This window comes from Lytechinus variegatus, chromosome 6 (genome assembly GCF_018143015.1).
Source record: "Lytechinus variegatus isolate NC3 chromosome 6, Lvar_3.0, whole genome shotgun sequence".
Taxonomy (NCBI): domain Eukaryota; kingdom Metazoa; phylum Echinodermata; class Echinoidea; order Temnopleuroida; family Toxopneustidae; genus Lytechinus; species Lytechinus variegatus.
The window spans coordinates 31483127-31552940 of NC_054745.1; the positions used below are offsets into that span (position 1 = coordinate 31483127).

At 36.7% G+C, this 69814-nt stretch overlaps 1 protein-coding gene across 1 annotated transcript; it reads right to left on the reverse strand.

The window, feature by feature from the left end:
* Positions 1 to 19776: 19776 nt before the first annotated feature.
* On the reverse strand, positions 19777 to 54563 carry LOC121417367 (cornifelin homolog). Its single transcript, XM_041611052.1, has 5 exons — positions 54455 to 54563; positions 47176 to 47275; positions 24702 to 24795; positions 22915 to 23051; positions 19777 to 21614 (listed from the first exon to the last, which is right to left on the reverse strand). Exons 2-5 carry the CDS (start codon positions 47257 to 47259, stop codon positions 21507 to 21509), a joined length of 423 nt encoding a protein of 140 aa, XP_041466986.1. The 5' UTR covers positions 47260 to 47275; positions 54455 to 54563; the 3' UTR covers positions 19777 to 21506.
* Positions 54564 to 69814: the final 15251 nt, after the last annotated feature.

The following is a 69814-nucleotide window of genomic DNA, read 5'->3' on the forward strand; positions in this document are numbered from 1 at the left end:
TATACCGCGACAACTATGCTACCAGGTAAAAACAACAGGTACTTTGTCTCTAAAATCACTTTAGTTTCTCTATACAAATAAAACAATAGGCTTATTCATTTTCTCTTTAACATAAAAAGGTGTATTTTTAAGACTATTGCCTGAATTCTTAAGTTAGGTTTAATATAAACTCTGGTGTAAAGCTGTGCTTTAACTATGGATAGCCAATAGTAGCATACTGTCTAACAGTATAATTTCAATGTATTAGCTCATTTTTTCTCTCAAATCACTCTTAACTGTTTCAGAAGTATTTATTTGATAGCTTGCTTCACAATTCAAGAGTTTGGATAAAGCACAATATACAAACACAAACATACAATGTAAGAAAATTTTTGATATTGATGGCTTCCCATAATTTTAGCACAGAGTCAGACCATGGTCTAAGTTAAACCTGACTTCAGAATACGACCTTTGTATCCAGTCAATGAGACCACAAATGGGTAGGGCAGTTTGCTCCTCCTTTGTGTGGGTGTGTGTGTGTGGGTGTGTAAGCATTGTGACAACATCATTTTATTCTCTACATCATAGATTAAAATGCTTGAATGTCTTGGGTGAGTTATATAAAGCTGGATGTAAAGTAAGTCAAGAGTCAGATCATGCCTTTACAATGTCCTGGAATACGAATGCCAACATGTCGATTCTAAACTTTTTCTGATATATTGAAATATGTATGTATTTCTCATAACCTCATTCAAATTGTGGCAGATAAGGCACAATACACACAATCAAGTAGAATAAGTGGGCAGATGCATTTTTTTCTAAGGGCAGCTCTCTGTAATGAATGTTTATGAGTGCAACGGAGAGAATACTCCATAAGGTGAAAGATACAATGATCCATTCAACGAGGTGTAGCCGAGTTGAATGGATTATCCTAATTTTAATATAGACCAAATTAAAGGTCAAATCCACCTTAGAAAAATGTTTATCAATAGATAAATCAGATAAGCACAATGCTGAACATTTCTTCAAAATCGGATGCAAAATAAGAAGGTTATGACATTTCAAAGTTTCGCTTATTTTCAACAAAATAGTTATATGAACGAGCCAGTTACATCCAAAGTAGAGTCGATGATGTCATTCACTCACTATTTCTTTTGTTTTGTATTGTTTGAATTATATAATATTTCAATTTTTACAAATTTGACGATTAGGACCTCCTTGCCTGAAGCACAGAATGTTAAAATAATGGAATTGCACGCGTTCAGGGAGGAATGAAACTTCATTTCACATGACAATGACGAGAAAATAAAATATTTCATATTTTATATAATAAAATACAAAAGAAATAGTGATGTCATCAACTCTCTCATTTGGATGTAACTGGGTTGTTCATATAACTATTTTGTTGAAAATAAGCGAAACTTTGAATTTTTAATACATACAGTTCACTTTTTTTGACAATAATAACCCTCACTTCTAGCACACTTTTTTTTCCTGAGGAAGGACAGTTATGCTGCCTAAAAATTGAGTCTTATGTCATCAATCTACTCAAGCCCTCACCTCATTTGCTCTACAGTTCTTTTCAGGACTCCAACTTATCTCATAAAAGAATATCTCCTCTTCTCATATTCCATCCATACCCTTGATCCTCCTTTTCTAGCTTTTCATTTTCATCTTTACATCTTTTTTTCTTGCCTTCTCTCTCTCCTAACCCTTTTTCATTCTCCTTGCAGATCCTCTATCCTCTCCTTATATTGCCTTTAAGTTTCATATTTTCATATCTACTTACCTTTCCTATCTTAACCCAACAGTCCTTGTCAGGATTACATGCATCCTCAACCATAAACCTCCTCCACGTTAACTGCACCACCGTACAAACCTTCAAAGATCATCTGATACATTATATTTTCGGGGCTATACAAGAAGCCATCATCATATGAAATTAAACTGCATCAGACAATTATTTTTCTCTTTTCTAATACAGCCTATGGATACTGTTGGAGAAATATGCAGCTCCAGTGACAAGGAGGAACCTGATGAACCCACAGGCATGGTAAGCATTTTTTTTTTCAAATTCTGGATATGTACATTTTAAGAAGTAGAAAAAATGTGATGGACTATTTTAGCAAATGATGACTTCATTAGCATCCCAGGTATGTATTTATTGGAAATTCTTCTGTGACCAGTTCTGTGACTTAAAACCGAGTTCGACCGACTTCAGTCTTTTCTAGAAGTTGACTGTTCATTCAGCTTATGTGATAAACTTTCATACACAGGAAGCCACCATCAATTTATCAAATTAAACTGTATCAGGTAATGAGGCTTTTTTCTTCTCTTACAGCCTAGGGATACTGTTAGAGAAACATGCAGCTCCAGTGAAAAGGAAGAGGTACCCCATGTGACTACAGTCCCGGTAAGCAATCAGTATTCCTTCATTCCTTCGTAATGGGTAAAATTGCAAGAAGTTGGAAAATCTGAGATGGTTGTACAAATTGTGACTTTGTCAGGGTGCCACATATGTAGTTAACCGTTTCATGTTGCGAGGGCTAATGGGCTATAAAATACCATGAAAACTGTGCAAGCAAAGTATTAAAACACAGGTACTACCAATCAAAACTGTCCCACGAGATTAATACAGATACTACAAATCAAAACTGTCCCACAAAAGTAACACAAATAATATAAACAACAACTGTCCCACAAGAGTAACACAGGTAATACAAATCAAAACTTTCTCACAAGAGTTACACATACAGATACTACAACTCAAAACTGTCCCACAAAAGTAACAAAGATACATGTACTACAAATCAAAACTGTCCCACAAAAGTAGCACGGATACTACAAATCAAAACTGTCCCACAAAAGTAACACAGATAATACAAACAACAACTGTCCCACAAGAGTAACACAGGTACTACAAATCAAAACTGTCCCACAAAAGTAGCACGGATACTACAACTCAAAACTGTCCCACAAAAGTAACACAGATACATGTACTACAAATCAAAACTGTCCCACAAAAGTAACACAGATACTACAAATCAAAACTGTCCCGCAAAAGTAACACAGGTACTAAAAACCAGAACTGTCCCACAAGAATACGAAAGATAAATGACTATTTATTTGGCAGGGTTCTGTTTAGAACACTTAATACATACACTTCACTTTTTTGACAATAATAACCCTCACTTCTAGCACACTTTCCTCCTGAGGAAGGACAGTTAAGCTGCCTAAAAATTGAGTCTTATGTCATCAATCTACTCAAGCCCTCACCTCATTTGCTCTACAGTTCTTTTCAGGACTCCAACTTATCTCATAAAAGAATATCTCTTCTCATATTCCATCCAGACCATCGATTCTCCTTTTTTAGCTTTTCATTTTCATCGTTACATACTTCTCTTTTTTTCTTGCCTTCTCTCTCTCTTAACCCTTTTTCATTCTCCTTGCTGATCCTCTATCCTCTCCTTATATCGCCTTTAATTTTCATATTTTCATATCTACTTACCTTTCCTATCTTAACCCAACAGTCCTTGTCAGGATTACATGCATCCTCAACCATAAACCTCCTCCACGTTAACTGCACCACCGTACAAACCTTCAAAGATCATCTGATACATTATATTTTCGGGGCTATACAAGAAGCCATCATCATATGAAATTAAACTGCATCATACAATGATTTTTTCTCTTTTCTAATACAGCCTATGGATACTGTTGGAGAAATATGCAGCTCCAGTGACAAGGAGGAACCTGATGAACCCACAGGCATGGTAAGCATTTTTTTTTTCAAATTCTGGATATGTACATTGTAAGAAGTAGAAAAAAATGTGATGGACTATTTTAGCAAATGATGACTTCATTAGCATCCCAGGTATGTATTTATTGGAAATTCTTCTGTGACCAGTTCTGTGACTTAAAACCGAGTTCGACCGACTTCAGTCTTTTCTAGAAGTTGACTGTTCATTCAGCTTATGTGATAAACTTTCATACACAGGAAGCCACCATCAATTTATCAAATTAAACTGTATCAGGTAATGAGGCTTTTTTCTTCTCTTACAGCCTAGGGATACTGTTAGAGAAAAATGCAGCTCAAGTGAAAAGGAAGAGGTACCCCATGTGACTACAGTCCCGGTAAGCAATCAGTATTCCTTCATTCCTTCGTAATGGGTAAAATTGCAAGAAGTTGGAAAATCTGAGATGGTTGTACAAATTGTGACTTTGTCAGGGTGCCACATATGTAGTTAACCGTTTCATGTTGCGATGGCTAATGGGCTATAAAATACCATGAAAACTGTGCAAGCAAAGTATTAAAACACAGGTACTACCAATCAAAACTGTCCCACAAGAGTAACACAGGTACTACAAATCAAAACTTTCTCACAAGAGTTACACATACAGATACTACAACTCAAAACTGTCCCACAAAAGTAACACAGATACATGTACTACAAATCAAAACTGTCCCACAAAAGTAACACAGATACTACAAATCAAAACTGTCCCACAAAAGTAACACAGGTACTACAAACCAGAACTGTCCCACAAGAATACCAAAGATAAATGACTATTTATTTGGCAGGGTTCTGTTTAGAACACTTAATACATACACTTCACTTTTTTTACAATAATAACCCTCACTTCTAGCACACTTTTCTCCTGAGGAAGGACAGTTAAGCTGCCTAAAAATTGAGTCTTATGTCATCAATCTACTCAAGCCCTCACCTCATTTGCTCTACAGTTCTTTTCAGGACTCCAACTTATCTCATAAAAGAATATCTCCTCTTCTCATATTCCATCCATACCCTTGATCCTCCTTTTCTAGCTTTTCATTTTCATCTTTACATACTTCTTTTTTTCTTGCCTTCTCTCTCTCCTAACCCTTTTTCATTCTCCTTGCAGATCCTCTATCCTCTCCTTATATCGCCTTTAATTTTCATATTTTCATATCTACTTACCTTTCCTATCTTAACCCAACAGTCCTTGTCAGGATTACATGCATCCTCAACCATAAACCTCCTCCACGTTAACTGCACCACCGTACAAACCTTCAAAGATCATCTGATACATTATATTTTCGGGGCTATACAAGAAGCCATCATCATATGAAATTAAACTGCATCATACAATTATTTTTCTCTTTTCTAATACAGCCTATGGATACTGTTGGAGAAATATGCAGCTCCAGTGACAAGGAGGAACCTGATGAACCCACAGGCATGGTAAGCATTTTTTTTTTCAAATTCTGGATATGTACATTGTAAGAAGTAGAAAAAAATGTGATGGACTATTTTAGCAAATGATGACTTCATTAGCATCCCAGGTATGTATTTATTGGAAATTCTTCTGTGACCAGTTCTGTGACTTAAAACCGAGTTCGACCGACTTCAGTCTTTTCTAGAAGTTGACTGTTCATTCAGCTTATGTGATAAACTTTCATACACAGGAAGCCACCATCAATTTATCAAATTAAACTGTATCAGGTAATGAGGCTTTTTTCTTCTCTTACAGCCTAGGGATACTGTTAGAGAAAAATGCAGCTCAAGTGAAAAGGAAGAGGTACCCCATGTGACTACAGTCCCGGTAAGCAATCAGTATTCCTTCATTCCCACAGGCATGGTAAGCATTTTTTTTTCAAATTCTGGATATGTACATTGTAAGAAGTAGAAAAAAATGTGATGGACTAGTTTAGCAAATTTTGAGTTTATTAGCATCCCAGGTATGTATTTATTGGGAATTCTTCTGTGACCAGTTCTGTGACTTAAAACCGAGTTTGACCCCGGGGGGGGGGGGGGGGGCACTTACATTGACGAGTGGATACCATGCGCGACCAAAAAACACGTAAAAAGGATGTCTTTTTCACGATGGGCACGTTACGTACGTAATGTGATACGGTATCAAAAACACAAAAATAAGGAAAAAAGGGTATCTATTTCGGTAAGAAAATTACGTGTTTAGGGTCGAATTTGCGGGGATGATAAAACAAAATTAAAATGTTTTATAAAGGATGTCTTTTTTGCCCAAACACTTCGTGTTTAGAGTCCGATTTGCGCGAGCTAGTGTAGAAGGTGGGGTCGTACTAAACCAAATAAGGTAAAGCCGACGACCGAAGGACCCGTAACAATAAAACATTCCTGTACTTGTTTAGGTGTTCATTTCAGGGAACATTTGCCAAGAGTATTGTTTTGTTACCAATACTTGTTAAGGGTAGGGTTTCACTCGCCAATACTTGTTAAGGGGTGCATTTTCAGAATATGGAAATTACGTGTTTAGGGTGCTTTTCGAGACCCCATGTTCGCATGGTATCCACTCGTGAATGGAAGTGCCCCCCCCCCCCCGGGGTTCGACCGACTCCACTCTTTACCAGATGATGACTGTTCATTCAGCAAGGTCCAGTTTGATTAGAACACTTTTTATAAGCATGGCAAGAATAGCTAATATGGAAGCAAGTTTATATTGGTAGCTTTCATTTTCTCAAATTCCCATTTCTTTCGTGTTAAGTTCATATGTCTCCTTCTGTGTCATCTTCATCATATCCATGTTCAGATTTCTGCTAAATACTGAGTCATAGTTTGTATACAATAGTGCGAAAATATTTTCTTTATTTCCCTGGGTAAACATCTAAAAGCTATACAAGGCTAACAGGTTATTTGCAAATGGGGAAGGGATTGGGACTGGAGGGTACTGGGGTTCAACATTTTTATCCTAACTCTCAAATGAATGGTTGAAGTTTACCAGATTTGGTAGGATCTCTACCAGGATGGTTTCAGAGGTTGAATGATTATGCATGGAGCACATTATCCTCAAGATCATAAAGAAAATCATATTCCATTTTTTTTCACTGTTGAACATTTCTTTGCTTAAAGTTGAAAGTTTATTTTCCTTATACTTGCATTCTATCATTTAACAGTTGCAAGTCAAGTATTGTCCACCTCCTCCCCCTTCCTCTATGAGCTCTTTGGGATCATGTTCTCTTTCTTCTCCATCCTGTGCACAATCCTTTGATTTGTCTTGTGAACATTCCCTTCCTTCTGTCAGGCATTCAGTTTCTACGCAATCACTCTCCTATGCATGCATGTCTAATTCTCACTCATATTCCCCTTCTCTTTCACTTTCATCGACTCCTCAGGATCTGCCTCCCATAGCTCTTTCATCCAGCAATCCTTCCAGTGTCTTTCTACCTTTCATCAAGTAATTCCAGTCCCCCCTTCATTTTGCTGCTTTGTAACTGTTTGTGTGGTTCTCTTAGTTTTTTTTATTAGTTCTCCTCATTGTTCTTAGTTTCCACTTTCATTGTTAATCTTTCTCAGGGGCTTTGGGAGGGGGTGGGAAGACCAGGGAAAGTAATTAGCATGTGAGTACGTCTTCATCCCCCACCCCCTTGTAGGTTTCTGCATTAATTCCTTCATGTAGAGTGTTAATCTTTGATAGATATGGGTTTATCTTGGCATAATGTATTTTGAACCTTCCTTGAAGTCACTCTAACACTGGTTCAAAAGTAGGAAGTGCTAGAGGTACATGTGTTTATTAATGATTCACCCAGAGTGGTACCAGTTGGATTCAAGCAGGAAATTTATCTATATGATTGTTATTTTTCATGGTAAGAAATAAATTATGAAAATTTATGAGTCCCTGGCATTGTAAAACTTCCATGGGTGTTAGTTTGTGCTCACAGTTTGCAGGGATGACTGATGGTGAATATCCTCAGTCACAGAACATAGCAACTGAGTGGGGAAAGGGAGTACATGGAGGTTTAAACATGATAAGAGGGCTTTTTGTGTGTGTTTACTACATTAATTATTGATCTACCACTACTATTCATCAAATGAACTGCTTTCTTTTTCAAAAAATATCCAGGGTTTGTACATCCCCTTTATTTCAATTAATCTTTATGGAACTTGAACCTATTTAGAGTATAAACAATCCATTTTTATTTTGAGCAAGCAAACCAAAAAACTCTGACTTTTAGCTGTAAAAGAAACATTTTTTATGTCAAAGTGCACTCAAGCAATTTTAGATGTTTGACAGCTTCCTGGTCCCATTGTTAACTGTTGCAAGCCTCCCTATTTCAGATATTACAATCCAGGCAGGTGAGATAAGGGAATACACACTCAGTGATAAAGTTTTTGGTATTTATCTTCTCATCCCAATATTTTTGTTTTGTTTTGGTATGGTGGACGTCCCCTTCAAATATGTTATTAATTTACTCTCCTTTCCCTCTTAGAACCGTTTTCAATTTGAGCGGTTGAATAGACGTACATATGCTGAAACGTCATCTGATGAAAGTATCAAATCTGATTCATCACATCAATTACATCCAGACTACTATCCAAGTAACCACTATGCTGAAGACACCGATGAATCAGGGGTATATAATATTCATATCCAAAATGCCCTCTACTGTATACACACTTGGGTCAAACCTCGATAATGCTATGCTTGTGGCTAATCCACATCTGCATCCTGTTCATTAAGAGATCATATACACCCCCAAGGGTTCGGAGTTTAGATATCAAATTGTCATGCCATGTGCATATCTTTGGTTAAACAGGAAACGCTTTGAATGAGTAAAACATGGAGTTCTTATAGTCCAGTAATGGTGCATAAATAGAACATGCTCTAATTGTTCAAGTAAATAGACCCCTAAATCTATATAATTAGGGAATATTTGACAGCCCCACTTCAAACTTGGTTTTTGTACGAACATAGGAGTAACAATGATCTGGTGGATTTGGGGTCATAAGGTCAAAGATCATGAGATACATGAATCATGTTCTTATAATTTCAGCAAGTATCTTAAGTTTTGGAAGTCGTCACATATTTTGTATAAATTGGCATAGCGTTCACCTGTAATATGGTAGGGACTACATATACACAGGGATAACTTTAGTCAGTGCTGTCCAACAAAATCACACAGTTAATCCTAAACATTACTGTCCAACAAAAGATACATAGGTAATTCATCAGTGCTGTCGAACGAAACTCACACATGTAAACCCCTCAAAAAAGTTCTGCAACTCAAGTTTGAGTGCTAATAAATTTCTTAGTGTGCCATCATCATATGTAAAAGTGGTATCATTGGAAAGTATGATTATTCCTCTTTATGATCATGTGTCATTTGTAATGCTAGTGTTATCATGAAATACACAGACATGATAAATATGCAGCAATGTAAAAAATGAAATGTTGCAAATTCGTTGCCATGTCATGTTTGAGTTCTGCAACTCAAACTGCAAGTTTGAGTGCTAATAAATTTCTTAATGTGCCATCATCATGTGTAAAAATGATATCTTTAGAAAGCATGATTATTCTTCTTTACAATCGTGTGTCATTTGTAATGCTAGTGTTATCATAAAATACACAGACATGATAATACGCAGCAATGTTGGACATGAAATGTTGCAAAATGCGTCGTTTGCAATAGCAAATTTCCAATTGTTTCGAGGATGGATCGAGTGCATTCACTGTCACCTGCATGGTGGAAATTCTATAGAAATGGAGACTCTTGTTAGAAATCAATGCATTTTGCAACATTTCATTTCTGACTTTTCTCGATGTTCAGGGTGATTGCATATTCCGTGATTACATAATCACAGCAAATGGCATGTCATTGTAAAGAAGAATAATTCAGCTTTCCAATGATAACAGTTTCATCTTTTATACTTCATTAACCAAAAAGATTTCATCCCCAAAACTGAGTTGCAAAACTTTTTTTGAGGGGTTTATATATTTCATCAGTGCTGTCCAACAAAAGTTACACAAGTAATTCTGATCTAATCACTGCTGTCCAATAAAAGTCACACAATTAATCCTAAAGATTGCTCTCCTACAAAAGTCACACAGGTAATTCTATGGTGCTGTCCAACAAAAGTCACACAGATATTCAAATCAGTGCTGTCCAACAAAAGTCACACAAATAATTTTGTGGTGCTGTCCAACAAAAGTCACACGGGTAATCCTAATCAGTGGTGCCTTATGTCACTCCATGTCGGTAATTCTTATAAATACTAACAAAAATTACATGGGTACATCCAATCATGTGAAATTCTTATCAAAACTGTCCTATATAAGGAATGGATGAAAAACCAATACAAACTGTCCAACAAGAGTTGTACAGTAAATACCATTGGAAATCCCACAAAATGCAATTATTGTAAACACTTTTATTACTAGTTCTGTGACTTAAAACGAGTCCTATATTGACTTCACTCTTTACCAGAAGATGACTGTTCATTCACCAAGTTCCAGGGTTGAACACTTTCCATAAGTACATTACACCTTTTTGGGGATCTACAATTAGAAGCCATCATTATCAAAGTGAACTGTATCAGGTAATTAATTTTCTCTATTCTGTTACAGCCTATGGATACTGTTAGAGAAACATGCTGCTCTATTGATCAGAAGGCACCTGATGAGACTTCAGTCACGGTAAGCAATCAGTATTCCTTTTGGAAGACACATATGTAATTAGCCCATTCATGACATGAATTGTTTAAGGGTCAATTCTATAAATATCATTAAAACTATCCCATGAAAATAACACATGAAATACCAATCAGTTTTAATTAATGAATTTTAATTCCATGCATGTATTGTGCATGGTCTACCATGCACTGTACTGGATTATGTGCACAACAAATACTAAATTATCCCGAGTACTGTTTTATTTCATCGAGGCTGCAGGCCGTGGTGAAATAGACCTGCATGAGGGATAATTTAGTAATTGGAGTTCATATAGTCCAGTAATGGTGCATAAATAGAACATGCTCTAATTGTTCAAGTAAATAGACCCCCAGATCTATATAACTAGCAACCTCAGTCCATAAAGTTCAAACTCATAAATTCATTGTAATGTCACAAAGGCTGTCCAAATTGATGCGCAATGCACCACATCAAATGATCGCTGATGTGATTTGCTTCTTGCGCACTTAAGCATTATGGGATTTTGTACACAAATACATTTAGGCATGCAGAAATTGAAATTATGGTGCACGACTGTGCACTATCACAAATTTTTGTCTATCACGTGATGAGACTCTTACCAATCAGCACGTGTATTATACATGTTTACTATAATGATACAATCAATTCATACGCAGCTTTGTACATTATTGTCATTCTCTAACATACAATTTTTCTTGTGACCTGCTGCCAAGATCTGGAGGAGACCACACCCCCTCCCAGTTAGATACCCAATTAATTACATTTACATAAAATACTTATTTACAATGAGTTATTTAGAATCATTGCTTCGATATATCAAAACAATTAATAATAATAATAATAGCGGCATATTTACCGAGGGTAGCCACTTCAGTTCCGAAAACTGTTCTCCCAGCGGGCCCTGCTATTATTACCCCGGCTTTAGCACGGCTACCTTGATCGGGCGCTCGAGCATTCGAGGAATTTCTTCCTACCGGGTACCCATTCACCTCACCTGGGTCGAGTGCAGCAATTCTATGCTTGTATAATACATATTTTTTGTGTCGCCTGAATGTATGTTCATGCGGACACATACCGATTCAAATACTGTATGTCTGTCCGTCCGTCCATCCTTTAAAGTTTCAGTTAACCTTTTTATTAGCTCACCTGAGCCGAAGGCTCATGTGAGCTATTGCCGTCCATTTTTGTCCGTCGTGCGTTGTCCGTCGTCCGTAAACTTTTACATTTTCATCTTCTCCAGAACGGGTTATAGGATTACAACCAAACTTGGTAGGAATCAACTTTATGGGTGGGGGACCCAAAGTTATACAAATGGTACCCGTGGTCCCAAGGGGTCCCAGGAGCGGGGCCCCAAGGGGCAAAACACTGTAAATATCCAACATCTTCTCCAGATCTAGAAGCAGAGCAGTCAAGCTTTAGTGTGTGTAGATACCTTAATAAGCAAAGCATAAAAGTTGTTCATGGCAGATCCTGGGGTGGCCCCCTTGCTGGGTGTAAAAAGGGGGGTGGGGAACTTCAAGAAAAGAGGGTATTTTTGTCTTCTGCTCCAGAATGGGTAATCAGATTTCAACCAATCTCGGTAGGAATCAACCTTACAGTTGAGGATCCAAAGTTGTTCAAATGGTACCCATGGCTCTGAGGTGGGCCAAAACACTAGATTTTCAACATCTTCTTCTCCAGCTCTAGAAGCAGAAAAGTTGAGCTTTTGGGCTTTTTTTCTAATCAGACTTCAGAGAGCTTGCATTAAATGTGAATTTACCTTATGCTCAGGTGAGCGTAAAGCCCCCTGGGGCTCTTGTTTCAAATTGCTCCTGTTCAAAGAAGTTCACTTCAGTTATAACCAAACTTGGATAATAGGTTAATTAGAAACCTTCAAGTTATGACACACTTTGAGGTCATATGACACTTTCAAAGGTCACAGGAAGGGGTCAAAGGTCATGTGACAAGGTCAGTTAAGGTCAAATTATTAGTTATTTCGGTTAACCTTTATTTAAATTGCTGCTATTTGAAGAGGTTTGCTTCACTTGTAAGCAAACTTATATCATAGTTGTACTATGGGAACCTTGACACTATGACACACTTTGAGGTCACATGACAGAGTCAAAGGTCACATAACAATGTAATTTTAAATGTATATTACGAGATTAGGTGGCACACATGGTTTGAGAACCGTCTTGCTATTTGTTCTTACGTCACTAAATGTAAACCATGAAACAATATTGTGTTATTTGTTTCTGTTGGAAAGAAATTAACATAAATTTGAATTTAAATAATGTCTCTTCGGGAATAGCCACTTGTGTAAAATAAATGAAAATATTTATATAAATGAACACAAGGTTTCTTCTTTTTTTTCACAGGATTGTACCCAAGCCTCTGGTTCAATTTCAATTCAATTCTTTTATTTCATTTCCATTCAAAACATAATACAAAGTAATATAAAACAATACAAATCAAATACAGTTTTACAGAAGGGCATTCTTACTTCGTAAAAAAAAACAGTATAATATAGAGCATAAATGGATATGGTGGTATTGTCATCACAGAATCTTCTTCTCAACCTAACAAAAGGAAATGGGACAGAAGGCACTGTTGTCTGTATTGTAAAAAAATGGACCCCAAACTGCCGAGACATCTGGAAACACATCATTCCAATGAAGAAAAGGTAAAGGAAGCTCTAATGCATCCAAAATCTTCTAACGAGAGGAGAAAAGCATTTGAAGAAATAAGGAAAGAAGGAGACTATGAGTACAACACCCAAGTATTAAAAGATGGGCAGGGCAGACTTTTGGTCTACAAACGACCAAAGTCTGATGCCAACGAAGATGCAGTGCAGTATCTTCCGTGCATTACCTGTAAGGGTTATTTCAAGAAGTCTAACCTGTGGAGGCATAAGAAAACCTGTATGAAATCCCAACCTCAATCACAGTCTTTTCACCATAGCCATCAAAAATCATCAACATCTCTTCTACCAGCAGTTGATCATGTTTCTGAACAACTGAAAACAGCCCTTGATGGTATGATCCCGGATAGTGTCACCCGACTGGTAAGGACAGATGACTTCATATGTAAATACGGTGATCATATTTTCGAACAAGCTGGATACCTACACAAATCCGCAAATTATGTTTCACAAAAAAATGCGGGAACTTGGGAGATTGTTGCAGGAGTGCAAGCTACATGATGTGAACAGTGAAAAGTTCAATGCATCAGTATATCTTATTGATCCAGGAAACTTTGATGATGTCATTAAAGGTGTGAAGAGACTTGCTGGATTCAATGTCAAAACAATGGAGTTTACTACGCCAACTCTAGCAAAGAAGGTTGGACACAGCCTGAGAGGCATGTCTGAGGTGTTGCATGCCATAGGAATAAAGAAAAGTGATCATACCATGCAGGGAACAGCAAAAGGTTTCCAGAACCTCTATGATGATCATGAGTGGTCGAAGAAAATTACTCGCCATGTTCTTCGCCAAATGAAGAAGACAAAGTGGCAGAAAGGAAAGAACATCCCATTCACTGAGGACACGGTAAAGCTTAATGAGACACTTGCAACAGATATGGAGGAAGCCAAGACCAATTTGCAGCAAGAGGTTAACATAGAAAATTGGAGGGGGCTTTGTGAAGTAACTTTTGCGCAAGCAATTGTATTCAATCGCAGGATGCCTGGAGACACTCAGCATCTAGAAGTACAGGATTTCAAGTCACAAATGAAGGAAGGAATCATGCAACATGATGAGATCTTCGCGAGTCTATCCCCAGCTGAGAAAATAGCAGCAAGTCGTCTGAATCTTGTTATGGTGCGCGGGAAAAGAGACAGGGGAGTTCCAATTCTACTGACAAAAGAAATGACAGAGTGTGTTAACATTCTGATTGAACAACGAGACAGAGTTGGTATCAATGAAGACAATCCATTTGTCTTCGCTTGCCTAGGCAATTCACTGAACCCCTTAAGGGGTCATGATTGTATCAGAAGATTTGCTTCAAGTTGTGGGGCAAAACATGAACTTTATTGGTCACAACATCCACGTCCATCGAGAGTATTATCGCTTGCCACAGGAAACAATTTTCCTAGCAAAAGTAAGCAAATTACTTCTTGCTGCCGAGAAGGGAAATCTTAGCACTGAACTCAGTGTGGACATGTCAGTGAAGGAGGACAACTTAGGGATTGGGAGTGACTGTGAAGCTGAGGTCAGTCATGAAGCCGAGGCTGACCTAGATGCTGAGGACAACCTACAAAGTGCAGATGACAGCATGAATGAAGATAATGATGATAAGAATAAAGAATGCTTGAATGAGAACCAAGGGGCATGTCCCAAGCCTGGTGGCGTCAAGCCTTTTGATAGAAAGAGAAAAAAATCTGTAGGAAAAAGTTCTAATAAGAGAGACATGTCTGTACTTTCTAAGCGTAAGAAATCAAACGGGAGAAAACCATGGTCTAAAGAGGAAGAAAAAGCAGTCTTCAGTCATCCAGATTGTTCCTCTGCAATTGCAAATATGTGTCCACCTTCGTTTGCGACTTGTGGTAGAATCAAAGATAAAAGCAATTGCTTGAAAGACAGATCAATTCAAATAAAATCAAAGATCTGGAATGCAATTTTGAAAGAAAAAAACAGAGACAAATGATGAGCAATGTGAGTAATTATAGTTGCTTAAAGTGATAAAATGTGAAAACTCCCTAATATGACAATTGTCATACCGGTTTTATATCTGTAACCCTAGTGAAGCCAGAACTTAACCATGAAATAGGGTAAAGAGGTATGTTTGGATAACCATCATCCTCATGGGGGCACAGATTTCTGCAAAAAGATAAGCCATATTACTGGCTTTTTGTGTAGAGCTGGTGTTGCTGTGTATTGATATATATATACTTATATATTTATATATGTACGTAGTAATCAACCGAATGTGAATCTTTAACAGTACTTCAAGGGTGGCAGCTGTAGACAATGTATGTATCAGGGTTGAATAAAAACTAAAGTTCGTGATTTTTTATCGACAAATATTATATGCATTTAAATGACATTGTACATGTTAGACATTTTAGCTACATGTTTATTAAAGGGGAACTCTGGACCAAAAATTCTATGATTTGAATAAAGAGAGAAAAGTCAAACAAGCAAAATGCTAAATATTTCATCAAAATCGAATGAAAAATAAGGCAGTTATTGACTTTGTAAGTTTTTCATTTTTTCGATGAAACAGTTATATGCACATGATCATGAATATGCAATAAGTTCGCTGATGATGTCGCATCCCCACCTTTCCTTTTGTATTTTATTTTATGAAATCTTAATTTTTTCATTTTTTTCATACATGTATATGAAAAATATGTCCCTTGTAACAAAATAATTTACAGTAGTAATGATTGTACATGTTAAATGAGGTTTCATTCCCTTTATCATCTTCTGGAAGCAGAAAAATTGAATAGTTATATTTTCATATAATAAAATACAAAAGAAGAAGTGGAGATATGACATCATCAGCTCACTCATTACATATTCATGATGATGTGCATACAACTGTTTCCCAGGAATAATGCATAACTTTAAAATTCTATAACTTCCTTATTTTCCATCCGATTTAGATGGAATTTTTAGTGTTATGCTTGCTTAATTTTACTCTGTTTATTCAAATCATATTATTTTTGGGGCAGGAGTTCCCCTATAATGGTTCTTTCTTTCAAGATGAAAGTTTATTCTTTCTATCAAGATAATTTTTTTTCCTTAATGTGATATTTTGTGAAAAAATGTGAAATCATTGCATGCAAAGCCTCCTATTTTCTTGGATTAAGGATTACGCAGCTTTGCTTATCAATTCTCTTTAAAAGGTACAATATGCTGATAGTAGATGGAGTGCATGATTATTGTTTGTGTGGGAGTGAAATTCAAACAACAATTATTCAGTTTTATACCAAATATACATACTAAAAAATCATCTTCTTATAGCCTTCTTTCCACTAATGTGATTTACTACTAGTATATTTTGCTCTGTAAAGGCTGCCTTTATAATAAGCACTATTGAGACAGAAGTATCAAGCACTCCATGAATATAACAATTTTTCTTAGAATTTTTCTTAGAATAACAATATAATTGTTATTTCATTATTATCATCATCATCATCTTTGTTATTTTTATCAATTCTGTTTACTATTTACTACTACTTCTATTATAATTATATGTGCAAGATTGCGACTTCATATTTGCTTTACAAACACATGTAAAGATATATATAACCTGTATTCTAAAAGCATGGTAATGGTCTGTGGGAATACATGAATCATGCTGCGATGTAAGATGACAATTAATCTGGCGGAAAAAGATGCGTACTTGGCATTATTAGGTCATGAAGCATTGACTTTGTTGATTTTAAATTAGCACATAAAAGATTATCAGGGATTTGTTAGTTTTAGTTATAGAATGTGTTTCAAAATATCGATTGCTCATTCAGTTAGATGCATTATTTGTGTTATCACCATTAATCATAAGTGGTCATTGTTTTAATTGCATCTTCTTTAATATTTGCTTCTGGGCCACATTAAAGTAATACAAATAATGATATGCATGCAAAATTATATACTGCTATCATTCTGACTATATACTGGATTCATACATCCTTATTCATTGATTGCTTTATTGTCACATGATAAGAAATGAATATCATAGTTCTCAGTATGGAACCCTTAATAGTACCTGAAGACTATTTCAGGATTCGTAATAGCATTTTCACGAAAAATGCATATTTGACTGATAATGTCAGTATGCCCATATAAGGTTATTGCATGATGATGTCATATTTTGCCCTTATACAGGCATTCCTACCCACTGCAGTCATGTCTACATAAACTGTGTTGTGCACAAATTTAGTGCATTTTGCTTTGTACCGCTTAAGCGAGAGATGGACTAGGGTCTACCCTTTCATCAATTTTGATTTAAATTTGGATTATTCTAGGATATTATGTATTCATTTGGATGTTAACTCAATGAATCCATTATATAAAACAAATATATTATTTTCATTCAAAGCTCTGCAGTATAACTATGGTACTATGGTGACTGCAAAAGTAATATTTTCTTTGGGGCTGCGTCTCTTGGCAAGTCAGCCCATGGAGCCTATAGTTTTAACAAGAGCCTGTCATAAAAGTATATACCAGTATTTGTATGATAAGTTTATATTCCATTTTTTTTTTTTCATTTATAAGTATCAGTGTAGACTTGTTGAGTTACATATACAGAGTTCATTATCACCACTATTAATTCATTGTTTATTATACGGGATGGCCCGAAAAGTACAGAACCAATACAAAGTTCTTGCAATAATACGACACCAATATCATGATATGTGTTTGAAAGATATGGCTTATTTTATTTTCAAAATCTGCTACTTTAACGGTCGAATTCAAGAACCATAGAGAAAAATATTCAGCAAAAATAGTTTTCCACAACAATAGCTTTGTAGCGCATGCCTAATATTCGTTTGAATGAATTTGTGTCATTATTTAGAATAAGGCCGTGTGTATTGATTGATGAAATTCTTATAATACACCGACTTAAGAAGCACATTTGAAAATGGCATTGCCCTGTGAGCCATAACTTTGGAAGACATAGGCTAAAATGGATGATCTTGGTGTCATATAATTGGAAAAAGTGTTTTATTTTAAATGAATTCAGTGATTTTCTCTTATTATCATTTATCATCCAAATATTATGGATTATATTGGTTCCTTTCTTTCTGGGCCACCCAGTATATTAAGTCACTGCTGTTATAATTTAGAGCAGGTTTATTTAATAACATGTTTACTTGGTCCCGGGCTACCTAATTACAGTATACATTGTTTGTTGATCATTGTTTACATTACATGGGCTTAACGAGTGTTAAATCCCAAGATGATTTTTTTTTCCGGGGGGGGGGGGGGTTAGTAAGCAACTTTGCCTCTAGATCAATGTAAGGCTGAATGTCATTTCAAAGGGAATTTTTGATATTGTTATCTATGTTTAGTGTTTACATAAAGGCAGATTTGATGCCTCAAAGGAATTAATGTTGTTGTTATTGGATTTCTTGAGTTATATATGTATTTTTTTTTTCATTACATGGTCTCAATGTTTGTTTTCAAGATACTTTCTTGAACTAGTTGTGTTATAATTGTAAAGGTCTTGATGGTGTTCCATATAAGCTCTTTGTAAATTATGAGCAGCTTCACAGCGCATACCAGAAAAACAAACAAACAGAACTCTAAAGGTATTGTGCAGAAGCAATGGATCATATGATTTAAATAATGTTTTAAAAAGTAACATTTATCTTTTTTCAAATGATACGATAGGCTCACTTATTTATTCATGTATCTCTAAGCACTGAGCACTAAGATTTTGAAGAAAAAAAACAAAATCATTTGCTAAACTATCAGCTTTCCTACAAAATATTTTGTGAAAAAAAAAAATCTATAACAAAAACTTGTACTGAATCACTCAGTGCTAAAGCTAATATTTGAAAAATTATCTTTCGAATGGTATACAAATGACAACTGACACCTATTCATTGATTAGTATAGGGGTCTGGAAAAGGGTAACATCAAAGTCAATTGTGGGGTAAGACTTCCACACATAATCTTCATAGCTGTGTTAAAGCACCAAAGAGTGACGAATGCATCTTCCTTTTATTTATTTATTTTTTCACAAATACATTTTCAAAGCCATGGTACTTGGAGATGCATGCACCAATCTGTTTGCTTGATGTATCATTTAAAAAAGGATAAATCAAAATATATCTTGACAAAAATACATAGATTAGCCCATTGCTTCCAAAGAAGCCTTCTTTTTGGTGATCTAGCTGTTCTATTCTGGAACAGCAAATGAGCAGTATAGATGTATCTGGTTGCATATAAATACATAATAAAAAATAAACAAAGCCATATGATAGACCTACATGCGGTGCATGCTGTTCAGTTTAATATAACAAAATAGAACGCATTCTGTTATTGTTAATTATAGTGAACTGCTGAAAGTTTGCAGAGGATTAAAGAAAAGAAATATAATTTGTACATCACAGTACTCCCTGGTCGCATTTTGTGAAATTACAGTGACTGTTAATGATGATGATGATGGTGGTGGTGGTGTTGGTGATGATGATGATGATGATGTTTCAATTTGGATAACAATGATGACATTGATAATGGGTTTAATCAGGGAGGCGGGAGAGAATGCACAAAGTACTTCAGTTCAATTCAAAACAAATCAATTGAATTTTATGCAAAGGATGAAAATTGTATTACAGCCCATTTTCACATAAAAATACATAATGAATCATTGCACGTAATACATAAAACAAAATATGGAAAAAATGCATACATTGATTTTTTGAAATTGTTTAAAAGGCTTGAAAATATAATACAATTGTATTTGATGATAAAAGCTGCATACATAGTGTACAAAATGAAGGAGAGTGTGAATAGTAGAAAGGTAGATAATGATTCTTCTGCTTCTTTTTTCTTCTCTTTTTTTTCTTCCACTTCTTCGTTTTCTTTTTCTTCTGCTACTTCTTTCCGTTCTTCTTTTCTCCTCCTCCTCTTCCAGTCCTCTGTCTTCATCCTTATTGCGGGGGGATGCATTTTGCCCCCCCCCCCACATTCTTCATTGGAGGCAGTGCTTCTTCCCTCCTCCTTCCTTGTATATGGCTACAACTGTCAAATTACTACTCTGATATTTGACATAATCTTTTGCTCACGGAGTGCGACAAAAAAAAATGTTTAATGATCTTTTGAAAACCCTTCATCTTTTTCTTTCTTCGCACTTTTTTATAAAATATTTTTATTGTATCTTTTTAAGGGGGCACTTTTCAGTTGGGGAGGTTGTACTCTGCCCCCCCCCCCCTTCCAGCGCCTATGTTAGCAAAGATTTCTTTAATCAAGTTTTATTTTTTGCAAACATAAAGTATGCACTGCCGCTAGTTGGCGCTCTTTGAAATAACATAAACACACACGTAAGGACAATCTGCGTGACCTGACTTTTTTAACCGACCCTTGTCGGACAGGACTGAAAATAGGTTAGTGTCCAACAAGGGTAGGCAAAAGACACGGTGTCCCACATTGGTATTCCATACGCGTAAGTGTGTGAGGGTGGGTGTGTGTGTGGGGGGAGTGTGTGTGTATAGTAACTTAAGTGAACCCGATCCCCCAAAATGATGATAATAATAATAACAATCAAACAATTTAAAAAAGAAGTGCGCATAGTTTTCTTTTACTATTTTCCCCAAACCATATCAATAAAGCATAAACCATACTGACGACTGAACTTTGTACCTCCTTCTCTGGCGAAAAGTTTGATAATGAATATTGGTATAATCCATGGTTGGATAAGTAATAAAAGACCGCCAAATTCTATTTATTATACCAAATTGTTAAAGAATTGGTACGGTCTGCAAATTTACAAAAGATAATCACCGTTTTCATGTTTTTATAGACAAAATCTGATGGTGCACTGCGAGTAGTGCAATGATCAGTGTATTAACCACGATCAGTGGATGAGTTTATAACAAGCTGAATAGAATCAGACATCAAGTTGTCAACTCCACAGAGAAATAACACAACTATCTCCTTTATACACAAAAACCCACCACAAAGACACACTCTGAAACACATTACGGTGCGGTATAGGATAAACTTCCAGTAGTGTTGCCCCCGGAATTTCATGTATATACGGCTGTGCCACGTCTTTACCCTTAAGATAGGATGAAGCCCCCTCCCCCTCCAAAAAAAAGGAGAGGCTTTCAGGAGTAACAGTCAGAGTATTCTCAACTTCCAATAGATACAAGAATAGAACAATTATGATAGAAAGGGGCATTAAAACCCGTGATTTAAAAATGATGAAATATCTACAAAGGAGTCAGTTGACATCCCTATCCATGGAACCAACGTGTGAATACTTACGAGACTTATGAAAATAAAAGGCACAACCATTAAAAAAGTGAAAGAACGTGAAGTGAATTACATTAAATCAATTTGGAATTCTACAGCATGCTACCCCATCCCCGCCCCTTTTCCTCGCGTCTCTTTCGTAGCCTCGTCAAGCGACTGTGACGTCACGATATGCGTTTATGGGATAGCGCGTCCATTCTTGATCATCTGCACTTCGCGTCCCAGCTGGCAGGTGACGCAATAGCCACAGAAGGTCATACAAACACAATCGTTCATCAGGTTGCCCTGTATATAGGGAGATATAACCCGGTGAATAGTCGTTTTTATCGCACTCTTCTTGCGCGCATAAAATCAATAGAGGAATTCAATATAAAATTATTTCTGATTTTCTCCCTTCAACGGGTTTTTTTACTTTGAAAACCAATTCCAATCATAATCATACAATATAAAATACACTCATTTGCATACAAATTGGAGAGAAACGAATACATGTATGAACAACATATAATTCATCACAATCGTTAGCACAATGCTCATATATAGCTTTAGGTTATTGAAGTCATTGTATGAGGAATGCACATTTAGTACTATCTCATAAATTTGAAGAGTTAAACATTAAAGGACTCTTAATACTATTTCAAGACGAAGAGAAAAAAGGAAGAAAAAAAGAGAAGAACATGTTATAAAATCGTCCTGAATTTCCGTATTACCTTATGGAAGTTTAAACTTCCATAAATATATATATACTGAAACCTCGTATGAACATTTGATGTCATTTCTAGTCTTAAATGGTATTCATCATTGCAGGGAATCTTACGTTATGGAATTCCAAAGCCACAAACAATACCTACCGATTTTTGAAGCCTTTTGAAAGTTTAATTCAATATCAAATCAAAGATTAACACACCACGATAGTATTAATACGTAGTCATTGTATTGGATCATGATTCCCTTTAAAACCTCCCGGAAAATAAAAGAAAGCGAAACCAAAAACAAATGAAAGAAGACTAACATACACAACCACCGAAGAAAACACCGACAAAAATAAATAAACAAAAACCTACAAACCAAAAAGAGACACTGATATCATAAACATCAAAGCCACAGGTGTATTGATTTTTTTTTGAGAAGGCACCCCCAAATAAAAGTAAATTCACATAGATTGTGGTTATTGATAGTAAGGGGCGGGAGGAATTCTATTGCATAAATAAATATTTTTAATTATTCTCTTTGGATTTCTGCGTGTAAATTCTAAGAAAACAATTTTTAGAATAAGCTTGTAGTCAGACAGGTGAAACTATATTTTCACTTACCTACTTGTCCTCGCTCACACCCGAATTTCTTCATGCTCCTGTTGTAAATGCCCCCCCCCCGTAGGTTAGTCTTTTTTTTGTCTCGGGGCTACCAGTTTTCTTTTAAATGTAATTTGTTATATGTTTATGTTTCTTGATTTGTGTTTTCAATCCTGTAGAAACTTTGTACTTTGTGATTTTGGATGATTTATTTCAATAAAAACATTCATGATTTATTTTTTGTAATTTCACACGGGAAGTTAGCAAAGAGCTTGAATTCGAAGATAACTTACAGTGATGTTGTGGCGTGAACGTACAACTGCACGCATAGAGATGAGAGCGGACGGGATGCACATAGGCACGCAGCAGGACTCATCCATATCAGCGGCCAGCATGCATGGATAACAGGGCACAAATGTCGCACACAGACCTACAAAATATAACAGAGATCTCAAAGTCGTTAATCTTTTATCATCATGATTATTGATAAATCATATACTAGTGGGTTTTTTTTTCTCACCGTAGATAGCCTTAGCTGTGACGATATTACTACTTATTAATGAGATATTGACCTGTCCTTTTTACCATGCTAATTGTCCTTAGTAAGATGACCTTTGTTACAATTTTTATCGTCATTGTCATCATTATGGTAGGCCTAATTACAGACTACACGTCATGTACATTCACAAAAACGAATTGTAAAGCTAAAATAATTTGCGATAATCATTCAGTTCGTCAAATTGCTGATTGTGATCATTCTTGCGCTTATAATCAATGACAAGGTTTCTGGTGGGTGCTTCATAAAGCTGTTCGTAAGTTAAAAGCGACATTAAGAACGACTACTGATCCTTGTTGTGAATGGTATATTCATTGGCGATGGATCAACGCGTATAAGAAAGGTTTACGGGTCGTTCCTAAAGTCGCTCTTAACAGCTTTTATGAAAGAGGTGAGAAAAAAAACCCATGTAAAGAAATGTTACCTTATTCAAAGACTTCAAAATATGTGCTATTAAACGAAACTTTGGGGACTACAAAAATAACAAGTGGAACGCCTCTGGCAGTCTTGTCTGCATTACGCGATTCGGTATAGCAGCATTGCTTCCTCTGAAAAACACCTAATGAATAATTATTCACAGAAGAAACATTAATAAGATATTAAAATATTATGTCCATTGACGCAATATGACCTTTGACCATGATCATGTGACATAATAATTGTGCAAAACTATCATTCATACTTGATTACCCTTCAGACAAGTACCATAAACTTCCTAAGATGTGATGCCAATTCAACACATACTCCAAACACAGGCAGAGTTCATTGACCTTTAAATCACCTTTGACCTTGGCGTGTTCCTGAAGCACTAACAGGGTATTCAGGGATACACTGCTGCTCTTATGTCCAAATTTTATGAAATAAATCCATAGACTTTTAAAGTTATGATGACAATGCCACAAATATCCCCAAGATTACCAAAATTTGTTGACCTTAAATGGCCTTTGACCTTGGTCATGTGACCAGAAACTCGCACATCATATTTAGGGATACATGGTTGTTCTTATGTCCAAGTTTCATGAACTAGATTCATAAACTTTTAAAGTTATGATGACAATTCCTCAAATGACCCCAACATGGCCAAAGTTTGTTAACCTAAGTGACCTTTGTCCTTAATCATGTGATGCAAAACTCAGGCAGGATATTTAGTCATACACCATTACCCTTATGTCTAAGTTTTAGGAACTAGGTTCATACACTTTTAAAGGTATAACAACATTTCCAAAACTCAACCTTGGTTAAGATTTTGATATTGATTCATTGCCTACAAATGACCTTTGACCTTGATCATTTGACCTGAAACTCGGCCAGGATATCCAGTAATACGTCATGACCCTTATGTTCAAGTTTCATGAACTAGGTTTATATACTTTCTAAGTTATGATGACATTTCAAAAACTTTGAACCTTTGGAAAAAGCGGCGCCTATAATCTCGCTCTGCTATGCAGGCGAGACAAAAATCGTAGGAAGAGATTTTTTTTTTTTTGGGGGGGGGGATGAGATTGACTTTCACCAACGACTTACAAATGGTCATATCATCACAGCATCCGCACATATCCGTAGTCCAGTCACGTGGTGGCCCGCGAGGCATCATGGGATTGCCAGTCACTTGAGTCACCTAGTTTGACGTAACAATAAATTCATGATTGATAATTATTCATTTGTTATTGTTTATTCTATCATTCATGGTAGGCAAATTCAAATTCAAGTATTGATATTGATTTATTTACTTCCATTGGTGGTTTTAAAGAAGCAAATATTATTCCGTCCTTTTTTTGGAGGGGAAAAAGGGGGAGGGGAGGAATCATTAAAAAAAATGATTGAAAAACAAGGCCGAATTGAGTAACTTAATGAAGCTCTATGCTTCATGCTCAGGAAATAATAATAATAAATAATAATAATGAGACTTGTAAAGCGCCAAATCCACTCTGTAGAGTGCTCAAGGCGCATAAAGAGCTAAGAGTTAAATAGCAAAGTTTTTAGAAGATTTTTGAAAGTTTCGACAGAGGTACATTTTTTTATGTCTTCAGGAAGGCTATTCCACAAAGTGGGGCATGCAAAAGCAAATGATCTTTCCCCCCAAGTTTTTGAAACTTTCGGAATGACAAGTAAGCCAGAGGTGGATGAGCGCAAAGATCTGCCTGTTCTGTAGTGATTGGTAAATGAAAGACTGTATTGTGGTGCTGATCCACGAATACTATGAAAGGCAAGTAACAAAATCTTAAAGATAATCCGGTTTTTTATAGGGAGCCAGTGCAGCGAATATAAGATAGGGGTGATATGTGAGCGTTTACTTGACAAAGTGACAATGCGAGCGGCTGCATTCTGGAGCTTCTGAAGCTTATGTAACTGAGCCTGCGGTAAATTAAACAAAAGGGCTTTACAAAAATCAAGGCGGGAGGAAATCAAGGCATGTACAGTCTTTTCGGTCGCGGACTTAGATAAATATTTAAATCCTAGATTACGAAGATGATACCGAACCGATTTGCAGATATGTGAAATTTGGGAAGACATCGTCATGTGTGAATCAAAATTTACTCCAAGATTACGGCAAGTTTGAGACAAATGAATTGTGTGGCCAGAAAAAGAAAAGGAATTGACATCAATTTTGTTGAGCTGCACTATAGAGCCAAACAAAAGAAATTCACACTTATCTAAGTTTAGTTACAAGGAATGGGTTTGCATCCAGTCGTGAACATCAATCATACATAATTGAAGACGACGAATAGCAGTATCAGCTGATTTTGATTGATTGATTGGATTATTTATTTCAACACTCACTGAAAATCGCAGCCAAAGGCTGTATTACATTCAGTTGACATATGGTTTATATACAGACATTTTAAAAATATACAAATTGGAACAAAATAGCCAAATTTTAAAATTGTTCTACAAAATAATTATACATATATGAAATAAATTGAAATACTCAGCATATGAGAAGAAAGCCTCAGAGAAAGAATAAAGTACATAGGAAAACATGTTAGAACGAAAGACGGAATGAAAAAGAGGAAGACAGGGAGACAGGAACAAAGTTAATAAGTTTGGGTATTTAACAAACATGGAAAAAAAAACCCATCGGTAATAGTATTTATAATGCAACAAATGGAAAACAGAGGAAGAAACAAATTATATTGGAATACGTGTTTTAAGCCAGTGCAACTAACGTAATTCGGAAAATTTCAACGATAACGAAAAATAACATCTTGAAGTATGAAATTATCCAGGTAGGTATGATTTGTCATAAAGAAATTATTTTTTTTCCATAAAGGGCTATTTGGATTTAAAAAAGAGGTGCCTGAGTTGTTTACTTAATAAAGCATATAGAGAACAGAGTTCTTGGGTTCTTTAAAATAAGTGTTTGTATTTACCTATGTATAAATCAAAATAAACAAAATATGACTATCAAATGTACGTTACAATAGACAAAATCGGGAACATCCAGTTGACATAGTGGAAACATTAAGTTGGGTGTGGAAAATGATTAAAGATTATTCAATAGTTTAACAAGATATGGGATTGCACTGTCTCTTAATCTGTTTGTCCTGAATTTGGGTAGTGTGTATGGTCTAGAATGCCTTGTTGATCGAATATTCGAGTCTCTGGTTGGCAAGAGATGGCAGAAATGGGATGTTGGCTTCACCAGGTCCTTCGCGAATGAGAGAGACAATGCCTTACGTCGATCAGCAAGCGAAGGCAGTTTGAGAACAAAAAGTGCCTGCTCGTAAGATATATAGCTTTCACCTAATACAACTCGCAGGGCTCGCTTTTGTATCGACTCCAGTTTTCTTGCTTCCTCCTTGGTAATCCCGGCATTCCAAACGGGGGCCGCGTACTCTGTGACTGGTCTGACATAGCAGGTGTATATGGTGAGAAGATCAGAGGGTGGGAGGGCAAACTTCTTCAGGAGACGTAGCATGTAGAGTTTGCGGTTGGCACTTTTGAGAATTTCAGATATGTGTGTACTCCATTTTAGGTTACTTTGAATGTGCACACCCAAGAGCTTGACACATTCAGCCTGATGGAGTAATTCGTTTCCGACTCTGACTAATGGGGAAGGTGTTGGATTCCTTGTAAAACAAAACTCAACGGTTTGACATTTCTTTGGATTAAGGTTCATTTTGTTTGTGTGAGACCATTCACAGAGACGGTCGACTGCCGCTTGGATAGCAGGTTCTTGCTCTTTACCACGACACTCTATCAGTGACAGATCATCAACATACTTGTATACACAGACATTGGGAGAAATAGGCTCAAGATTATTACATGCATCGTTAATCATGGCCAGGAAAATAATCGGGCCTAGTTTGGTCCCCTGGGGGACACCTCCATTTGTTGAAGTCCAGTCAGAGAGTTGACGTCTATAGCGAACACGTTGTTGTCTGTTGCTGAGAAAATCACCAATCAGCTCCACTATACAAGGGCGAACATTCAGTTCAAGCAATTTACGAATTGCAAGACCATGATCCACGTGGTCGAAGGCCTTTGCAAAATCTGTCAGGACAAGGGTGGATGACGACTTCGGCTTATCTGCATTAGTGTAGATTTCATGCAAGAGACTGATGAGGCAGTGCGAAGTTGACATGCCACGTCGATTTCCAAACTGATGTCGATCAATGAAAGGCTTCATATCCTCAAGTGTCCACTTAGCTAGAAAACTCTCAGCCACTTTTGCAAAATGATCAGTGAGAGAAATTGGCCTGATGCTGTCTAATGTAAGTAGGTGACGATTTCGGCACCGGTGTGATTGTGGCTTTCTTCCATACATCAGGGAATGTTCCACAAGAAAACGAACTGTTGATGATTGAGCAAATAGGCATGCTAAGTTCATAAGCGAATTTCTTGATGATGCGGGCATTTACTCCATCGGGTCCACCAGCTCGTGATTGATTTATCGCTTTTAGTTGCCTATAAACCTCCCATGGCTGTACAAGTGGTAGAGGGTGACGAGATGGTAAGTAGGAGGGTAGCAGTCGACGATCAAGAGGTTGCGGGTCAGCAGAATAGGAGGCAAAACATCCATTGATGCGCTGAGCAATCTCAAACTCATTGTCAGGTTCAACATCAGGTACAGTTATTGTTATTGGCTGGGGGTCATTTGACGTCATTTTACGGATCCCACGGTACCAGCAAGCCGGATCCTCCCTTTTCAAGTTCTGAATTCTATTTGAATAGAAAGACCGTTTTGCATCTTTAATTGCTCGTGAAAGCTGGTTTTTGTAGCGAGCAAAAGCGACCTTGTCCCCCTTCTTAAATGCTTTTTGTCTAGCATTTATTAGTGTTTTGATGTATGGTGTCATCCAGCATTTATCTGTGGGGTGGAGCTTAACTTTACGAAGAGGAAAGTATTTTTCCATGGCCGAATGCAGTGTAGCGTAGAATTGGGTGCACTGTTCAGAAACACAATCTTGGTTATAAACCTCGTCCCAATTATGATTAAGGATCCATTGTCCAAATGCCCTCACATCGCTATCTTTCATTGGGCGTGATGTTCTTACGGATAGCTTATTTGTGTTGGGAACAAATTCATTGAAAGTCCAGTAAACGCTTGAGTGATCGCTTCGACCAAGAGGTGCGAGGATGTTCGGTTCATTGTATCTGCTATGTAAATTGGTAATGATCTTGTCCAGCGTCCGTTCACCTCTGGTTGGCTTGTTAACGACTTGGCGAAATTTGGCGTCACAAAGAAAGGGATTCAAGTCAAGCAAGTTAAAATCCCCCAAGAAAACGATACCTGCTTCTGGATGCTTTGTCATAATCTGATCTACTGCGAATTGCATATGTTCAATCAATTGAGTAGCAACTTCATTGTCTGGTTGTGGATAGTAGATCACTGCCACAAAGAGAGACGAAATACCTCGAGGTAAACGACGAGGTCGGCATTGAGTCCATATGACCTCAAGATGATCAGGGGGTTGAAATAAAGAGACAGGCTTAGGTTTGAGCTCTGGTTTCATATAACAGACCACCCCTCCTCCCGACCTATTACATCTAGGTTTTGGAAATGTCATAAAGCCTGGCAATGAAATGTACTCCAAGGGTGTATCTATCTTAAACCATGTCTCAGTGACGGCAATTATGTCGACATCAAGAATAGAAACAGTAGCATGCAATTCATCAAGTTTATGTTGTAAGGACTGGGCATTGCAAAGATAAAATGATGGTAAATGTGTTCCTAATTTACTGGTCCTATTAATATTAGCTAGATACCTTGGTCGTAGTTCGTAGCGTTTAGGGAATGGACGATTTCCAATAACAGTGCATATAGGACGTCGAACTCGACGACCTCCACGACATCCACGCTTACGTTTTCTTATCCTTGATATTCCTAATTCTTGGATTGTCGTTAGAATATCTTCATGAATAGGAACATTATTTGAGCGTAAGTGATATAATTCATCAGTACTATACATGTATACTGGCCTCCTGGGTACGTTATAGTCATGTTCAGTAAATAACAGCGGGGGTCGTTGGCCTTCCGAGCCGGCTACACTGGCGGGAGAGTTCAAAGGTACTATACAGTGAGCGATATGAGCAAGGTGAAAAATTAGACACAAACGAACTTGCATCGAAAGATCCATGTTTGCCCAAAGTAATACAAGACGTTAACAAAATATCACTCAAAACGTTAGAAAATTGTATAGTCACACAATTGCAGCTCAGTAAAAGACACAGTCATGATCCAAAACTATGAAATTAAAGGATGAAAACAGAACTCGAAGTGAGGTAAATGTCGCTGTTGAAGCGCCACAAACGCTGCTTGCTGAGTTGAGTCAAAAGAAATAATAAGTTGAATGTCGTCAGCGTAAATATGGTAGTCAATTCCGTGATGGAGCATCACTTGCCGCAATCCAATCATGTAAATTGAGAAAAGCGTCGGTCCGCCCACAGAGCCCTGCGGTACGCCATGGGTCAGAGGTGAAGCAGCTGATTGACAGCCATTTATAGATACAATCTGCGAATGGGAAGAACGATAGGATTCAAACCACTTGAATGCTTCACCTCTGACACCAAACGAACTTAAAATATTCAGCATAATAGTATGGTTTACTGTGTCGAAGGCGGAGGATAGATCGAGTAAGAGTAAAGCAGTCACACGCCCTCGGTCCATCTCTTGGAGGATATGATTTGAGGTGCTCACAAGAAGGGTTTCCACACTGTGGTGGGGTCTGTAAGCAGATTGAAATGGGTCGAACAGATTATTATCGAGAAAGTATTCAGCAAGACGAGAGAAAGCAACCCTTTCAAGGACTTTGAAGAGGAAGGGTAAGTTAGAAACCGGCCGGTAATTTTGGAGAGAATCGGGACCAAGAGAGGGTTTCTTTAACAGTGGTGTAACATGAGCGCATTTCAGAGAGGACGGGACATGCGACTGCTCTAAACTTAAGTTAACAAGGTAAGATAGAATAGGAGCGAACGTGGATGAACAATCCTTTAGTAACTTAGCAGGTATAGGATCCAATTGACATGACAAGTGATGTCAGAGCTGTACCACGGACAGTCCACATGGCTCTACCTTTCTAGTCCTTGGTGGGGCGTGAATGTTGAGAAGCTTCTCAAGCTCACTGTTGTAGCGAAGAACAGCGGTATCAACGTTGTCTGTAGAAGAAAGGGTGATGCTGCTATCAGCCACACTCTGGGCAAAAGTTGCTCTATCTATGTCTCGGATGTTGCGGGAGATAAATGTTGATCGAGTCCGACTGGGCTTGCTGAAACCAATCCTCCAAACAACTGCAGAGTGATCTGAGATGCCCGGAAGAACATTCGGTTTAGAACATAGAGATCGGTCATTTGAATCCCGCACTATTACAACATCAAGTAGGTGGCCTTTATCGTGGGTTGGAGAACTGACAAGCTGAGACATGGTGTGGCTACTGAGAAGTGTGTCAAAATTTTGCGTGTAAGATGAAGAGGCATTGTCGAGATGTATGTTCAAATCGCCGGTGATAATCAGTGGAGTAGGTCTGTACATGCTGCCGTCGAGAAAGTCTGAAAATTCTTCCAAAAATCTGGAAAAGCTCTGACCACTCGGTGGCCTGTAGATTACAGCGACGTCGATGCAACCGGAGTCACTGGAGAAGGTGCCACACATACATTCAAAACTGTCGTACTTATACGTAGGTTTAATGGTAACTTTTAGATTATCCTTATAGAGGAAGGCCACTCCGCCACCGCGCCCGGAGGCTCTAGGACAATGTTCGAATCTATAAGAACTTGGGCGAAGATCAGCTATTACTGCATCATCATCAGACGCTATCGTCATGTGATAAAACATTTCTATTCTTATCAAGGAAGTTGTAATGTAGGTGATTTTCTTCGTGTCTGCCCGAGTGCATGTTTGTGTGTGTAAAATATGCAGGTGTTTGTTACATTTATACCTTGGTCACATTTGCTCTACGGCGGCCGTAAGGCGAGTCGAAAACAGCCGTTTCAACATTTCTGTACCAGCTACACATAGGTGATTTGAATTAAAATCAATAAAACGACTGCTTTCGACTCGCCGTACGGCCGCCCTAGAGCAATTGTGACCAAGGTATTAATGAGGTGTGTGTGTTTACGTGGAGGTGCCGTGGTCGAGTGGTCTAAGGCGTGTGCCTACATTGTGACACAGAGTGGGGTTCGATCCCCTGCCAAGGGACCTATGCCCTTGAACAAGACATTGTGCTCTTTAACCCTAAATTTGAAATAAATGGACATATTCAAAGTATATAGCAGTGTGTGTTAGGGTGTGTGTGCGTGCGTGTGTGTGTGTGTAGTTATTGGGAAAAATGACCATGTATTATGTTTGTGTGGGTGTGGATGTGGGTTTGTGTGGCTCTGTGAATTCATGAAGGTACTTAAATGAGTTCCATGATATTAGCTCCGGGGACGATCGCTCCACTCACTGATTGAATAACCAACTTCAAGACTTGGTTTTACACCTACATGTATCCTAAAACTAAACCTAGCATAAAACGCTATTGCAACCCTAACTCTAACACTACAGCCCGGAGCAATTATTGCAGGAGCAAATGTCGTTTGATGTAGGTAGGTGTGTGTGCATTCTCGTTCGGAGGAAATGTTTCGAAGATAGGGAGCACATTATGCCTGTGTTAGGTTGATAATGAAGAATCAGGGCCCGGTCTTACAGAGTGTTACGATCGATCCGATCAACCGCAATTATGGAAATCCACCAGCGTCATAATTTTTTCTCCAGCAAATGTTCACAATGTCCTTCGTAAACAATGGGAAGCACACAGAATTTTCAAGAAAATAATGATCGTATGAATATACATCACATCACAACTAGAAAACATTTTGAACTTTTGTCCATATGGTTGATGGGATCAATCGCAACTCATTCTAAGACGCAGCCCGGGGCCCGTCTTACAAAGAGTTATGATTGATCCAATCAATCGTAATCTATGGAAATCCATCAGTGCTATAATTTTTTTCTACAAAAAATTTCCAAAATGTCCTTTGTGTACAAAGGAGAACGCACCAAATTGTCAAGAAATCAATGAATTCATGGATGTACATTCATATCTGTTTCTGTTTGTGGCAACTCCCGTAGGAACTCGGCAGGACAGCATTTTTTGCTGGTAAATGCCAAGCTGGTATATAACCAATTACCTTGGAAACATTTTACGTCTAGGTTAATCAGCCATAGTGGCTGACATTATAGACGACAGATATCACTCTTGGGCCTTTTTATCAAAGAAAATCTAGAAAATATTTTGAACATGCATTTTATATGATCACCTTGCTGGCTTTTCATAGTTGCAATTGATCGGATCAATCGTAACTCATTCTAAGACGCGGCCCTGCGTGTTTAGGTATAAATTTGTAACAATACGCAATCTTTGAAGAAGTTGTTAAAAAAACATCTTGGGAGGCATTTGTGCAGATTAGTGAGGGAAAACGGATGTCTAGGTGTGTGTGGGTGAGTATGTGTTTAACCTTGTAGGTGACACGACGTTTGCTCCGCTCCGGCCTTTACTTCGTCTACGGGGGTTAGGGTTGCAATATGGTTTTATGTCAGGTTTAGGATAGGGTATACACTAAGAAATGTTTGAACCCTAATGAAGCACTTGTACCAACCTTCAGTGGCAAAAGGTGAAAAATGCACCTTTTATCATTAAATGCACCAAGAAATGCTTGCTCGAACCCTAGTAGGTGCAAATAAGAACCTGTTAAGGTGCATAGTACTTGAAATTAAAAAGGGTTCAAATTTGAACCTTTATTAAATTGTTCAATTTCGCACCCTATATCGGGTATAAATCCACCCTCAAATGAGCATAATCACACTCATTAGTAGTCCAGGATAGAAGAGGCGTAACCTTGTTTTTTTTTAAATATACAATATTTTTTTAAGGTTTCTTGACAATACGAGGGTGCTGATTACGAATCTGAATGATGCCACTCGTGTAACCTTGAGCATTTTCCGCAACTTGGCAAAATCCAATATGGCCGCCAAAATATGCAAATTACCCATAAAAATCCTAAAATTGTCCGCACATTTGCTGCAAAATGCATGAAATTGTGTGGCAGGAGTAAGATACCCTCTGAAAAATTAATTTTTGACAAAATATTTATTTTCCTCATATTCAAAATGGCCGCCAAAGTCCATTGTATACTCTATTATGTACAATATAAAGAGGGAAAACTAGCTTTCGCAAAAGTGAGCATTAAACTGCAAAAAATCGCGATGTATGAACGAAATGATATATGAAAATCATTATTACTAACGAGATATATCATTTATTATATCATAAATGGGAAGATTTCTGTATTTTGATATCTAAAATGGCCGCCACTGGCCCAAACAGTATTGCGTACAATGGCGATGGGGGCAAAAAAAATCACAAGAGTGATCACTAAAATGCATATTATTAAGATTACACGAGTGGAATACTGACTAAAAACATAAATGTTTACGAAATATATCATTAATATGCCATGTATTGTGATGAATGTTGTATTTTGATTTTCAAAATGGCTGCCAAAGGGCCTAAAAGTATTATGCACACAATGAGAAAGAGGGGCAAAGAAATCACAAGAGTGATCACTAAAATGCATATATATATGTGATAAATTGATAGGATACTGTTTAAAAACATATTTTTTAACGAAATATATCATTCAGGTTTAAAGTTTGTGTTAAATACTGTAGTTTTACTTTCAAAACGGCCGCCATAGACATTAACAGTATTATGCACAATGCAAAGTGAGTAGAATGAGTAGAATATTGTCCGAAAGCATAATTTATATTAAGAGATATAATTTATTCTGCCAGTTAGGTGATGAATACTGTTATTGGAAAGTCAAAATGGCCGATACAGGCCCTTATGATATTATGCACAATGTTAATGGGAACAAATTATTTCAACAGAATCTGGCTTTGCTTGGCCGAATGGTATGTATGAGTGAAATATCGTCTGAAAACACGATTTGTAACGAAATATATCATCTCTTATGTAATTTAGGTGATAAATACTGTATTTCAACATTCAAAATGGCTGCCATATGGCCTTTTTGTGAACATTATTTGTCTACACTCAAATTGTGTATTATACGATAAGGGCCTATGGTGGCCATTTTCAATTTAAAAATGCAGTGTTTATCACCTTAAATACACGACATTATGATATATATTGTTAGAAACCATGGTTTTAGACAACATTTTACTCTTGCATCAGAATTCATAATTATTGGCAATATTTAGAGTCAAACAAAGCCAAATTATGTCAAAAATATATGTCCAATGTTACAATGTACATAATACTTTCAGGACCTATGGCAGCCATTTTGGATTTCAAAGTACAGCATTTATTACCTCCACAACCATTACAACCAATATGTGATGTATTTAGTTAGTAATCATGTTTAAGACAATATTTCCACTTTTAATATCACAGTCATATGCATTTTATGATTCTCACTCTTGTGAAAATTAGTTTCTCCATTCGCATTGTACATAATAAATATAGGGATTATGGCGGCAATTTTGAATGTCAAAATACAGCATTTATCACATAAATGGCATATCAACAATGATGTTTTTAGTCAGTATTCCACTAGTTTATCTTAATTATATGCATTTTAGTGCTCACTCTTGTCACTTTTTTTGCCCCGGCCATTGCCCTTGTACATAATACACTTTATGCCACTGGTCGCCATTTTGAATGTTGAAATACAGTATTTATCACCTAAATTACATAACATTATGATATATTTTGTTATAAATCATGTTTTCACACGATATTTTACTCATACATCACCATCTAGCCGGCTCAGTGTAAAAATGGCAGAGGTAATAATGGAAGAGGTAAAAATGGCAGAGGTAATAATGGCAGAGGTAAAAATGGCAGAGATCAAAATGGCAGAGGTAATAATGGCAGAGGTAAAATTGGCAGAGGTAATAATGGCAGAGGTAAAAATGGCAGAGGTAATAATGGCAGGGGTAAAAGTGGCAGAGGTAAAAATGGCAGAGGTAATAATGGCAGAGGTAAAAAGGCAGAGGTCATAATGGGAAAGGTAAAAATGACAGCTCTAGGTAAAATATGGCCAGCCTCAAACCCCGATGCAATGAATTGTCAAAAAGCCCCCGCATGTACTTAGATTAAATTAGAAATGCATGTCACGGTTAGGCATTTCATCATATCATTATGTCTTTATTGGCCTAACAATGCTATTTACGAATTCGTTTGAGGTGTACCGTGAAGGCTTTTAAAAAAAATCAAACGACAAATATTTTTTCATTCAATTCATCAGGAGCAAAATGAAACTGCACTATTCTCATTCATCATTTTATAACATTACTTTTTGTCTAGCTGTTTTTTTATGTCTAAAGTTTTGCCAGGTTTACCGTTACAAAAAGGAGGAAGAGTAGACATAAGACAGGTGGAGAGACAGAGAGGGTTAGGGGTGGGAAAAGAACATAGCGGGAAAAGCTTAGACCTTGAAATTGTCACGAATGATTGTGGTTGAATATTATTAATATGATTTTTTTTCTTCTGTAAAACCTGTTTTTTAAATTATTTTTCTTCTGTAGAATCTACTGTTTTTTCTAATAGTGTACCTCGGTCACTTTACCTCTGATATTGTCATGTCTTCCATTTTTACCTCCTGTCATTTATGCCTCTGCTCTTTTATATCTGCTGTTCTTACCTCTGCCATTTTTACCTCTGCCATTATTACCTCTGCCATTTTTACCTCTGCCATTTTTACCTCTGCCATTATTACCTCTGCCATTATTACCTCTGCCATTTTTACCTCTGCCATTTTTACCTCTGCCATTTTTTACCTCTGCCATTATTACCTCTGCCATTTTTACTTCTGCCATTTACCTCAGTATCTACCATTTTTACCTCTGCCATTATTACCTCTGCCATTTTTACCTGGCACCATCTGGCCAAGCAAAGCCAAATTCTGCTGAAATAATTTGTTCCCATTTACATTGTGCATAATATCGTAATGCCCTGTAGCCCCTGTAGCGGCCATTTTCACTTTCCAATAACAGTATTTATCACCTAACTGGCAGAATAAATGATATCTCTTAACTGCTTAATAGAAATTATGCTTTCAGACAATATTTTACTCATAGATCACTAATACCTGCATTTATGGTGCTCACTCCTGTGAATATTGGTTTCCCACTTTGCATTGTGCATAATACTGTTAATGTCTCTGGCGGTCATTTTGAAAGTAAAAATACAATATTTAACACACACTTTAAACCTGAATGATTTTTAAACAGTATCTCATTAATTTATCACATATATGCATTTTAGTGATTACACTTGTGATTTCTTTGCCCCACTTTTTCATTGTGGATAAATACTTTTAGGGCCTTTGGCAGCCATTTTGAATATCAAAATACAGCATTCATCACATACATGACATATTAATAATATATTTCGTTAACAATTATGTTTTTAGTCAATATTCCACTCGTTTAATCTTAATAATATGCATTTCTGTGATCACTCTTGTGAATTTTTTTCGGCCCCCATTACCATTGTACGCAATACTGTTTGGGCCAGTGGCTGCCATTTTAGATAAAAAATACAGAAATGTTCCCATTTATGACATAATAAATGATATATCTCGTTAGTAATGATGATTTGCATATATTAGTTCATACATCGCAATTTTTTGCGGTTTAGTGCTCATTTTTGTGAAAATTGGTTTTCCCTATTTATATAGGCCTATATTGAACATAATAGAGTATACAATGGACTATGGCGGCCATTTTGAATATCAGGAAAATAAATATTTTGTCAACAATTATTTTTTTAAGAGTGTATTTTACTCCTGCCACACGCTTTCATGCATTCCATAGCCAATGTGCGGACAATTTTAGGATTTTCATGGGTAATTTGCATATTTTGGCGGCCATATTGGATTTTGCCAATTTGCAGAAAATACTCAAGGTTACACGAGTGGCATCATCCAGATTCGTAATCAGCACCCTCGAATTGACAAGAAACCATTAAAAAATAATGTATATATAAAAAAACAAGGTTTGGTCAAGTTTCTATCATGTCTATGGGGCCTAGTATCCTTCAGGTGCAGCTATTGTACCAACCCGGAGGGTTCAAATTTGATCCCCCGATTTCTTAGTGTGTATATAGCGTTAGATCCAGGGTTGAAGTGTGTGGAATTTACAGCGGAGCAATCGTCGCCGGAGCAAATGTCATGAACTAATTCGTAAAGATATATCAAGGTTATTGAAGTATATTACAGTGTGTCATTTTATTTAGTTTTGTGTTGTTCTGTGTGTCATCTTGTTCATTTTAATCTGTTCAGTAAGTCTCAGTAGGCAAATAGCAATCATTACGTCTCTCCCCACTCTCTCTTTCTCATCTTTTCTCTTACTTTAGCCTCAGGGAGGTTCACATAATACAAGCTATGCTTTTGAGTGAATCTCCTATTTTCAAAGATACTTTTTTTCGACTTAGATTATATGTTATAATTTGTCTCCAAAATGTAACACATTTTGTAGATATCTTTATATGTTAATTATCGTTGATGTTGTTGAATATAATTATAATTACAATAATTTGTATCTTAACTATTAATGATTTGTATCATTATTCATGTTTTTTCTGTTGGAAATAAATCTGAATCTGAATTCCTATGCTCCCTTGATTTCCCCTATCAGGGGTTCGTTGCAGAAAGAGTTGCGCTTAAAAGGCGATCCCCAAAATCAATCGCAGGTCCCAAATGCACGCTGTTGATTGGTTGAAAATCAAGTTAGGCCTGATTTTTAGAGTTGCGATTGATTGTAACTCTTTCTGCAACGGGCACCAGGGGAGTGTTTCGTGAAAGGACTTGTCGGGCGTTTCATCCGACAAATCCTGTTCTATCCGACAGTTACCATTAGTAACAGTGCCCTTCAGCCAATAGGGATCTAGGAAAGCTGTCAGACCTGACAATTTGTCGGACAAAAATGTAGATGAACGCTTCCGCAACCTCGCAATAACCAATCCTGACGTTGTCACAGGCCACTTTATTTTGGAGCGAATTCCCTTTGTTGTTTTTTCTGACCAATGTCCCTTAATTTTTGAGTGAAAACCTTCCTTTTAAATTTATCAATTTTTTTTTGCCATTCCCTCTTTAAAAATCGCTCTTAGGCCCCTGTATCTCATCGAGATTTTAGAAATTACGACAAAGCACATAATTACCTCTGGTAACGATTACTTACATCAATGGAAATGAAAGTTCGACACATGCACATTCTCTTTTCATTGCTCTTTTCATACTCTTAATTGCTCCATGTATTGGCCTATTATTAAATGGCTATCGTGTACCGCGCTGCTTTGCAAATTAAATCTTAAAGGGAAAGTCTACCCTGACAAAAAAAAATTCAATGCCAAAGTAACAGTAGAATTGCGACGTCATCGTGCAGGAAACAAAATAATGAAATGTAATTTTCTCAAGCAATTGACAATAGTTTTTTATTCAACTTTATTTCAACAGACATATAATTTCACAATGGAATTATCACGACATGAACAATTATGAAATCAAAATTTATTCATTACATAACAAATGGGATAGCTGCTCATATTTGACGTCACAAATCATAAACTTAAAACTATGATAATTGTGTGTTAGTTTTTTATTGATTTTCGTCACAACCTTCACCAATATTTTATTCCCTTTTTTCTGGTACTTGTACAACAGACCTTTTTTCGGGTTATCTTCCCCTTTTATTACTTCTTTTGATAGAATTGGAACTAACTGTCAACATATCACGTTTGCCGTACAGCATAGGGTTCTTGCCATAAGCCCATGTGCATCCTTCATTGTCTCGATTCATATAACTTTCCTTTAAAACAATTCAAGATATAAAAAAGAAATCGCGTATAATGAATCACATGGGTATTTTATGTTCATTGAAGAAGTGAACTTGAATTTTTCCTGAAAAAAATGTTGTTGTACGGATGCCGCAAGACTCGTGAATATTATGAGTTACCATTCTAGTGAGCATCCCTCTTGATACCAGGGGCCCGTCTTACATAGCGTTACGATTAATCCGATCAATCGCAACTATGGACGGCCAGCAACGTCAAAATCTGTTATGCACGTTTGTTCAAAATATTTTCTAGCTGTGATGCATATTCACGCGTTCACTGTTCTCTTGAATATTTTTACTGCACCCTTCTTTGCATACAAAGGACATTGTGCAAAGTTTTCGTAGAAAAAAAGTTATGACACTGATGGATTGATTGGATCAATCGTAATTCTTTGTAAGAGGGGGCCCTAGACGCACAATAGCTCAGTTGGTAGGGCGAGGGTTCAATACCCACTTTGTGCTAGTACCCTTTGGTTAGGCATTAATCCTAATTACCGGGTCCCCCAGAGAGTATGTAGGCTGTCGGTCCTGTAGTTGCTTACGTACATGTACAAGCATCCACGCCTTCTTAGCAATCAGGTAAAAACTACCACCACCACACAAAAAAAATATCACCACCACTAGAACTTTGAAAAAGTTTAGGACTTAAAGTACAAGTAATCAGCACCCTCGAATTGACAAGAAACCATTAAAAAATAATGTATATATAAAAAACAAGGTTTGGTCAAGTTTCTATCATGTCTATGGGGCCTAGTATCCTTCAGGTGCAGCTATTGTACCAACCCGGAGGGTTCAAATTTGATCCCCCGATTTCTTAGTGGGTATATAGCGTTAGATCCAGGGTTGAAGTGTGTGGAATTTACAGCGGAGCAATCGTCGCCGGAGCAAATGTCATGAACTAATTCGTAAAGATATATCAAGGTTATTGAAGTATATTACAGTGTGTCATTTTTTGTTGTTCTGTGTGTCATCTTGTTCATTTTAATCTGTTCAGTAAGTCTCCGTAGGCAAATAGCAATCATTACGTCTCTCCCCACTCTCTCTTTCTCATCTTTTCTCTTACTTTAGCCTCAGGGAGGTTCACATAATACAAGCTATGCTTTTGAGTGAATCTCCTATTTTCAAAGATACTTTTTTTCGACTTAGATTATATGTTATAATTTGTCTCCAAAATGTAACACATTTTGTAGATATCTTTATATGTTAATTATCGTTGATGTTGTTGAATATAATTATAATTACAATGATTTGTATCTTAACTATTAATGATTTGTATCATTATTCATGTTTTTTCTGTTGGAAATAAATCTGAATCTGAATTCCTATGCTCCCTTGATTTCCCCTATCAGGGGTCCGTTGCAGAAAGAGTTGCGTTTAAAAGGTGATCCCCAAAATCAATCGCAGGTCCCAAATGCACGCTGTTGATTGGTTGAAAATCAAGTTAGCCCTGATTTTTAGAGTTGCGATTGATTGTAACTCTTTCTGCAACGGGCACCAGGGGAGTGTTTCGTGAAAGGACTTGTCGGGCGTTTCATCCGACAAATCCTGTTCTATCCGACAGTTACCATTAGTAACAGTGCCCTTCAGCCAATAGGGATCTAGGAAAGCTGTCAGACCTGACAATTTGTCGGACAAAAATGTAGATGAACGCTTCCGCAACCTCGCAATAACCAATCCTGACGTTGTCAAAGGCCACTTTATTTTGGAACGAATTCCCCTTGTTGTTTTTTCTGACCAATGTCCCCTTAATTTTTCAGTGAAAACCTTCCTTTTAAATTTATCAATTTTTTTTTTGCCATTCCCTCTTTAAAAATCGCTCTTAGGCCCCTGTATCTCATCGAGATTTTAGAAATTACGACAAAGCACATAATTACTCTGGTAACGATTACTTACATCAATGGAAATGAAAGTTCGACACATGCACATTCTCTTTTCATTGCTCTTTTCATACTCTTAATTGCTCCATGTATTGGCCCATTATTAAATGGCTATCGTGTACCGCGCTGCTTTGCAAATTAAATCTTAAAGGGAAAGTCTACCCTGGCAAAAAAAAATTCATTGCCAAAGTAACAGTAGAATTGCGACGTCATCGTGCAGGAAACAAAATAATGAAATGTAATTTTCTCAAGCAATTGACAATAGTTTTTTATTCAACTTTATTTCAACAGACATATAATTTCACAATGGAATTATCACGACATGAACAATTATGAAATCAAAATTTATTCATTACATAACAAATGGGATAGCTGCTCATATTTGACGTCACAAATCATAAACTTAAAACTATGATAATTGTGTGTTAGTTTTTTATTGATTTTCGTCACAACCTTCACCAATATTTTATTCCCTTTTTTCTGGTACTTGTACAACAGACCTTTTTTCGGGTTATCTTCCCCTTTTATTACTTCTTTTGATAGAATTGGAACTAACTGTCAACATATCACGTTTGCCGTACAGCATAGGGTTCTTGCCATAAGCCCATGTGCATCCTTCATTGTCTCGATTCATATAACTTTCCTTTAAAACAATTCAAGATATAAAAAAGAAATCGCGTATAATGAATCACATGGGTATTTCATGTTCATTGAAGAAGTGAACTTGAATTTTTCCTGAAAATGTTGTTGTACGGATGCCGCAAGACTCGTGAATATTTTGAGTTACCATTCTAGTGAGCATCCCTCTTGATACCAGGGGCCCGTCTTACATAGCGTTACGATTAATCCGAACAATCGCAACTATGGACGGCCAGCAACGTCAAAATCTGTTATGCACGTTTGTTCAAAATATTTTCTAGCTGTGATGCATATTCACGCGTTCACTGTTCTCTTCAATATTTTTACTGCACCCTTCTTTGCATACAAAGGACATTGTGCAAAGTTTTCGTAGAAAAAAAGTTATGACACTGATGGATTGATTGGATCAATCGTAATTCTTTGTAAGAGGGGGCCCTAGACGCACAATAGCTCAGTTGGTAGGGCGAGGGTTCAATACCCACTTTGTGCTAGTACCCTTTGGTTAGGCATTAATCCTAATTACCGGGTCCCCCAAAGAGTATGTAGGCTGTCGGTCCTGTAGTTGCTTACGTACATGTACAAGCATCCACGCCTTCTTAGCAATCAGGTAAAAACTACCACCACCACACACACAAAAATATCACCACCACTAGAACTTTGAAAAAGTTTAGGACTTAAAGTACAAGTACAAAGTTAAAATTTCAAAGCTGTTGTTGCACTTTGAATGTAATAAAATCATCAGTGTGATAAGCGAACCCCCCCCAAAGAAGAAAAACAAAGAAGGAAACGATTGGGGGGGGGGGTCAGGTATATAGCGAATGTATAGCCAAAGTGCTAAAAAGATGTGAGCAAGCAAATAAACATTTATGACCCTACAAAAGTCATTTTCTTTCCCTTTCGTTTTCTGTCTCCTCCCTCCCTTTCCTTTGCGTATTTTTTTTTGTTGGGGGGGGTAGAGATTACTAGAAGCCCCCTATCACTAGATTATAACGGAAAATAAGATAAAAATATCATAATCTCCACATGATCCAGGGAGACTTCTTAGGTTATACCGTGTATATGTTATAAGCAATCTCTTTAGATGAAATCGGAATCAATTAAAATTTGCTTTCCTATCGAAATTAAAATCAAATTCGGTTAAATTTATTTCCCATATACCAAAAAACGAACACGTGATGTGTTGGAAGGATCGGTAATTTTCGAAATCATGATTTTCATTGAAAGAATACATTGAAGATTAAGTTTGAAAAACGAAATAATAGAACCTATCCTGAATTGGTATTGGACGAGAATATATTTCGTCTTAGTTTGAAGAAAAACAAGGAACCCCACAATTAAAATGGTTAAATCTGCTTTCATTGTGATAATGTGTGAATGCTGAAAAAACAGCAGTGCCAGCTGGGAGAACAGTTTTCGGAACTGAAGTGGCTACCCTGGGTAAATATGCCGTTATTACAATTATTATTATTGACATAATTTTGCACTTCCTTTAGTGTGACCTACATTGTATGTATTGATATGTTAAAGGCATAGGGTAATATCATAACGAATTTATTTGCAAAAAATACTGAAGAGTGATTTTTGTACAAAATAAAAACTTTCGTAGGGAAGGAAAGAAGGCACCAAGAGAGAAACAAAATGAATCGAGAAATTTGTGCAAACACTTTCAATACATTAGTGACTGAGGAGCGTTGTGGCTATTAAGTCTCCCAACTTTGAAACGGAGTGCCGTGGGTTCGAATCCCAACCATGGTGTATTTTCCTTTAGCAAGAAATAGATCCACATCGTGCTGCACTCGACCCATGTGAGGTGAATGGGTACTCGGCCGGATTTATTCATTGAACGCTTAGGCGCCTACATGGGCATGATGGGTGCCTCTGTTACTTCCTCGGATATTATATGATACGGCTTATCGTATACCACTCATCACGCAAAGTGCGCTACATAACTTGACATATCATTATAATTTTTATTACTGCAAATTCGTGATCTATTTCATCTCCAGGGGAGAAAACTATAATACATGAAATGGGAAGAAATTAAGATGGCACTTCTTGGCTCCGTTGCACAAAGGTTAGTGATTAATCATACGCCTGGTTTTTACGATTAATTGTACATTGTAGCCAATGCATTCAATCTTTAAAAAAAATGCTCTACGATCATTGTTAAGCGTTGTGATACGGGCCCTTGGTCACATTATTTTTCACATTTCTGAAGCACCAATCAATGATTTTCGAGGGCGATTTTTTTTCCTGGGCTTTATTTTGATAGCAAATCAGAAAGGGGCCTTGCAAGCTTATGTTTTAAAGTCAACTCAATGTTTCCCTGTGCCATTAATAGCTTGCTTTTTGTAAATTCCCTTTATCTGCAGTTTTGTTGACAACGTAATGCGAGAATGGTGACCTTTATGTGGCATTAATGAAAGAACCTTTAGGTATTGATATCCCTGTCTCATCATCTCTAACCGTTTTGCCACTTAGCATCATCCACCCCCTCCATTTCGTTTATTTCAGATCTCCATGGAAACGGGGTTGCCACGGATACCAGAGACTCTATTTACATTCAGGGATCTCGGTAATCATCGCATTTCGATTGTGGCGCAGTCACACCGCTGAGACGGACTCCAATCCGATCAAAGATATTACGCGATTTTCAATGCAATATCGATCGGTATAGTAAATCTTCTCTCAAATCTCATATTATTTTAATAAATTTAAACGGTTTTTTTACATAGTTTTCTTTGTGATAAAACCATCAAGAAATGGTGAATAATTTGATTCAAGGCTGTACCTTTTTTTCAATTAGACATAAAAATGTAAGCAAAAAGAATGTATATCAGACACTTTTACAACAAATTAAATTGATTTAGAATTTACTTATGACATTGTTTAACTTAATTTTTGTTAGGAATTGCCAAATGTAATCATAATATTTGTACGTTCAAATCAAACTTTGTAATTATGGTTAATTTGTTTCGATATCGCTTTTTTATTTATGATCATGAATGTTATATTTTATTATGTTCAATTTTGTTTTATGAGAGAAGAAAAGATTTAAAAAAAACACCTAAAAAAAATATCATCGATCGATGTAGAGTTAATTGGTTTTCATGGGCATGATAGTGTGTCTGGCATTACCCTCTATAGGCCTCGTCTTGCAAAGAATCACGAATGATCCGATCAACCACAACTACACTGTTAAAAAACCCTGATTTTACAGAAAAAAGGAAAGGAGATTTTTGCAAAAAGCAATAACAGAATCATTCTGCAAATTCATAAAACATGAATTTTTCTGCAATTTAACAGAACATGTCTGTTAAAACTGGGAAAAGGTCGTTTTATTAAAGAAAATTTGTAAGGTTCCATACACCAAATACCAATTTCTTGTAAGATCACGCAATGTGGTAAGATTACAGGTGTGCTCGAGACTCTGCTGCAGGAACTTCTTTTTTTAAACACAATATTTGATTAAGTAAATTTTCTAACAGTGTATGGAAAGCCAACAGCATCAACATATTATCATAAAATGTATGTTTATTCATGATACTTTCTGAATTAGGCTATCCATACATTAATCGTTTTCTTAAAATTCAGTGTGCTTTCTTTTTTATTAAGGGCACTGTGCAAATTTCCTTTGAAAAAAATAGGACATTCATGGATTGCCAGAAAGTCGGGATTGATCGGACCAAGTGCAACTCTTTGTAAGACGAGGCCCCGCACTCATCACTACTTTTATCACATTTAATAATACCTGCTTTTTCATGCCACTTATACAGAGGCCAAAAATAGTAATAAATAGTAAAATACATGATCTCCAGCCGCCAGCGGCACATATAAAGGGACGACAGCAGGACATTTTGATAGGGGGAGGGGGGGGGGCATACGATCTTAGATGACGCCATATTTCTATATATATTTTGTTTACAAAGGAGGATGATATAAGTAGAATTATTCGACTTAACATTTCTTTTAATCATTTCCTCTTACATCTTAATTTTCCTTTCCACTCTATTCGTTTTTTCTTTTCTTTTACTACGTGACAAAATTACTGTGGATGCTTTCGCCCCCGCCCATTGCCCTTCCCTCTATGCAGGGGCAAAGGGGGCACGTGCCCCCCTTTTGAGAAGCAAATAAAAATTTGATCTGTAGAAATGCCATTAAAACCGAGGTGTGCCCCCTTTTTAGAAAATGAAGCCTTTTTGTGCCTATCAAAAATTTTCGGGTACGAAATATGCTTTATTCTAATTTGTGGTTAAAAACTTTTTTTTTTGGGGGGGGGGCTTATCAAAATTTTCCTCCGAAAATGTTGCCCCCTTTGGAAAATCCTGGATCCGCCCCTCCTGCCTTTATGGTATCAACCCGCATGAATCATCTCTGACGTAAATGAACCGTATTTCTCTGGTGGGTTTATGAAAAATATCAATAAATTAATTTTTCATTTGTTTAGTTATCCTGATAATTACCACTAAGAGGTTCTTGAGCAAATTGACTCTTAAAATCATAAATTTAGGACGGGAGCATTTTGATGACACGCTGTATGTTCTACCGCAAGTCTATTTTCTGTATTTTTGTAAAATTGTTCTACGCCTCATATATTCGCATGTTATATACATGAATAAAACAAGAGCTTTCTTTGTTGGTGAGCTGAAATGAAAATGGCCAATAATGTTAATTCACTTATTCATTTTCTCATAAAAAACACAGCAGTATTGGTATAAGTAAATTTTACGTGTTGCGATGTTTTCATTATTTTGAACCTCGTTAATATGTCATGTTTTTAGTTCACTAGTGGCACTTTATAAGGGCGGTGGTATATTTCACTCAAAGTATGTTTATTCATTTCGATCATAGTTAACATGAATGCCGAAACTCCTGCAAACAAGCAAGAAGAAAGCGCATTTTTAAAGTGAATCCTGACTTAACGAAGAAAACTATTAATTTGAACATCAAGCTGAATGACTGTCTGGAATGGTTTGACCGCCGAGTTGGTTGGTTATCTATTGATTGGCCTTGATGGTAGGCCTGGTTGGTCAACCACGGGTTTTGAGCTTGAGGGAAATCCTGGTTGGTGAAGAACAGGTTGGGCTTGAGGAAAAGCATGGTTGTTAGACTAAAAGATATAAAAAAAAATGAAACTAACCTGAATTACTGTCTGTGCTGCTGGCTGAACCGTCACAGCTGGTTGGTTGATCACCGGTTGTTGGCCTTGAGGATATGCCTGCATTTTGATCACTCACTCTCTATAGGTAATATAATTAAGATTTAGGTTAAACCTTTATAATACCTGAATATAATAATGATAATGATAATAATAATGATGATGATGATAATAATAATAAATAATAGTTATCGGCCTTGAGGATATGCCTGCATTTTGATCACTCACTCTCTATAGTTAGTATAATTAAGATTTAGGTTAAACCTTTATAATACCTGAATAAGATAATGATAATAATAATAATAATGAGGATAATAATAATAATGATAATAATAATGATGATAATGATGAAAATAATAATAAACAATAGTTACATTAATGATAATGATGAAAATAAAAATACTAATAATAATGATAATAATAATAATAACAATAATAATAACATAAAATAAAAGTTATAATAATAAAAATGATGATAATGATAACTGATTCATTCATTCAGTTTTTTTTTATCTGCAACCTGATTTTCTTCTTTATTTCTAATGAAAAGTAATCTCCCATCATTTGTGTTTTGGAGATAATCATACACACAATGAAAAGTGTGTAAAATTGTGTCGTTTAACGTCAGTTTCCATGGTAATGCCCAAATGATTCCTGAAGCATGTCGTATATAAAGTGTATTTCAAATTTTATATCATTATGTGACGTCACCATTAACTATTAGGCCTAAGCGAGACTTCACGTCTGGTCACGCCATGCGTGAAGTCGTGTTTACCCTTCCTTGTTTGTCGAATTATACCTATTCATAAATTTAATTGGATTATCGTCATGCATGCATTGTTTAAAAAAAATCTGACTTTTTTAACAATGTGCCTAACATTCGTATGTACAATTCGATTTCAGATATACAATACAACGTCATTCTGCTTTAGCATAATGTGGTTGACTTTCTAATGATCGTCTTTAAATGTAATTTAATCCGTATACACTGCCATGCGAGCATTGTGTAAGGGGGGGAGGATCTTAGCAGAAACGTGCGTAACATTATGAAACAACTTATAAACATTTAAAATGTTCGCATTAATATGTTATATAATTCCAGCTATTAAATACACAGATTTTATTTCAACTTCAGCTCATGCAAATAAAAGAAATGAAGACTTCTATTTGGCTTACAGGAACGAGTCACTAGTCTTGATTAAAGTCGCATATGGATTATAAAGAAATTTTTACGTTTAATGAGGTTGTCTGACAAAGAATAAGCATCAATTTCAGTCATGCTAAATTGCAAAAAAGTGCCATAATTCTGATTGACGGGGTGACGAAATACATTTATCTTTTTGAATCGATTAATATAAGGATTAGGCCTGGGAGTAAACATCGATTAATCGAATGGTTCGATTGGCATGCCGCCAATCACCAATCGATTAGCAAAATTTACACTAATCGAATGTTCGGCAGATCCCGATTATGACATAATAATAATAATAATAACTTGAACTTATATAGCGCTTTTCATGAAATCATATCAAAGCGCTTTACATTGTAGAACATACAAAATATACAAATTAGAAATCATTAAACTAAGAGAGAAAAAAAAAAATAAAAACAAAATAATAATAATAATAATAATTCAAGGACACTGTAAATGGGGCGATGTTGGATATGCTTTCTTCATGAGGTACGTTTTTAAATTTGATCGAAATGAAGTGATATTTGAGATGGAACGAAGGGAAGCTGGAAGAGTGTTCCAAAGACGTGGGGCAGAGCTTGAAAAGGACCTATCACCAAAAATTTTAGTTTTTGCTTTTTTGACTGTTAAGAAATTTTGATTTGCAGAACGAAGGGACCTACTTGGAGTATATGCCTGGACCAATTCGGAGAGATATTTTGGAGCATGTCCATGAAGAGATTTGAATGTTAGGAGTAGAATTTTGAATTGTATACGGAATTTAATGGGGAGCCAGTGCAATTGTTTAAGAGTAGGGGTTACATGGTCATGTTTTTTAGTGAGGGAAACTAGACGGGCTGCAGAGTTTTGAATTCTCTGCAGCTTAGAAATATCCTTTTCTGGAATTCCATGGAGCAGGCTATTGCAACTGTCAAGAAGTGAACTAATAAATGCATGAATGAGGACTTCAGTAGATGACTTTGAGAGATATTTTCGAATTTTACCAATTTTTCTTAGGGCGAAGGATGCTTTACGACATATGCTGTTGACATGGGGACGCATTGAAAAGTTTTTATCAAACAAAACACCTAAGTTAGTAACCGTTTTAGAGGGATGTATATGAACATTTGCAATTTTAATTGGAGGTAGCTCAGGGGTAAGTCTACGATGGGAGGAGATATGCAGGACTTCCATCTTATTATCGTTAAGGAGTAAATAGTTCACAGTCATCCAGGAACGAATGGCACCAAGACAATCTTCCAGTTTCTGCAACATTCGGAGAGCTTTTCCAGACTTGAATGAGATATATAATTGTGTGTCATCAGCATATATCATAGACGAGAAACCATAGGAATGAATAAGATCTTCCAACGGTGTCGTGTAGCATGTAAAGAGTATAGGCCCGATAACCGAACCTTGCGGCACCCCCCATTTAAGTAGAGTAGGATCAGATCGTGAGCCGTCAATGATCACCTGTTGATATCGTCCAGTGATGTAAGAGTCAAACCACTTTGCTGCAGTCCTAGAGACACCAAATCGTGTTTTCAGCCTGGAAAGAAGAACATCGTAATCAACTGTGTCGAAGGCCGATGTTAGGTCCAAAAGTATGAGGATAGCATCATCTCCGGTATCCAAAGCTTGTAGAATATCATCTTGAACACGAAGTAGCGCAGTTTCCACACTATGATCTTTTCGATACGCAGACTGTCGGGATGCGAGAAGGGAGTTAGCAGTAAGGTATTCAGTAAATTGATTTGAGACAACTCGTTCTATTACCTTACCCAAAAAAGGTAAATTTGAAATTGGTCTGTAGTTCCTTAAACTTTCTGCATCCAGTGACGATCTCTTTAGGGTGGGAATGACCAAAGCAGATTTGAGCGCCGAAGGGAAGACTCCGCATTCTAGTGAATCGTTGGTAATGTCCGTGATAGCCGGTACCAGGAACTCTAGACACTGGCTAAGAATTTGCGCTGGAAGAGGATCTAGGTCACATGATTTTATTTTATGTGACCTGATAATCTTTAGAACATCTGCTTGGGAAACTGGCGCAAACTTCTCAAGACGATGATCACAGGCTTCCCCCTCCACAACAATAGAAGAGGAAGAAAATGAAGATCTCAATTGTTGAATTTTACTGTCAAAAAACTTTGAGAACTTCTGGGCAATCTCAGCACTTGACTGATGTGATGGCAATGATTTATCAGGCTTTTCAGCAGTCATCTTGTCAATCACATGAAACAGTTGTTTGCTGTTGCTAGTGGATATAAGTTCTTGAAGATGCTGACGCTTAAAGTTATTGACAAGTTGGTAATATTCTCTCGTTGCTTTCTTCATGTCGTCAGATACAACTGTTGTAGATGAACGCTTGGTCTTTCTCCATCTCCTTTCCCTTGCACGAAGGTCTTGTTTGGCCTTGCGGATTGAGTCGTTGTACCAAGGAGCATAGGGACGCAATCTCACTTTCCTTTTCATGATTGGAGCGTGGCGATCGAGATTAGAAGCTAGAGAGTCATTAAAAACATGTACCTTCTGGTCAATTTCCATTTCCTCTAAGTTTGTAACTGCTTCGAAGGACTCGATGATATCTAACTTGAATTGATCAATGTCAAGTTCACGTAACATACGGGCATGAATGACATTAGATGTTGGCGATGGTCTCACAAAGGGGAGTGAAAAGATTATTGCAGAATGATCTGATGGCAAAGTCTGGGTAACCACAATGTCCCTAATTGAGTGATCATTATCCCTCATAATTACCAAATCAAGAGTGTGTCCTTTAATATGAGTTGGTTGGGATATACGCTGACTCAAACCCGCTGACTCGAGTAGATCTTTAAAATTCTTTGCATCTGCATTTGTGTCACTGTCAACATGAATATTGAAATCACCCAAGATAACCACTTGATTCAGAAGCAAGTTAGCCGATTCAAGAAGTTCTGAGAACTCGATCAGAAAATGTCCAAATGACTGGCCACGCAAGCACGATGGTGGTCTATAGATTACAAACAAAGAGAGACTTCTCTGGCTACTCGTCTTTCTAGAGCTTACAGTCACCTCAAGGCATTCAAATGTGTCAAACACATGTGGCTCCTTTTTAGTAGAAAAAGAATTTCGCAACATTACACAGAGACCACCACCCCTCTTTCCTTTTCTGGGTAGTTTTAATAGCTTGAAATCCTGAAGTGTATTCTGTATGCCTGCTATTGTGGGAGAGTCTCTTCCATCCCCTCTGAGCCACGATTCTGTGACAACCAAGACGTCAAGGCGTTCCGAGATGATAAAGTCACAAACTTCAGTCTCTTTGTTCATCAAAGATCTAGCGTTCCAAAGTCCAATCTTTGTTGGAGAATTTTCATTTTCCTGGAGACTAGTGGTTTGTGGGATTTGCCTGAGATGCTGTGGTGGATGTTTGCTTTTGAAGGCAGATGCTCTCGATGTCCTAGAAGTAATGACCACGGGAATGTAAGTGTCCTTTGGCTCTGCAACTTCAACAGATCCAAGCATGGTCAAGGATGGATTCTGACGAGGCTTTCCTCCCCGCCTTTTACGACGAGTTCTCTTCTTCCGTTTCACTGATCTTCCTGTATCATGTTGCGAGATTCCAAGATCCAGTATAAGGTTTCTGACATTCATTGGAGGCTGTGCATGTGTCAAAATCCATGATGACTGATTAATAGACTTCATATATAGAGGATCATATCTATGCATAGCAGAAGGTATGTCAGACGTTCCAGTAATTATGATCTTAACACCAGATCCATCATGTTCTACTGGGCCAGGATTAGGACACACGTCACCACATTTCATTAGCTGTAGTTGAAAGGATGATGATGTGTTGACATAGTACGGGATAGGGAGTCCAGAGAACTTCATTAACACTTTGGGTGACTTGAATATACATTGGTATCCTTGTACATACATGTGTGTGTAATACATGACAGTTGAAAGTTTGGTACAGAGTGGCTGCATACTAGTACAATAAGATGAATAGATAGAAGATTAAGTAACTCCATTGTTCCATAGAAAATAAGCACAAACACTCAATGGAACAAGTTCAAAGGCTGGCTGATCATGAAGAATAGGGAGTCACAGTAGAGGCTTCTATGATGGCTGACTGTAGCAGGTTGGTGCTCACTCCATTACAAACTTGATGAAATTTGTCTTACACTTATAGAAAGAAAACAGCAACAAGGATCCATCCAAAAAATGGCTACAAAACTCCAGGTAGTTGGAATAACACACTGGTAACCACAAATTAACCAAAAATTGCCAATAACATAGATAAACAATGAAAAATTCAGAGAGCCAAAAAGAGAGCGCCTGTAAGGGCGCTCAATCTTTTTTGCAAAAAAAAAAAAAAAAAAAAAAAAAAAAAACTTGGAGGGATGCATGCATAATACCAGAGTACCAGCGTGGATTTAGGAAAGATTTTCATTGGAACAATAAACTGAAAGTTTTAATCTCATTTCATGTAGTTTCTTTTGATATAAATATCATGGAGAAGGGGAAAGAAGGTCCTACTTTCATTTAATCTAAACATGTGACTTTGATGGAGATTTCTTCATGGGGGGGGGGTCACCATAAAGTAGGTCAACTATTGTGACTTAAAGGACGTGATTCCCGACGAACAATCGATTCATTCGATTATTTTTTCAGGAAGTAATCGAATGGTAAAAATGACAATCGTCCCAGGGCAAATAAGGATCATAATCGACTTGTCACCTTGGTCGACATGACCGTACAGCTTATCTCATCAAGTTGTCTCTTGAAAGAAAATGTTACACGTTGTCATGGTAACTTGGCAAGCTAAATTAATCGATTAGATGGCATGTATAACATACTCAGACACTGTATTAGGATGGGTATGTTCGTGAGTGTACGGCTTGGTGCGTGTATGTGTACAGACAATATTTATGTAGGCCCAGTTTATAAGCAGTTTTGCTTCTTTTGGGTCCTGGGGCGGTATTCTGAAAGCTCCATTAGCGGTCAATTAGCGCTAAATTAGCATTTTGGTATTCTGAAAAGTCACTTAAGTGCCCCTTTCCTTATTTGGCAGGGTTGCGCGTTGCGCGCACTTAAAATAGTAAAAGAGGAGATTCCAAGCCTTAAAATGGTAGGTCATTTGTCTATTGTTTTTGTGATTAAGTTATGAAAAATCATCTATAAATCTCGGTTTCGTTTTTTGTGGCATGCACTGTATATATACACATACAACAAGTCTCTTATACACCACTATCAACCTCCATGCACACTGCGATCATCCCAATCTAGTCTCTAATCCTGGGGCGACCAAACCTTTGCTCACGCATGACCAGCCCTGGAGAATTCACTACCACTGGAGCTGAAGAACTCAACCTAAAATTGTATTTGTTCACCAGCAGGTACTATACATGTAGGTTTGAAGACATTTGCAATTTACCCTTAGCTTAGTTGTACTTCTCTTAGTTCTCTTTACTTCTATGTTTTGCTCTCTTGAGCGCCTTGAACATTTAATCAAAATGGAAAAGACGCTACACTGTATGTATGTATCATATATTTATATATTTTTTTGGATATTCATATATATATATATTTATAAATTTTTGTATATATGTACATTATGTATATGCGAGTAAGGACTGTTATTTTTTCGTTCACGAGAACGAAAAAAAAACAATAAATACAAACAAATACAAATGCAAATACAAGTACCTAACGTCTGATTTACAGAAGCTATTTCAACATTTTAAATCATTACTTATTCGCCAGCACCTCTTCCTAAGTCGCTTTCCGGCTATTCCGGAAGATATTGTACACCAATATCAAATACAATGGGACTTTCATCCTTTTTTCAATATTCATTATGCATTGCTTGTTGCTCAAATGCTTGACACGGGACGACAAAACGAACGCCGGCGTCTTAAATCGTTAACGGGCACATTAAATATCATACAGGTAAAAATATCACCATTCTCGCTTGAATTTTGTTGTTGTTGATTAATAAAAAAAAATTCTTCAGTACACCCTTTACCTTAGTAATTAAATTCAAACTCAGGTGTCGTAAAATGAACATTTCGACATCATAATGTTACTTTATATAGTATTACTCACCTATCGACAAAGATGAATTTAGGAGCAGGAGTGGCTGTTTTATCTCCAAAGCGAAAGCGCAACTGGTAGGAATATGGCGGAAGTTTCATGTGCGACTGACTTCTTAGCTGTGCGCACGATTCTGAATTAAATATCAAATATCAAAATGGGCGTGGTTTGCCTTGTTTTGCCTTTCAGAGTTGTCGCGTAAAACGAGGACATGGAATGCGTTTGATCCATTCTATTGTATTTCGCCATCAGAAGAAAACACATTTTTTATATTGAAAATACCATGAATACAGCTAAGCAACTAATTTAAGGAATATCATTCCCCGGTATTGTGAGTTAAGAATTATTTCTTTTCGTGTTAGAGCATTTACTCATAATATTTAAACTAATTAACAACGACATTTGGGTTTGCAGAGTTTATAGGTGTTATTACAACACCTATGGTTGTTACATTTACACTCTTTGGTGTTATGTTCAATCTCTAAGGTGTTATTTTAACACCTCAGTGTGTGGTCCTCTATCAACAAATGACATACCGTGTGACCACACTGAACACGATGTAAACACACTGTGAACACCATTGGTGTCAGTTTTAACACCACAGTTTGTACAGTGCACTGCGAACACACTGCAAACACACCGTGAAGACACAGGGGATACACTATAAACACATAGTGAACACACCCTGAATACACGTTGAACACGCAGAATAAACTATGAACACACTGTTAACATCGTAAAGAGAATGTGAACACACTATGCGATACATGCTACTCCCTCCACCCCTGCCCGAGACATGATTACCATCACTAATGACCATAGCAAACGATTTCGAAGATGGATAGAGCAATGTTGGTCTGTTGGATATTAGAATAAGAAAATATGACCTTTATCCTCAATAAAATGAATAGATAAATAAATGAATAAAAACCCTGCAGGCCTATAGTCATACTATCGCAGAAAGTTTGTATTTTAATACTACATGTCTTCAAGCCTTTATAAATATATATATATATGTATATATACATATATATTCAATGTGTGTCCATGCATGCCCTCACATATCACCGGCATTACACTACAATTGCAAACACATAAACTTGCTAAAAATCTACAAAATATTGGTAAAAGGTTAAGGCTGATATTTTATGGGGTAAATGTCGGGTATAAAAATGTATCATGAGCAGGTACTTACTGTAAATACAATACTGTTATAAAGGGTTGATTGACATTTTTCTCACTTTTCTTTTTTTTTTTTGGGGGGGGGGCTAATTTCGAATCAAATCTATGATCATGTTCTCTCTCATTATTAGCATTTATTGTTATTATATCGTTTTTTTTTTTTTTTTTTTTTTGGCTGCCTGTACCCAACCACTATGACCAAGGCCATGTTTTCATCGTTCACTTATTTCTCTCTCTCTCTTCCATATTGGTGGTTGCATTGGCTTGAATGGGGCTTTACTAAACTATACAGGGGGAGGGGTGTTTCACACAGATTTCAGCATGACTTCGAGTCGCACTTTAATGCCGACGCTTTAAACTGTTACCTGATGCGCAACACGCAATCTTATTGATTATGTACAAAGGAGTGAGCGTCCTCTTTGTATGATTTGGGGCCCGTTGCAGAAAGAGTTGCAATCAATTGCAACTCTAAAAATCATGCGCAACTTGATTTTCAACCAATCAACAGGGCGCATTTGGGACTTGCATTTGATTTTTTGACTTGCGTTTAAACGAAACTCTTTCTGCAACGGACCCCTGACCAATGCGGTCAAGCCCTTTTTATATCGCAGGTAACTAGTGCAAATTTAAGTCGCACGTAATTTTTTTTCTGTTCTTTATAGCAAATTAAAATAAATCACAATATTTACAAATGATTATTAGGTGGTTTCAAATCACATAAACACAAGTTAGTTACACAAACATACAAAATAACAACCATAATAATAATAATATTAAAAAAACCTACCCGCCTATCCTCCCCCACACCCCCCCCCCCCAAAAAAAAAAATAAGAATGTGGCAAAGTGATGACTTAATATAAGTGTTATCTGAACAAATATAGGTGATTTGGTAAATAAAGTACACAAAACAAAATATAGAACCTCTGATCATGAAGTGGTTTCCCAACAAGTATTGATAGGATTAAAAGAAAAAACAAGTCGTACTTAAATCTTTCTGAAACACCAACTGGTTTGGTTTATAACATATTTGATTGTATACAAGAAGGACAGAAACCTGTTTAATTTTCGTTTCCTTCGAAACCGGAAAAGAGTGCATGTCCCTATTCAATTTCATTACTAGATTATATGAATACGTGTGCATTGAAACTGTTTTGAGTGTAAAAGGCCTAAACTAAAATGTGTTTATGGGACAATCTTACTTATTTTATATAACACTTTAATAAACTGTAATTCGATCGGTGTCCGATAAAAAACCGTATTTTTGTAGTGTGCGTATAAAATGGAATGGATAAAAAAGAAATCAGGATATGATCTTTGTCAGTAACTTTCTACTATTCAATGACTAAATATTTAAAGCAAGTGCTCAAACTGCAAAAAAAAATCACTGATTCAGGAGCTGGATTTATTCTTAGATCCCAACTGCCGGAAAAATACCATGTTTTAATTCTAATGGGTATTGCTTTCAACGACCACGCTTTTAATGTAATGCTCGATGATACTCGAGTATATCACATTACTGACCCCGTACCGAAGTTGTAGATAGACTTGCCAAATTGTATTTAAAAAAAATCATGGATTTTCTTTTCAAATTTTAATAAACTATGGAAAAGCCATGTATGCTTGGTGTGATTGACTGGAAGTTAATTGGCAGACACAATACAATAAGCAATGTTGTCTTCCAAAGCCAGTACTGCATATGATTTTGTAGATAACATGTACAGTTGCACGAAAATGTCTCCGTGGCACGCTAAGGGTTGATAGTAGAAATTTACAAAGGTCAGGCGCGGATCCAGACGGGGGCCGAACCGGCCCCGGCCCCCCATATTTTTTGTCAATCTGCAGAAAAGAGTGTACTCTTTAACTTGATAGAAACTACGAAAAACAGAAAGAAAAGAAAAAAAAGGTATTATACCCATGATGTGTAATTTACAGTCTCGTAACGGCCGGCCCGTCCCCGAAAGGAAACAAGAAAAAGGTGAGGGGAGAATTGGAATATAGGCTTTACATTAAATTTATCGCTCGCGCTTCGCGCTCGTATTGCCTGTGTAATTAATCTCATTCAAGAGGAATTAAATGACACTTGATTTTATATCCAGTTCTGAAATCAATTTGCACACAATATTTTAGCTTGCACATCAAGCTTTCATTATTTTGTTTGATTTACACAAATTGTTAATGTATATCAAAATTTTAAGCTCGCGCTGCGCGCTCGCATTGTTTGATTTGTGAGATACCTATCCTCTTTGGAAATTCTTACCAATATTTGTCAAAATGCTCCTTTATCATGTCAGTATATCAAAAAATTAGGCTCGTGCTTCGTGCTCGCATTTAATTGTTTAAGACACACAGCTTGTTCTTTATTTAAATAAAAACGCGTATAGACTGTCCAGTTTTCAGGTCGGAATATCAAAAATTTTGAGTTGGCACTCTCATTATTTAATTGGTGATACTTGTATCCTCTTCATTAATCACTAAAAACAGTCCTAATTGAGTCCCTTTTCACGTTTACTATAATAAGATTTCGGCTCGTGCTTCGCACTCGCATTGCTTTTAGTTGGATACTTATCTTGGTTCATGATTATAAAAACTGCTCAGAATCTTCAGTTTTAAGGACATAAAAAATAAAAAAAAAATTAGCACGCGCTTCGCGCTCGCATTATATATTAAGACCACATGAGATACCTTATATTGTTTATAGCAATTAAAACTATATACTTAAAACTTCAGTCTTTAGTTAGGACTACCCCCTGAAAAAACAACAAAAAATCAGGTTATGGCGGCCAATCGAGAAAAATGCTGATGAAAATATTTTTCGCCCCCCCCCCCCTATTGGCGAAAGCTGGATCCGCCCCTGAAGGTGTACATGTTATATCATATATAATAGATTATAACCTGAGAGTCATTATCATCCCGAAGCTTCACAAAATTTAAAAATCAAAGAAAGAGTGTTTAATCCATGAATATTTTAGATGCCCCAGCTACTGGTTACTAATTTATTTTGTTCAACGACGACATAGTACATTTTTTTGCCTATCCTAAATGTCTCTCAAGATAAATTGTAAAAAAAAATACGAACTTGATAATATAGCCTTCTCAACCATGTCAGCGTTCGACATTATCATGCTTATAGTGAGCTGTATGCATGGATACTACTCCTTTGAACCGAATTCTAAGCTTTTTGCAAAGGGAAACTACTAGTGCATATTTTTTAGTAATATACATTGCATTATAGACTGATGTATGCCATTGATACGTTCCGGTGTATTATTTTCTGTGTGCCTGTCTGTGCCGGTGTGTTTTGTATAGGAAAAAAAACCTCCTGTATTATGCAAATATTTGTATTTTATTGACCGGTGGGAAAAAGGAAATTTAAGGGGAAAGATTGGACAATATTCGCTGCGATCTAGTGCATGTAGAATAATAATATAGGTTCACACATGATAAACAGTTCTAAATGTCAAGAAAGAATATAGAAAAATTGCCAAATTCGGTGTATTTTGTGTTCTACCCGTTTGGTCTAATTCCAGAATGATGCACTGAACCACTTTTGTCTGCAACCAATTTGTCGTATGATATTTTGGTCTCATTGCTAGTTGGTCTAATAACTCTATTTACTACTTCATCTAAGTCCCATTTAGGCTATACCCATTTCGTCCAGTATCCATTTCGTCTAACAACACTTAATCCATTGGCGCGTCCAAGAGAAGGCCGCATCCAACCCTTGCCCAGGGCCCTGGGAACGATTTTTGGATTTTGGTGCTGATGTCAATTTGACAAGAAGAGAAAACAGAATAGAAAAACCGTTTATCTCCAAAACGAAGGTTATGTTTGCATCGAAAAATTTAACAAGCAAAACCAAAAAAAAAAATAATAATAATAATAAAAGAAATAAAAGGTTTATCCAAAGAATGAAGAATATTATTGGTTTAACAGTTCTCCATTTTGTCACACCGATCAGATGCTGCCTAAGGAAAATACTACACGCGACACCCCCAGCACCCATGCCCTTGCCTCCTCGAGACCCATAGAAAAAAATATCGAGACCCATAGAAAAAAAATATTAGTGGAAAAAGTCGCGCAAAAGCAAATGAAGACCTCTTTCATGTTTGGTAGTTCTTTGCTGAACAAACATGCCCTTTCAGAAAATTCTGGGTCCGCCCCTGACTTAGTCTTCATGACTACAGTGCGTCCCAAAAAAAAACTATACACTTTTGAAATGGCTGCCAAATAAAAAAATGTAGCATTTAGGGGAAAAAGACTTACATATATGGAAAGCCAATAAAGTCAACTTTCAAATGACACCAAAAAGTTGGAAAACTATTCATGCTTGAGCGAGCACTGCCCATTGAAACAAAGGGTATGAAAACTAGGGTGGGCTGGAATTAATTAGCCTTCCAATTTATGTCAGTTTTTTAGAACCAAATCCTTTCCGACTTGCAAAGTTAAGGGCGTTGTGACAAATTAATGATCAACCGTGACCAGTTTTGGTTGCTTAAGCAATTCTTTTAAATTATTAAATTGAACTTTGATGCATGAGTGAACATAAATTACACTTTGGGGGCAGCATTTCAACTTTATCATTTGGATCTCTTTTTGGGCAGCATTTCACCTTTATCATGTGGATCTCAGCAATGTGTTCATGGGAGTCGGGAGAATAGGGGGTGAGATAGGACTTAAGTGGGAGAAGGAGGTTGATGGAATAAGGGTCAACAGAACATTCAGCCCCCGCCCCCTTCCCTCTTTCCCGCCCTCCCATCCTGTTGAGAGACTGATGGCGATTGTTATGTACGCGTGTAGTCCAGAGCACAATGTTGATTTATTGATTAATTCTAAATTGGGGCATCAACTTTTTCCTATCAATCATTTTAATCAACAATTTATCAGTAAATCAACTCATTCAATGGGCAATGTGATCAATCAAACATTCATTTTTTTTCAATAAATTACCTCATTAATCATCATAAACATTAAATTTCTTGGTAACCATTCAATAAAAAAAAACTGACCATCAGCCACCGGTCACTTGGTAGTTAAGTTTTTAATAGGCTACAATCCAGGAAGTGAGACAGAGAGGGGGGGCTGGGAAATGGAGGTGGAGGTTGAGAGGGGAGGGTGCATATGACTTTTAATTTGTAAAAGGACAAAACGAAGAGGAATGGCCTTTTAACCAAGTCTTAGCATATCTCACCCTCTTGCTTGTAACAGGTACCATCACATTACTCTGAATCTCACAAACATACTTCTGAGGTCCACAGGATGAATATGCTACACTGAAATTACAATTTCTGTTCACTCATGCATTAAAATTCAATTTAGTAATTCATGAAAATTGCCTGAAGAAACCATTACTTATCTTACTCATAAATAGCATAACACCCTTAGCTTTGTAAGTTCCAAAGGACTAACATTTCAAAAAAAAACTGTAAAGCTAATTCCTGTCCAGCATAGCCAAGCTTAGTCTCTCAGGAGGAGAGAAGTGGGGGGGGGGGGTAGAGATGGAGGAGGGGTTGCTAAATGTTCTGTTGACCTTTTTCCAATCAACGTACTTTACCTACCTAAGTCATATTACCCCCCTCTTCTCCTGACTGTCGTGAACGCATTGTTGAGATCCACATAATAAAGACAAGATGCTGCACTAAAAAAATACCAATTCATGATCACCCATGCATTAAATTTCAATTTAATAACGAGTTAAATATTCACAAACAACAAACTGATCACATCTGATCTTTACCAAAAAACCCAACTTTGCAAATATAAAAAAAAAAACCTGAAAGAAATTGGAAGGCTAATTCCGGCCCACCCTATTTTTCATACCCTTTGTTTCAGTGGGCAGTGCTCGCTCAAGCCTGAATAGTTTTCCAACCGTTTGGTGTCATTTGAAAGTTGACTTTATTGGCTTTCCATATCTATAAGTCTTTTCCTCCAAAGTGCTACAGTTTTTAATTGGCAGCCATTTCAAAAGTATATAGTTTTTTTTTGGGACGCACTGTAGATACTCTATTGAAATTGTAATTTGAAAATGTGAGACAATGAGTAGATGAAAGGAAACCAGACAAAAAAAGGAAACTAGACTAAGAAAACATTAAAACATGTGTTGTGAAGGACATACGACAAGCGCACCAAATTGATACTAGACCCGATCTGTTTAACAGTTGGTGTAATGAGCCAACATTCTTAGGGGGGGGGGGCGAGAGATGACGTAGGGGAAGGGGAATTTCGAAAGTGCGAGTGAGAGAAGCAAGCGAGGGAATTTTTAACTTCTTTGTGCAAATACTGAAATTTGTGATAGATTTTGACATACCTGTGTTAAAGAACACAGAGTGACCACATTGGGTGATTTCAAGTCTGGTGTTGGCCTTGGCCTTGGTGTTGGTGTTGAAATTTAGATTGTTTCCCCTAGCTCCAAAACCTATTCAGAGTTTGCAAAACCGATCCAGATCACATTATTGGCATCTCAACAACCAGTAAGTAGACTATTCGGGACCATCTTCGTTTGATATTTGCTGTTATAATCGTGTAAAAATTGACCTAGCACCAATACCAAAAGGTCAAAACTGAACTTGAAATAACCCAGTATGTTCATGTGAAAATATTATTATTGAATTAGTACCTGCCGGTACCCATTTACCTCACCTGGGTCGAGCGCAGCACAGTGTGCATAAATTTCTTGAAGGACAACACGACCTGGCTAGGATTCGAGCCCACGACACTCCGGCATGATTGAAAGGCGAGTGTCAGAACCACTGGACAACGACGCACCCACCCACATTTCTCCCTTTGTGCATTAATTCGCTTAATATTCTTTTCTCCATTAATTTTCTTGGTCGTGAATCCTTGGGGGGGGGGGGGGCATGGTCCCTAGACCCCCCCCCTCCCCCCAATTTTTTTACGCCAGTATGTTTAGCCCATGTCAGATTATATGAAAAGTAGACCAAAAGCTTGTATACCGAGTGAGTATAAAACAAGAGAGTGTCTAGAGAAGGCATAAGAGGGGGGGGGGGGGGGTTACGGATAGAATACCGGCGGAGGGCAAAGATGTATCCACAAATTATTACCAACATCTATCACATCATATTTCCAACTGAACAGAAATATTCATTAATATCAAACTAGGCATTCAAACAATTTTCATTTTCCCTTAACAAAAACTTCAACTTACCAAAATATAATTTTTTTATAAGGGTCCATTAATTTGGAATGAATTACCAATTACAATAAGACAGAGTCCACCGCTGATAACTTTTAAAACAAAAATGAAATCTTTACTATTACATAGGTACCTCTAAAATGTAACAGTTTGATATTTTTAATAAGAAATGTATGTGTGTGTGTCCCTGTATAAAATTCCATTGATGGACAAAATGCCTATACACACCAACGCTTGCTGGACAATTGCAGTTGTGGGACGTCCCACAAAGGATTTTTCCAAGAAAATTTTCTGAAATGGTAGGGCACGAATTATGAACACGCATGCGCAGTTATAGAAATGTCCCACATTGGTACGCTATGTGAGATTTTCTGCGTTTATGTTAAAGTCAGAGTTATTGATAACTCTGGTTAAATTGAAATAGCGCCACCTTGAGCCCGTGGATTGCTTGGTGTCCAACAACTGTCAAATTTTTTTCGTTCCGAGATCCAAATCAAGCATACAGATTTGGGACGGGCGTGGCGCGCGGATTCGAGACAGCGCGCACCGCGCTCGGGCCCGCCCATAGAGATGTATATATCTCTATGGGCCGGCCGGCCGGTATCGCACGCGCACGTGTTGCGCGATCTATTTGCGACTTACCTGGCTGCAGACTGGTTTTAGTGGATTCCCAGCAATTAAAGGGGAAGTTCACCCTGAAGAAAACTTTGTTGTAAAAATAGCAGAAAAAATAGTAAAAAATATTGGTGAAGGTTTGAGGAAAATCCGTTAAAGAGTAAGAAAGTTATAAGAGTTCAAAGTTTTGGATTTGTGACGTCATAAACGAGCAGCTGCCCCATGTGTTATGTAATATAAAATGCATGAATTTCAAATTTTGCATGGTTCCTGATGACTTAATTTTGTTTTCTATTCATGATCGGGTGTGAAATAATTTGTCCATTGATATACAAAAGGTACAGTGAAAACCATTTTCAATTTTCTGAGAAAATGACATTTTATTGATTTTTTACCATTCGCTATGTAGGAATGCTGCTGGCATATGACGTCACAAATCAAATAATTGAAATTCTAATAACTTTTTAATTATTTAATGAATTTTTCTCAAACCTTCGGCAATATTTTTTATTATTTTTTCTGCTATTTTTACAATAAAGTTTTTGTCAGGGTGAACTTCCCCTTTAAGCTAGTAGACCCTAGTATTATTCAGGTAAGTTTTTATGTGTTGTTGTTTTCAGGCATTAGAAAAGACGAATAATATGCTTAAGTTACAGACGATGTTGAGGTGGGAGGGGGATTGATAGCATTGTCACTCTCTTTTCTTAGTCTTATTTGTCCCTACCCCGGGGGTCCCTACCCCGTTTTCCATCTTCATTCAGTCCCACGTGCCGTTTTGCATGACACGTCGAAGTACGTACTAGTACTAGTAGTAGTAAGGCTGGGCCTAGCCCTAGGGGCACTCAAGGCAAGGGAACATTGCCATTGCTTCATGTATAGAAAAAAGTTTGCAGAGTATTCACACTTTCAAGCACCATTGTACAAAATCCACAGATATTTTATCATAATTTTCACTTTAGATAGAAAATTTGTGATATCTAGATCTAGGAAGTCTAGTCTCTAGACTCTAGATCTAGGTCCCCCCCCCCTAATTCTAAATTGCAATAAGACTTTAGGAGGTCTAAGAATAGGGGTCTAACTCTAAGTATAACCAATTTCACTCAAAAAAGTATAAATAGGGCCGGGCTGGGGCAGGCCTAGATACGTTATATCACTCGCACGGACCCTTTAAAAAAGGTCTAGGCCTTGGCCTAGATCTAACCTTTACCAGTTAGTTAAGGCTAAGGCCTAGGATATCCAATCTTAGTCTTGTAGACTTGTGAAGTTGTGTACAATATGCTCGACTGGTATTCACCTTGATTTTTTTTTAAATTGTGTTATTGGGTAGGTCTAGGTTTCTAGATCTACTTTGCCAGGATGGAGTGTCGAGATACTCAATTTTCAGTTCCTACAATTACAAATAATGGTACCACCATGTCCATGGCACAATGGTTTCACTTTTTAAAATTTTTCTTCCTCCAATTTAAAAAGAAATGATTTTGGGGTATTTGTTCCATGAATTGCAGGAGGGCAGAATTTGCTAATGAGCAAATGAAATTCTTATGAAATTCGCTAAAAAATTATGGAGGTTTGTGGAATTTTGTCAGTTCTAGGGGGTGCATCTGTGATTTCTAATTTTAAGCTTTAGGCCTAGCCCTAGTAGATCTATGTAGAGTCTAGTCTAAGTATAGGGGCTAGCCTTTACTAGTCTAGCTTGTCTGACGGCAGAATCCAAGTCCAAGTAGGTTTTTCAGAATGTGTAAATTGAGTATGAACATAAATTGCTTCAAAGGAGTTAAAGCTCAGTCATATTACCAGAATGCATAGGCATTGATTGAGCTTTGTCAAATAATTTCTTTTCCAATTTATCCTTCTCGAGACACCATAGAATAATGTTGGAGTACGCTATAGAACTAGTCTATAATACAGTGAAACCTGTCTATAGTGGCCACCAAGGGAAGCACAAAATGTGACCTTTATTGACAGGTAGCTGCTATAGACAGGTTCTTATACACAAATCTGCCTCCATGGGAATCAATTTTAGTGGCAACTATAGGCAGGTGGCTGCTATAGACAGGAGGCCACTACCACAGGTTAACTTTGACTGTATATGGGAAAACTGGCAGAAGATATTGGTTAGATTTTTGCAGCTTTTTTTTCATTTTTATAATGAGAATATAATTAATTTACTAAGGGTTTATAAGACCAATAGTTCCAGATATAAATAACTAGAGAGACCACAAATATATTTCACTGATCTCGTCACCACCGCCTACAGCTTTACGAGGCTATATCATTATCTCGTATACTGGATGAGTGGACTACTGTAGTATATGGTAGTTTTAGGAAAGTCCTTTTAATCATGTTGATTGTTCATTGTACATGTATCCTTGTTAATCAAAATAAAAATGAATGGACAGTGATAGAGTGGATGTAGGGAAAAGATGGAACCAATTAAACTTAAATGAACTGCTGTACAAGTGAGCGATTATTCCCCTTTTTAATGATGATGCCAAAATAGGTGACTGCCATTTACTTTGCACTATGAAAAATTGTCTGATCATGCTCATGTATGCATGTGTATTGGCTGCCAAACCAAAACATGAATATGGTTACAATTTTTAAAGAATACATTTTTAATTTGATGATAATGATGATTTAATAACATTTCTTCAGCCCCTTTTCTAAAAGGGTTCAGAGTGCATTGTAAAGATGGGAATAAATCTGTAAGTAGAAATCTAATTAACATATTGATATGCAGACATTCTTTCGATTGTTAGTAATATGAGAGAGGCCTTGTTATGAACTGTTAAATTCTAATTGCTTGTTAAGAAACCATTCGTGCCTGATCCGGTAAGGGTATAAAAAACAATAAGAATTCAGAAAAAAAGGTACATGTTTCTGGAATTAAAAGATAGAAATCATGTTAAAAGGTGTATTTCTAGAGTTTATCAGTCGCATTTGGGATATTCTTTCCCCCTATGATTATGATCTGAATTTTCTTGTGACCTAGAATTTCTTGATAAAAGTATGCTTTTAAAAAGGGGACACTAGTTGAAAGTGTAAAATGAATTAATGAAGCAAGGTATGTGAATAGAATATAAATTTGAGGAAGTGATAAAACACATTTAGGGGTGCTTTTGAAAATCTTTGGTCAGCTTCTGTATAGTTGAGTAGCCCCCGGGGTTTGCTAAGGCAATTTTTTTAACAATAAATATTAAAGTTGAAGCCTTAAAAACAACTTCACAAAAATGCCATCTTCTAAAGATATGAACTCACCAGTTTTCCGACGTGTAGTTTACTATCATAAATCCTATTGAAGCATTTCCCATCTTTCTTCTTTAGTGGTGCCACATGGAAACCTCTTGAAACAACCCCTATTTGATGATTAATGTTGCTACACTTCTCAACTACAGTTCTTATAAAAGTCAGAAAACCCTGTTAGTCATGATCTAATGAGCACTGCTTTCAAGTTCAGAGGCAGCCATGCTCTGATTTTCATGTAATGATATTTTAAACAAGTTTTTTTTATTGTTATTTTGCGCCATATGAAGGCATGCAACACTAGTTTTATATTGACTGCCAAAAATGTCAAATGACAAGTGTACCTCATTTTCATGTATGAGTTAGCACAAGGTTAAAATGACCACAACTACAGATTCCTCATCTTTGCAAGGCTAATTTGATCTAGTGCAGAAGAAAAAGTTTTGAAAGAGTGCTTGTAACTATTGCAATTAATTTTTACAATTATTAGAACTACTTGATATAATTTTTTTAAGGGAAATTTAGGTCTTCAATGAGAATATGAGACAGGAATAGCTACATTGTATGATATTGACCAAATTCAAATGAATTAAGGGTCGCATGTCATAAGGTGGTCCAATTTTGCGAACAGGGTAAAAATGGTCAAAAATTTTATTTTTGATATGTTATAGCTATTACCATTCTCTAAATAATGAAGAAGTTTGGTCTCGAATACCTTTATTTTTCCTTAAAATGACTAATTAACAGCTAATTATTACATAGACGTCAATGTAAATGCGAATTTTGAAATGTGTTTTTCTCAAATTGGACCTGCTGCTCATAAAATGGTGTCAAAAGTTAATGCAACGTTGAATCACCCTAGTATTTGCAGTTATAATCTTTAAACATCAATAATTAAATCTGTACCAAAAATCAAATAATTATCTATTATTGTATGCATATTAATTATACTAATTGATTAACAGTATTTAATTTCACATTTTTGCCCCCAAAATACATGTCACTGTATTTATATGCTTGGCAAAATGACAATATCATGGGTAGAAATGTTTGTTGCAATGATACACAACATTTGTACTAAAAATTAAGATTACAAATTAGATAATTAACCAAATCTCTCCGGTTTACTAATTGATTAAGTTGCAGATCAGAGCTGACATACACATGTATTCCATTGCTGCATATTTTCAAAATTGTCAAATTTTTATGACTTTCAGTTGTTCCCTGCTTTAAAACGCCCAAAAATATGAGGATAACAGTCATATTACATATTATAGTAAGTTGTTAATTAGGTTTAATTAATATTTTATCATTAACCACATCCACCGGCTCCGCCACCCCTGTTACTTCAAACTTAATGTGCTATAGTTTTTGTTCCTGATATTGTATTGATCTAATTCATAGTAATATATTTAGCCTATACTTCTAGCTTCAAAATGAGATATTACTCAATAAATTTGGTCAAGATGCTGTGATGTAGCAACAATTTATCCATGGCACCGTGTGGAAAATTGTTCATACGCCACCCTTTTTGCATACCCAACTTATGAAATGCGACCTAATATGGATTACCATTATAAATCTTCTTCTGGAGTTTATCAGTTTCAGTTTTTCATAGAAATCACAACCTTTTACATCGAAATGAGCAGGAAAAAAGTAGTTTAAGGTGAAGGATAGGTTGAGGTAGATTTATTTAACCGAGACTTACTTAATAAAAATGGGCACATATCTTAAAGAGGTCTAAGTTATAACAGGATCTTATTTCAATATTTGTATGCCTCCGCCAAGAAAGTCGCCCAGTGTGTTATGATTGGGGGGATGTAATTGGGTCAAAGGCATTGCGGTCAGGTCATTATTTTAAATATGGGAATTCAATTATTACTTAACCCGTTGGCTTCAGGATATGGGTGGTCCCTGTACAAAGTGTATAGGGATTAAAAGAATTCCATAAAGGGTTTAGAGAAATGTAACCAATCAACTTCACGTGAGGTGTTAGGTCAATGATCATGGAGGTCGTTATGCCACTGAAAATATTGTGGTTTTTTTATTACATACATTCTTGTAATTTTCAAAGTTGTTATGCAGGTAAACAGTTCACATATTTGATTATTTTTGGGCAAAACAATTGTGGTAATTTCAAACAATGATTGAGATTTGTACAGTTATTGATCGTGCACTCAGCGGAGGCATGATTTTCGACCACGCATAGTCGAAATCCATCTATTATTTTTTTTTTTATAATTGTTACTTTACATGTAGGCTGACACCTTTAAATACTGTGATTGATACTGACATGAGATGCCTGTAATAAACGAAGGTGACACTTTTGTAATAGAGATTGATGGCTTTCTCAATGCTTTGATGGTAATCATTGAGGGGTATCGACTTGGCATCATATCAAGGGAAGAGCTCGTCCATCTTTTGGTCGACCTCCTTTTTCAGTCCTGAGAACTGCAGTCGCGTATAGATAGCAGGTATCTAGGTTCACTTCAAATGTTTCTACAAGAAAATTGTCTATTAGGCAACCATGCAGCTCACTGCTGCTCACATATTGTTATTGTCAGAACTCGGAATCTTTCTTCTTCTCCCCTTCTTTTTCTCCTTTTCTTTCTTCTCCTCTCCTCCCACTCCTCCTTTTCATCCTCCTCTTCCTCCTCCTTTTCTCCTCTTCCTGGAGTTGGATTGGAAGTGCATGTTTTGGGGTTGTGGAACGATTTTAAGCTTTAATGTAATGATTATAGTTATGGGATCCAATTTGGACAGGTAACAGTTGAACAAAACTAATAAGAATAACATGTGTGTCTTTTGTTAGACAGCACTGAATATAAGATTATATCCGTGACTTTTGTTAGACAGCACTGATTATAATGTGAATTTTCTGTGACAGCATGAAATTGCCTGTGTGACTTTTCTTTGACAGCACTGATTTTAATTTTACTTGTGCCATTTTTTATTACTGAATAGATAAATATGACCTACATGTAGTCAAGAAGAGAAAAGTGAGTATACAGGCATAAATGTATGATCATATTTCTATGTATTTTTATTTGTTTATATCTTTTACACAGATATGCCAAGAGAAAGAAGAGGACGTTTAGACTATGTAAACGAATACATCAGAAAAAAATTGTGATCCACCATATATTATAGAGCAGTTTATTAACAAGGAGAAAGGTAAAAA

Bases quoted from the DNA above. Each gene is read 5' to 3' on its own strand.
- LOC121417367 (XM_041611052.1), bottom strand. From the start codon at position 47,259: ATGCAGGCATATCCTCAAGGCCAACAACCGGTGATCAACCAACCAGCT. The intron at 23,052-24,701 runs GTAAGTCGTTGG...TATATTTTGTAG, and splicing joins CTGTGATGATATGACCATTT to GTCTGTGTGCGACATTTGTG. The intron at 21,615-22,914 runs GTAAGTTATCTT...CCCTATATACAG, and splicing joins GTTCACGCCACAACATCACT to GGCAACCTGATGAACGATTG.